Here is a 72,089-nt window from a genome sequence, read left to right on the forward strand (position 1 = left end):
GCTCATTTTATAAGTGAGATTCAAAATCAAGCCCAAGCAAGGTTCATCAATTGAGTGAATCAAGCCCAAGCTTGTTCGTGTTCAACTCCTTTATGATACAAGTATAATTTGTTTGAGCGTAAACTATTTGAGGTAGGAATTTGATATAATATTCCTGTTTATTTATTTGATGTGTAAACTATTCGTAACAATTATGTATTGTATGATAGTGCTCATGGTACTCTCTCTGTTTTGATTTCAACATAGAAAATCCTTTGATTTTTCATTTTTGAAAATATATATGTATTGTTTACTAATCTGAACTTTTTCTCTGTTGTTATTTAATCACAAGAGATGTTTTCAAACCTCAGGAACAAAAATCTGTGCTGCATATCTTTCCTGAGATAGCGAAGACAAGAAACATTAGTTCATGCCCTTACAATGATAAATGTTGTTTCAACAATGACTTAGAAGCCTTTAAAACGCAGGTAGTGAACAGTTGCTTTTCTGAAATTCTCAGTTCTCTTCCAAATCAATTTTCTGAAATAATTGTATCATTCAACTCTTGTAATGGGCATGGCGTTCTTAAATGCATAAACCAGTTGATCCTGAAGGGAAATTGTCCTTTCATGAGTGCCGAAGTGGCTTGCCCATATGGGTTGGCATGTAGATTTTCAGGTACACATAAAGATGATATTTGTAATGGAGCTTTGAATGGTTAGAAGATAAGCTCATAAATGAATGGACTGAGCAAAGATGTTTAGAAGCTATTGTGGAAAAATAAATTGAACTTCCCCAAGGCAAATGCTAAACTCAAACTTCTTGGGCTGATGGTAAGAAGTTGTATAATTTTTTTAATATTGTTTCGTTTTTATTACTTTCTACCTACTTTTACATTTCATTTATTTGTTTATTTACCTATGCACTATGGGCTATCTGGGAGTCATGACAATCCATTTTTTAGTCCCCTAACTATTGATTGAATAAGCATAGCATATTAGTGTTGTATGTGGAAAATGGAAATTATTTTCAAGCCAAATTTATTTAGGAAATTAAGGGTGAATTCATTGATTTTGAAAGGCAGTCGTTTTATTTTACATGCTTTAAAAGCTATTAGAAATGCCATGGACTATTTGAGATGGTTTGGACATGTGCAATGGCTCTTAACTCACTGGTAAAGGAAGTATTTTGATTGAAGTGGAGGGTTGTATTAAGATAATAGGAAGACAGATGGAAGCGGGCTGAGCAGTTTAAAAAGATTTAATAAATTTTAACTTAACAAATAGGATATGCTTAAACAAGTTCAATGGAGGAATGATCCATGTAGCTAAAGCCTAATAGTTGGGATAATGGCTTAGGGCTTGTTTGGTATTATGGTTCCAGCTGGCTGTTTCAGCTGCAGGTGGCAGTTGCTATTGTTGCAATTTGCATACTACTGTGATTGAAGGTTGTGGTTGAAAAAAGGTACACTACAATTCAGAACTTTTGCTAACAATTGATTTTCGGATTTTATTAGCTTTTGACAATTGCCAACAATTAGAGGTTTTTTTTTTTTAAGGGTGTTTGAATTGTTTCCTTCTATTGTTTTTCTCTTGTGTTTTCTTCGACTAGACAAAAATGTGTACAAGTTTGGTTGTGTGTTTTTTGGAAGTTCCAAAAGAAACCGTTTCTCTAGTTTCCTTAAAAATAAAAACCCACTTTTAGTGATTTTCACTTAGTTGGGCAACAAAGGAGAGGTGCTGTTTATAAAATTTATGCCTGGGGTTCTCCACTTCTATTCCCATCCATGCATTTTCATCATACATTTTTGTTGGTTTTTTTCTTCAATTTCACACTCCTAGTCCCCGCCCCTTCACATAGCAGCGGCTGGTATGCTGTCCGTTCATGCAGCTGAGGGTCTCATGTTGTGTCTTTTTGGAAGATGAAGGTAAAATCATCTTGCAATTTAGTTCTCAATGTTGATTTGTGGACAACAGCGAGCGAGCGAAACATTTTTTATGTGAGGGTTTTCTCCCTTTGTTCTTGAAAGGTTGGAGCTTATTTTGGGTTTAGTGCATTTGGGTTGATTTCCTGATAGTTTGAAGTCTTTCATCCAAATCATGGCTGAAATTTCTACTTGTTGTGTTTGAATTGTGTGGGGACCATTGGAGTTACTCCTTTTCCAGAAATTTCGCAAAGTTGCCCCCCCCCACTTGCTCTGTTCTTCCACATATTTCTTTTCTCCCGTGTTTCAACATGATTTTTTTCCTTTTTTTCCTCAATTTTTGGTGATGAACAACATATTTCTTATAATTTCACAAGAGAAAAAACTAAAAACAATTAACCAAACAGGTTTTTAGTTTCAATGTAAGAACCTGAACCGTGATAAATGGGTTTAATTCTAAAGAGAAGGACATTTTGGTAAAAGAGCAAGATTCGTCGACAAAGCTTGTGTTCTCCTCTTCGACGAAATTCAGAGACTCGTCGACGAGGAGAAGCCGAGGAGTCTCGAAAAAACCGCAATCTCAGATTCGTTGACGAGGCCACCGATTCGTCGACGAAGTCAATGAAAGATTCATCGACAGTCGACGAAATTAGGCTGGGTCAAAGGGTTATAAAAGGCAAGTTTCATTTCTTCTTCATTAAGAAAACTCAATCTCATCTCTCTCTCTCTCTCTCTCTCTCTCTCTCTCTCTCTCTCTAAAACTCTCCCTACTCTCTCTCTCTCTAGATTTCTTCGTCGATCGTTGACGGAATTAGAAATCTGAAGTTACCATGAGGATCGTGGAAGGATTCTTTACAACTTCTACGGATCAGAATCTCGTTTGAAAGATTTTCTGGTTTTGGCGAAAAATCAAAGTAAGGCTCGGTTTTCAATTATTATCATGTAGTTTTGTAGGAAACTGTGTCATGAGTATATTCTGTACTGTGATTTGTAGGTTTTGGAACTCGGTTCACTGTTTAGGGACCTTGGAGTTCAGGATTTGTTATCCGGGGAAAAGGTAAGGGGAACTATGTTTATATTGGTTATTTTTGAAATCGAACTCGATGGAACTGTGGTCCACGGTCTTATGTGTGTTTTGGCTACTCATTTGGGGGAATCTAATGGGGAAAACTATGGTTTTTTTATTATTATTGCTTTGGAAAAAAGGGGGCGACGGGCTGCATCCCTAGTTTTGTTGAAAACCGTGGGTATATGTTGATTTATACTGTGATATTGGAATGACCGTGCCTTGACTTGAAACTATATTTGTTTGAAAAACATGATTTAGATTACTAAATGGGTGTGGTTTGTTTGGTTATATGAGCATGCATGTGTGTGTGATATGTTGAAATGCTAGTAGGAACTGGGTTCCGAAATTGTTCCAGGTACTAAGAGTGTCCGGCTCTATATCCAAGGGCGTGTGTTTATCACCTGTCACGTAAGCAAGAGTGTCTGACTCTATATCCGAGGCCATGAGCCTATACCGGCAGATCATGCCAAAGGGTGTGGATCCACCAGTTATGCGCCGGTACGATGCCATGAGAGTCGGGGACTAGCCATGTGCCAGTGGCGCCGTGCTTCGCGGGTTGGTCAGGCCAACATCGAATTGAAGCGGACCGGCTTCGGGTCGAAGGGTGTGACGACACCGAGGATTACTAATCATGTGTATGTGTATGTGTGCGTGTATGCACTGTGAAAATTAGTACTAGAATGCATTTAACTGCGTGTATGTTGTATCATGATAACACTCAAATGCCACACACCGATATAACCTGTGTTCTTCCTTACTGAGAGGCATCTCACCCCTGCTGTACGTACATTTTTACAGGTTCTTTGAGTAACCGAAACTAGCATCCTGGTGTAAGGAGCGTATTGGCCGGTGTACTGCGTTTAGCGCTTGGGTAAGTGCTAGAACTGTATTTTTGGTGGGTTGCCATTTTGAGATGTATTTGGGCACCCAGTTGTATGTTTTGATAGAGTCACGTTCTGCTTTTATCTAGACTCTGGTATGGTACTGTATATGTGTTATGGAATGACCTTTTTTCGCTGCGTATATGATTGTGATTGGATGTGTTTAGGGTGCCTGGGAACCCCACAGGGTCGGACCCTCATCCATTGTACTGTATCTTTGGATGTTTGATCGGATATAGGGATAGGTTAGATTACATTTTCACCCTTGGGTCCCATTTGGGGGTTCGGGGCGTGACAGCTTGGTATCAGAGCTAACCAGGTTACTAGATCTTGTAGACTTGGTTAAGCTTAGTTATGAGTACGTACGAGAGTATAAGATGTGGATATGGGTAAAGTTGGTTGAGGGTTGTTCGGTTACTAGACCGGGATTTGTCAACGGTATTCCGTGTTTTTCCTAGAATGACAATTTCAGTAAAAGCAGGGCAGATCATTGATGACTTTCGTGTCGGTGTGATAGGACAAACCTAGACCTGGTAGGGAGTAGTTAACACAATTAGTGTAGATAATTGTGTTAACTGTATGTGTTGTAGGGATACTGATAGATTCCTATTGTATTGCAGCATGGAGCCCAAAGATAATAACCTAGGAAGTGGCTCCGAGGATACTAAAAGTGATGAGTCTCTTTTTGTGCCTCGAGGTTTGACGAGGCAGTTATTACGGGAGATCGGGCAGAGTGTGAGGATACGCGAGCGCTCTCCAGTTGCTGCGGGGTGCACCATTGAGAGGATCACACGCATGCATCCTCTGACGTTCTCTAGAGGACCTAACCCGATGATAGCAAAGTACTAGGTGGAGAAGACTAAAAGGATTTTGGAGGTCCTACACTGTACGGATATGCAGCGAGTCCTTTATGCCATTTTCCAGCTGTCTAGGGAGGCGGGTCGATGGTGGATTGCGGTGAGTCTGCTGGAGAAGCAGAGAGCCGGTCCTGAGGAGATGACGTGGAGCCGTTTCAAGGAGGTGTTCTTTGATAGATACGTCCTGGCTTCTGTACGTGATGCGAAGGCAGATGAGTTTTCTGCTCTGACGCAAGGGAGTTTGACGGTGCAGGGGTATGCGGCTCGGTATATAGAGCTGTCCCGCTTTGCACCATGTTTGATCTCGAGCGAGTATGAAAAGACTTAGAAGTTCAAGAAGGGCTTGAGGAAGGATATTCGCAGATTAATGGGTATGCTTCAGATCTGTGAGTTCTTAGTGTTGGTGGATAAAGCCACAGTGATTGAGACTGGTATCCGAGAGGATGAAGTGGATTAGGAATCGAGGAAGAGGACAGTACCTTCTGGTTCTCAAACAGGATCTTGTCAAGGATCGTGGAAGAAAAGGATCAAGGGCTCGGGTTATCGTCAGAATACCGAGTGCCAGGTTCTCAGGGGAGCCAGACTAGTGGTCATTATACTAGGTGTTTCAGACGGTATGAGGGTGAGTGTCGGTCTTTTGATGGTAACTGCTATAACTGTGGTCGACCTAGTCACATGGCTCGTGATTGTCGTGCACCGAGGCGAGACGTGCCTACATTCAGTGGGGACCGAGGGAGCAATCAGATACCTCAGGGAACCGCTCAGACGAATATAGCTCCGGCTAGAGTATACTCTCTTACTCTAGCGAATGCTAAGCATGCAGGTAACATGGTGACAAATACCTTATTATTGCTTTCGAATAAAGCTTCCGTTTTGTTTGATTCGGGTCCAACCCATTCCTTTGTGTCTGTGAATTTTGTGGGATGATGTGGAGTTGAGACCCGAGACATGAATGAGGTGTTATCTGTTACTATGCCATCTGGGAGTGTATCTTTTTGTAGGAAGATGTTGGTAGACTGCCCAGTGAAAATTCAGGGAAAGCTGCTACAGGCGAATCTTGTGATATACGACATGTCGTGGGATGGATTGGTTGTTCTCCAGTTATGCTGTGATTGACTGTAATAGGAAGGTGGTAGTTTTTAGACCTCCTGGGGAGCAGGAGTACGAATTTGTGGGATCGTGTGTGCGTCCAGCACCACAGATTCTATCGGCACTACAGGCGAGGAGGCTACTCTTGGATGAATGTCAGGTTTATCTAGCTTGTATAAAGGAACCGCCGCGGGATGAGTAGAGACTCGAGGACATTCGAGTACTAGGTGAGTTCTCGGATGTGTTTCCAGATGATTTACCCGGTTTACCTCCGGATCATGAGGTGGAGTTTGCAATAGAGTTGCTGCCCGGTAAGGCACCGATCTCTAAAGCTCCGTACCGGATGGTTTCAGTAGAACTTCGGGAGTTGAAGGAGCAGTTATAAGAATTACTGGACGGGGGATTCATTCGACCTAGTGTTTTGCCCTGGGGAGCTCTAGTATTGTTTGTGAAGAAGAAGGATAGGTCGATGCGGATGTGCATTGATTACCATGAGATTAACAAGGTAATTGTAAAGAATCACTATCCTTTACCTCGTATTGATGATCTCTTTGACCAGTTGCAGTGGACGCGAGTCTTTTCAAAGATCGACTTGCGGTCAGGATACCATCAGGTGAGGGTTAAAGCGGAGGATGTAGCGAAGATTGCTTTCTGAACTAGATATGGCCACTATGAGTTCTTTTCCATGCCATTTGGGTTGACGAATGCTCTGGCGGTGTTCATGAATTTGATGAACAGGGTTTTCCATGAGTACCCGGATCGGTTCGTGGTGGTGTTCATTGACGACATTTTGGTATACTCGAGGAGTACGAAAGAGCACGTGGAACATTTGAGGTTTGTGTTACAGATTCTGCAGGAGAAGAAGTTGTATGCTAAGCTGGAGAAGTGTGAATTTTGGTTGAGTCAAATTGCATTCTTAGGTCATGTGGTTACTGGGGATCGTATATCAGTTAATCCTAGTAAGATTGAAGCGGTGGTCGACTGGGTAAGGCCAAAGAATATGCAGGAGGTTCGGAGTTTTCTAGGACTGGCGGGTTACTATTGTCAGTTTGTAGAGGGTTTCTCTAAACTGTCTGGACCTATTACACGATTGACTAGGAAGGGAGTTCAGTTTAAGTGGACTAGTGATTGCGAGCAGTGCTTTCAGGAGTTGAAGCACCGACTGGTTACTGCTCCAATGTTGACCATTCCTTTGGGGGATGGTGGGTTTGTGATTTATAGCGACACGTCTCTGAAGGGCTTGGGATGTGTGCTTATGCAGCAAGGTAAGGTTGTAGCGTATGCCTCTCGGCAACTGAAGGAATATGAGAAGAACTACCCTACGCATGATTTGGAATTGGCTGCTATTGCGTATGCATTGAAGATCTGGCGACACTATCTGTACGGGGTGCAATATGAGATTTTCACTGACCATAAGAGCCTTAGATATTTCTTCACACAGAAGGAGTTGAATATGAGGCAGAGGCGGTGGCTAGAGTTGATTAAGGATTACGATTGCACGATCAGTTATCACTCGGAGAAGGCTAATGTGGTAGCTGATGCATTGAGTCGGAAGTCAGGGCCTATAGTTGTATCTGCGGTTGTAACTCAGTGTCACATCAAATGGGATTTGGAGAGCTCAAGTATAGAGTTGGTGTCTGGTGATTATCAGGCTTTCATCGCTAGTTTGGTGATCCAACCGACCTTGTTTGAGCGTATAAAAGCCCCGCAAGCTAGTGATGCAGAGTTGGCAGAGGTTATGGAAAAGGTACAATAGGGACTGGTTACAGAGTTTAACATCTCTGAGGGAGGTGCGTTAAGGTTTGGGACCAGACTATGTGTTCCGAACAATGATGAGATTAGAAGAACGATTCTAGAGGAGGCGCATCGTTCTATGTATACGGTACATCCTGGTAGTACGAAGATGTATCGGGACTTGCACGAGACCTTCTGGTGGTTTGGTATGAAGAGACAGATTGCTCAGTTCATGGAGCAGTGTCTGACATGTCAGCAAGTGAAAGCTGAACATCAGATACCGGTAGGGCCGTTGTAGCCTTTGCCTATTCTGGTGTAGAAATGGGAGCATATTTCCATGGATTTTGTGACCGGTTTGCCACCAGCACTTCACGGGCAGAATGCTATTTGGGTGATCATGGATAGATTAACTAAATCTGCTCATTTCATACTAATGAAAGTTGGCTATCCCTTAAGTAGGCTAGCAGAGTTGTATGTGCATAAGATTGTGAGAATGCACGAAGTACCGGTGTCCATTGTGTCATATCGAGATCCGAGGTTTACTTCTTGATTCTAGACGAGTTTACAGGAGGCACTGGGGACGAAAAAATAAGGTTATTAGTGACGATTTTCAATTAGTCGATATATCTACCGTTACTAATACTTATTAGTGACGAATTTTTCAAACCGTCACTAATAATTGAGTATTAGTGACGGATTAAAACCATCACTAAAAACCTAAGCCCTTTACTATAGATTCTAAACCAGCTCGACCAAAAATCGTCACTAAAGTCATAGTATTAGTGACAGTTTTAAATTCATCACTAATACTCTATTATTAGTAACGGTTTTAAAATCGTCACTAATAATAGAGCATTAGTGACGGTTCTAAAACCGTCACTAATAATAGAGCATTAGTGACGGTTCTAAAACCGTCACTAATAATAGAGAATTAGTGACGGTTTTAAAACCATTACTAATAATAGAGCATTAGTGACGAATTTAAAACCGTCACTAATACTATGGCTTTGGTGATGATTCTTGGTCGTGTCGGTGTAAATTCTATAGTGACGGGCTTAGGTTTTTAGTGACGGTTTTAATCCGTCACTAATACTCAATTATTAGTGACGGTTTGAAAAATTCGTCACTAATAAGTATTAGTAACGGTAGATATAGCGACTAATTGAAAATCGTCACTAATAACCTTATTTTTTGTAGTGATTTTGAGTTTGGCCGACCGCGAACACTTAGTTCATTTCGGTTTGGTCGCTTGAAGTTAGGTCAACTATTTGAATTTCCCTACTTTCAGTCGATCGAGGCATTTGCAACACCAAGCTTCGGTAGCCCAAAGTCAGGTCAAATTAAAACCTACGTCATATTTTTAGACCATAAGATACCCCTGATTGCATATTTGATAGAAGGGATAATCTTAAGTGCTTGTGTAAGGACCTAGGGTCATTCTAAGGTCAGTTTGAGCTTATAGATCCTACATGCATGATATGCACCAATTATTACTTACCTTTGGAGTTAATAATATTACAGGCCCAGAATGAAATATAAATTACAAGAATAAACATGTTGGGTCTTCATTTTCTTTCAAGTTCATGTGCACCATATGATACTGCTAATTGAACCTACACACAAATTCAAGGCAAACATAAATACCAAGGTATTTTTCATAATTAAAATGGGATATGACCTATAAGGTCAATAGACCATGTGCTTAAATGATTATGATTTTGGTGCATACGTGTGTAAACTATATGATTATTGCATAATAATCTGAGTATAGCCTTGTTGGCTATCAAGTGCTAAATAAAATGCAATATACAGTAACTATGTGTCAAATGATCATAATATATTGCATGTTAGAATTTATTTTAAAGGATGACTATGTAGTGAATGGATATCTGATCTTCATCCTTGTTTGATAATGCATGCATAAGGACATATATAAGGGAGCTGAGCTCCATCCTCGGAGAAAGAGTATAAAAGACTCATATGCATTATGTTTAACTTTTAAAATATTGAAACTTTTCTGAAAACCTTGAACATTATATCCAGCCCTTAAAGCTTTATGATTAGATATGGATTGTTCTCGATGATGTGCAATGTATGCATTAATATCTATATTTTTGATGTATTTGTCGCCTATAGGGACAACTATACTAATTAGGTGATAAATATAGCTGATAAATATTTCATATAGTTGGTTTAAGAGATTTAAGATGATAGCTTATACTGACTAGTATTCTAAATGAAATTAATCGTTGGGTAGTATAAGCAGTTCATTACATCTAAGTTAGGATTCAAATTGAAAGGGGGAGCATCTAAAAATTAAATTTTCATCTTGTTATACTCACCAACATTTTTGGCTTAGATCTATTTTGAATTCATTGTGGCATATGCTAAAGTGTGATGATTTTATTGAAAATCTTAATTTGAAATATGTTGTTTAACCACAATCATCTATTTTGCCATATGATCTTGTTTTAATATTTCTATATATCTTTTAGATTTGTATGGTTGATTTTTCTAGCTATATTTTGGAGTGCCCTTTAACGCTAAGCCAAAAAAATATTGCTTGCTTGTTCTTTATTTTAAAGATTCTTTTTCAGCAAGCATCATCCCTAGTTTTTTTTTTTTATATACTTTCAAAAGGGGGAAATTATTTTTAAATGAAATGCTTTTGGGGCAAGAACTATTTTCAAAACCAAAATTCTTTATATCTTGCCTTATTGTTTATATATATATATATATATATATATTTAATTGCATGACTGGTTCATTCATATTTAAAAATGCATGCTAACTAGTTAGACGGGTCATATGATCAAACTTACACTTACTATCATATGACGTATGTTTTAAACTCAAATCTTTTAGGGGTCTTATGTAGTGTTTAAATTGAAATGATTTGAAGATATCTCTGGTCTAACCATGTTTAAAATGTTTTTTTTTAATCTTTTAATGACTAGTTATAATGTTTTTGTGTGCAAAAATTATATGCCCAATATTTGTATTAAATAGGGGGAGATCTCTTTTAAGCTATTTTTTAATACTCAAATTGTTTTTATACTGAGCTAGCCCTTTTGCTGATGCCAAAAGGGAGAGAATTTTATGAGCAAAATGATAAATGACTTTATGCCAAAAGGAGACAATTTTTTATAAGACAAAATTTTTTTTTTTTTTTAAATAGGGTACATATCTAAGCTTCAATGTGCTTTAATGCTAAAACTAAATGCATGGTTATTTGAAATGTCTTTTGTCTTTTGATATGCTTGAGTTACACTGCTTATCTTTTAAGTTATGCATATTGTTAAGGATCCTTTTCAAGTTTAACTCATTTTACTCTTATGTGTTTGTCATCATCAAAAAGGGGAAGATTGTTGACTTTTTGAGTTTGATCCCTATTTTGATATTGACTAAGCACAAGTATCTTATGTGTGTTTTTAAGTGCTTGAGTAGGTTTACATTTCAGCACACACATAAGGGAAATAAATGGAGGCCATAAAGGACTTCAAGCTTATGCACTTGGCGTATTCCATGAAAAATCAGGAGAGCAAAAGAAGAAGAAGAAGAAGAAGAAGAAGAAGAAGAAGAAGAAGACATGTATTTTATTTGTAACTACATTTAGGTTTATCTGTAAAAATGCATGATCTGTATGATACGATGAAGAAGCTCAACGGACCATAAACTGACCTTAGGGGACCAACACTTTCATCAAAAATATTTTTGATGAAAATTAAAATCATATAAAGGTTTCTGGAATAACTTGAAGGTCAAAATTGGGCCAAAATTTTTTTTTTTGAGTGACCCCGGTCGACCAGCCCCTAACTGCTTTATCTGGCTCAATTGATCGACCATGCCTTAGGTCAGAAGTCAAAGTTTTACAAAGCTCAGTTGACCGGCCATTTTTTTAATTAAGTTTCCTCAGTCGACTGAACCTTGTGAAATTTGAATTATGCTTTATGGCCAGTCAACCGGTGCATTCACCAATCGACCGGACTCCATTTCTTGGCCATATTTAAAAGCTCAGTCGACCGGCCATGGAAGAACAAAACATGCTTAGTCGACTGGCCTTCAAGGCCCAACCAATCGAACCTTTAGGCCAGCTGACCGAACTTACGAAGGTTTGGAAAATCACCCAAGGTTAGTTGACCGACACCTTGCTCAGTCGGTCGACCCTCTCGGGTTTTGCTATTTTCAGCTGTTAAATGTAATTAAATTTTTAATTAAATATACCCTCCATGTCCCTAACGGTTAGGTTTTTGGGAAACTCTATATATTCCCCTGTCATAAGATTGATTAGCACAAAAATTTTCTCAATTTTTTAGTGCTTTAATTTCATACTTTCTTTATTTTTCCTTTGAAAAATCATTTCTAAGAGAGGTTTAATATTTTCTTTCACTTCTTTCATTTGCACATTGATTGCATTTGAGGGTTGATTGAAAGAAAGATTCATTTGGCCATTTATTTCTATTATATATATCGCGACGTCCTGGGAGCGAATGGTGCCCCGAGGTGGGTGAATGAAAAATGATTTTAATTTTCGTGGAAAACATGGTGTAATAGAGTCACCACTAACCTTTTTAAGTGTGGTTAGAATACATAATTACCACTCAATTAAGGGTAGAATCAGTCTACATATACCAAAGTAGGATTCAAGAGTTCGGTTATGTGAGGGGAAGGTACTAGTATCCCTTACACATTCGTTCTACAAACGGTACCTAATTAATTAAAAATTATACCTAATTAAATTTAATAGCCTTCTATTTTTCTCCCTTTGAAAAAACTAAATACAAATAAATATACTATACAAATATTCACGTAACATATATAGTATAAGTAATCCCTCATAACTAAGGCACGTAAGGTTTAAAAAGCCCATACCCTTTTTTTGAAATCATAGGGATAAAAATTGAGAAAATATTTTATGAAAACAGCTCCTAGATTTGATTCAAAATTTATAAAATTTTCCTAAATAATTTACAATATTTCTAAAATTTTCTAGGAGATTTTTGGAACTCGTTTCTATTTTTTTTTTTTTAAGTGAAGAATGTTCAAACATTATTTTTTGGCCTCAAAAATATTTTTCTGAAATTTTCCTGATTTTTTCTGATTTTTTATAATTTTCCTATAGTTTTCTCAAAATTTAAATGGATAATATAATATGAAAAATAAATAAAAAATAATAGAATACTAATACCATATTATAATACCACTATAATAATAATAATAACAATATATATATATATATATATATATATATCATAACACATAAATACTAATAATAATACTCCTAGAATAATAATACATATATAACATAATATTAATAACAATATCGTATAATATATCTAAAAAAACACTTTAATAATAAATAATCAAACCCTCAATAATAAAATCCTAATATTAACAATAAAGGAAACAAATAAGACCAAAATCATAAAATTAAAATAAGACAAGCCCTATACAATGCCAATCCGATCATAAACAATAACATACAATAATATGGAAGCAATCAAAGCCTAAAAAAAAAAAAAAAATCAATGTGTAACAATAATGAAACTTGTGATAATATTACAGAGATGCTCAAAACCCTAAAATTACTACACAAGCTATATAAAAGCAATTAGCCCCTAAGATTGACACGTAATAAATATATAAACAAATCAAATAAAACACTACTCAAAACCCTAATAACGTGAAATAATCAAAAGCCTAAAATAAAACAATAATCAAAACCCTAAATAATAATATAATGAAAATAATGTAAATAATCAAAAACCCTGGACCCGCATAAATATTACAATCCTAAATAATAAATAATAATATCAAAATCCCCAAATACCATATAAACAATAAACATGATAAATATCCTAAATAAATAAAAAATTCCAAATAATATTTAAACAATAAACATGATAATATGAACACACTAAATAATATAAGGAATATATAACAACATAAAAAAAAAAACTTCAATAATGTCACAGTCAAAAATCCTAAATATATAAATAATGACAATATCTCCAAAACCAAAAAAAAAATACAATAAAATAATAATACATGACAATAAAAAAAACTTTAACAATAATATTTCACAACCAATCTAAAACATACAACAACCACGAGTTTTTTCCAGTTTTATTATTAAAAATATATAAAATATCAAATAATACTCTGATTGGGAAAAAATTTCCCAAAGTAATGCTCACGTAATCTCGCAACTTGATGCTGCGAGATTTAAACCGATAGTCGCTGCAAAGACGGCACGTGTGAAGGAGGGAACCAAATCTCGTAGCTCCAAGCTGCGAGATTTAAAGAGAGCAGCCAATTAGAAATCGATGCGTGTCGCGTAAAGGGAGAAAATCTCGCAGCTCTAGGCTGCGAGATTTAAAAGGCAAGCCAGCGTCACCTTCCCGAGTTATGCAGGGAAATTACTTGGATGCTACCGGAGGTGGGTAGTCAGATCAGGTTGCTGCGAGGGGGAGAAGGCTGGAATTCGACGGTGACGAAAGAGGATACGAGCAGCGTGGGCAACGGCGCCGGCAAGGATGGTGAGCGACGACGGCGGCAAGGGGTGTTGGCGACGGTGGCTGCGAGGACTGGTTCTGCTTCAAGAGGTGTTGCAGGGTAAGGACAGGGAGGTTGCCTGAGGTGGAGATGCGCGGTGGTTGTGTCGGTTTTCTGGTGCGATCCGGATTTGATAACGACGACAATGACGGTGACGATGGTTGCCGAAGTTGTTTGCCGTCATGGCCGGATCTGTTGGTTCGTTGGGTGAGGTGGTGAAGTTGCCGCAAGGGAGATTGGGCGACTGGAGCAGGGGGTTGTGGAGCAGAGAGCGGCAACGGCGGCTATTGTTTCTGCAAGTTGCCGAGAGGTGTGGGTTGTCGTCGGAGTGGCAGAGGCTTGAACTGACGGCGTTGGTGACAGCAAGGCTCGGCTCCTTTAAATCTCGCAACTTGGAGTTGCGAGATTTGCTCTCCTCAGCCACGTGTCACCTTCTCACTGGCTGTTCAATTTAAATCTCGCAGCACCAAGCTGCGAGATTTTCTTTCCTTCGTGCCACGCGTCACCTTCCTAATGGTTTATCAGTTTAAATCTCGCAGTATCAAGTTGCGAGATTACGTAAGTATTAGTTTGGAAAATTTTTTCCCAATCAGAGTATTATTTAATATTTTATATATTTTTAATAATAAAACGGAAAAAAACTCCAACAACCACCTATGTATATATGGTGATAATTCTTTCTGACTGCATGTATCCTTGCGCCTACCAGAAGCTTAAAAAAAAAAAAAAGAGTCAACAAAAGAACCCCAAAAGGTTCCAAACATTAGTTGAAATAGTTAAGAGCCACCTACACAAAATTCAAGCCAAGAAAAGGAATTTTTTTTAAAAAAAAAAAAAAAAAAAAGAATATAACTCATTACACCAAGAGATATCACACAAGTACTAGGAGATGAATCCTTGGGCAGCCTCTTAATCTGCAGAAGATTTCTGGTGTGTGTGTGGGGGCTGGGCTGGCCATGGCTGGAGCAGGCGGTGATCGGAGCTGTGGTGAGCAGGGAGTGGTCGTGAGAGAGAAGCGGGGAAGAGGTCGGAGTGGCAGTGCGGGTGTGTGTATGACCGTGGGCGTGGAGTATTTTCCCCCAGCGGCAGTTTTTGTAAACCTAAAATAAAACCCTAAAACCCTTTTGAGAGTGCTGCCCCTTTCTTTGCATGGATGGGCCTTCATTTGCAAAAGTCCATTTAATTTAAATACCCAATAACATAAAGGCCCGATAAAAAGTACTTGATTCTCAGAGACAAACGGACCTGAACTCAATTTAATAAAACGACTCAAAAATAAAAGGGACTCGATTTTTAGGGACTCAATAGAATACTTAATTGAAAGAACTCAATTTTGAAATTTAAAAGATTCAAATTTTAAAAATACCTAGACTCAATTTAAAAATATCGGGACCCAACTAAAAATATCTAAATTCAGTTTAAAAATACTGTGACTCATTTTAAGAACTCAATTTTGAAAATAATTCAATTAAAAATAACCAAGACTCAAATAAAAGGATTCAATTAAAATATTCAAAACTCAATAAAACATGACTCAATTTTGAAATAAATTGGAACTCATTTTTTTTAAGACTCGGAACTTGAATAAAAAGACTCAATTTTGAAATAAACTAGGACTCGATCAGATCCTCCCATTCTCGGGATATAAAGTTAGCATTTTATTACACAACGTCTCCTCAGAAAGACCAAGTTAAAATTAGGGTGTCTACAATATCAAAAGCATTTACTCTCACATAAGTTTTTATTTTTTAAATCATCCTTGAGAGTAAGCTTAAAGTTTTTCCCACATATTTTTTTGATAAATATTTTTGGGGAAATCTGTTATAACTTGTGGTTCTTTACACATTCATTGTAAGATTCAAAAGCCCATATTCTTCATTGCAAAAATCCTTTTGAGCAAAAACTCTAACTTTCTTGAACAAATATTTTTGAATATTATTTTTAGAAGAAAGCACTTGGAATTTCAAGATCATTGAAAAAGCATATATTTTCATATTTTATATTTCATCAAAGATTATATACTACCACTTGGGCAAAAACTACTTGAAAGTAAAACCTTAGGTTCTCCTACACTTCATTGAAAAATAATTTCTACAGAAATATTTTTTGGGTTAAATTTTTGAAGTATTTTTTATCATATACATTACATTCAACGATTGGAAAAATCATCTTGAGTAAAATATCCTTACTCTAGTGAGCATAAATCATATCATCTGAGAGTGCAGTTTAGAGCTTCAATTTGTACACATCTGCTTATTTGAGAAACACTTTGTTTGTGCACAAAATTTTATTATCTTTGTATTCCTGGCGTGTGTTATCGTCAGAAGAGGAATACACCGTTTTGTAAGGTGTACTAGTTTGGCTCTAGCCTGGTTAGGTGAACTGGGGAGATTCCGCCCTGTAAGGAGAGGTTTGGTTTCGCCCGATAAGTGAATTGAGGAGACTCTGTCTCGTAAGGAGAGCCAGTCAAGGAGACTCTGCCTCATAAGGATAACTGGTTTGACTTTGCCTGTAAGTGAGCCAAGGAGAATCTACCTCGTAAGGAGTATTGTAAACGGCGTTGCTCCACCTGATTAAGTGAACAAATAGTGAAATCTTTGAGTTGAAGCTTGAGGCGGGGACATAGACAGGATTGGCTAAACCCCGATAACAAATATTGTGTCTACTTTTTTTCTCCTTCATCTATTTAATTTCCGCACTTTAATTTCTGCACATGTATGCTTAATTATTCATTGTATTAATTGTTTTACGTACATGCTTTAAACATTTATGGGATATTGAGATTGTTTAGAAAGACCCTAGATTGTGTGATATTATTTGTGATATGAAATTAGGACATAATTGACCTAAGAATTTTTTAAATATCCAATTCACCCCCCTTTTGGAAATATACCATGCACATCATCTGTATGTGTGTGTGTGCGCGCGCGCGCATTGTAGTGAATAAGGTAGCATAAACTCTCAAGAATTGGAATTTGATTTCAAGTTGAAAGGCGAGAATTCAAAATATAAATTAAAGGAATAGTCTCATTTAATAAAAATAAACTTGAAATGATGAGCTACACAATACATGCACATGCGTATGAACCAATTGAACAATCCCTAAGATTAATGTTCAAATCCAAAAGTCACCACATATTTATATGCAATGAAGGAAGAAATGATGATGTCTTTAATATTCAAATAGATCATAAATATTATTTCTTAGAATTTGAATGCATATTCTTTAGAACATGATTTCAAATTCCAAGTGTTAGTTATAAAATAGAAATATAATGAACTGAATATTTTTCAAGCAGTAGTTTCTATGTCTAAATGAACAATGTAATTAAGAATTTGCACTATGGGCAAATAAATCTACAAAAAAATCTTAAATAGTTATTAGTAAAATAATTTAAATCAAAGAAAAAAAATTTATTTGACTAATATATAAAAAATTGACTCAAAAGCTTCATCTCACCAATTTTAGACCGTTGCATGGATTCATTCTTATGGTTACACTCCTTGTTGACCCTATGGGTCATTCTCAGTTTTGATAATGACAAATACTCTACTATTTAATGGTTACCAAGATTGTGTGCAGGTTCTTATTGGTAAGTTCATATAATGGCATGCGACAACCTAGAAAGAAGTGAAGACTCAACATATTCATTACTTGTTTTAATATATTTTGGGTCTGTAATAATTTCATTTCAAAGGTCTGTAATAATCACTGCATATCATGCATGTAGGATCTGTAAGTTCAAAAATGTCGCAAACAGACCATAAGTTAATCAAATGACTTTAGGGCTGATTTTGGTCGACCAACGCCAAGTTTTAAGGCATATTTAAAAATGCCTTAAAAAAAGACCCTAGGTCCCAGCACTTGCACTTATACCTTGGATAGACCCCAATATCACATAAAATATCAGGAGAATTAACTAAACCAAAATTGGACTTAATTGAAAATTTTGTGAGAGGTCAGGCGACTGAACCTATGATGTTCAATACCCTTAAGCGCCCAAACCGCTAGGAAGTCAGCGGGTTGACTTGGTTTCGGGTGACCGAACCAGAAATAAGTGTATCGTCTCCGGGCGACCGAACTAGTGTCAAAGCACTTTTCACCAACCCGGTGACCGAACCTTCGCGTTCAAAAAGGTCTCGGGCGATTGAACTTGTTAGTTCGGTCAACCGAACTTAACTTCAGGCACTCGAGCTGCGGACAAAATGTTTCTGACTTTTGTTCAACCAACCGAACCTAGACTTGGGCAACCGAACTTTTTAGAATGCTTTTTAAAGCTGAGTCTATTCTGGCGACCGAACTATAGTTTAGCCACTCGAAACCTCTTGGGTTGCTTAGTATTTTACCATGGTTAAAATACTTAAACAGGGTTAAAACTTTAAACTGATTTTTAATCTTTTTTTAATAATACCCTATATGTCCCTAACGGTCATAATTTACCCATTCTCTATATATAGGGGGTCATTTGCAAAAATTAGTGGTGATTAACAAATAGGATTAGCAAAAAACTCTCTCAAATTTCCTAAATCCTATTTGTTTATTCCAACCTCATAATACTCAAATACCTTCATTCCTTTGAAAAATATTGCCTTGTGAGTGTTTATTGTTTGTTATATTGTGCTAGAAAACCTCACTTATATATTACATATTTGATTTTCATATTGTGAGTTGAGCTAGATTTTTTCCCCCGATTTTATTTGATAAATATTTGGTTGAGAAAAATCATATAGTTAAGTGAGTTTGCATTATCATTGCAATATTTATTTGGGCTTATACTTTTGTGTGCAAAAATATTTTACAAAGATAGATTTCCAACAACTCTTATACTAAATACATTTGAGAAAATATTTTTGAGTTTGTTTGTTTGAATATTATTGCTAACATCTTTGAAACACTAATTTGATATTGAGATTTGTTATACTGTTAGCTTTGGTGCAATTCCAAGAGAGGGGTGAATTGGTATTTAAAAAATTTATCCCCTAATTCAATCCACTAATCAATAGTATTACACAAGCCTCAAATCAATCTAGTGCATGTAAAATAAATCAATGCAAATATATAATGAAATTTAAACTGCAATATAAATTTAATCAAACATGCACAATAAAGCAGTAAAGGAGACGACACCCAGAAATATTATCGAGGTTTGGCCAAATTGCCTATGTCCCCGCCTTGGCTAACAAGCACAATGATTACCACTATAGGCTCACTTAACGGGTGGAGCGGCACCTAAACAACCAGGTCAATTAGCACAGAACTGACCTCAACCTTTACAACTAGGTCAGTTAACATAGAGCTGACCTCAACCTACACAATCCTTAACAGACTAGATTACCGTCCCCTCGGACCACGCCTGGAAATACAATAATTTTCTTAATAAAAAAAGTGGTACAATGATTATGCTTTCATGTAAAATAGATATGTATCTAATATGTGCAAATAATAATCAATTCACACCAAACATGTAGGAACTATAAGCTCAGTGGTGTATATGTGCAATCTACACTCAATATAATATAATCAGTATGATGCTCAAGAGTGTTCAATATAAGAAATATCTTGGAATCTAAGCAAAGTACTTCAATAGCAAATCAATATTCCAAAGATACGAATCAGATATCAAATTAGTTCAAAAGGGTTTTCTTCAATGTAATATGCACAATACTAGTTTGAAAATATTTGCTTGTTTGAAAAAATCTTTGCACAACAAAAACCAAGCTATGGGACACTTGCAACAAGATACAAATATCCTAAGCTTACTTAATTTATCCATACACAAGATTTATCAAATTAAATCGGTGGGATAAATTATGCCAAACTCCCCAAAATCAATATCAAATATTACATAATCAATAACACAATATAACACTCTCACAAGGATAGAATGTATCAAAGGAATGAATGTTTGAGAGTATATGGAGTGGAATAGGAAAAAATAGGTTTCTGAGATTGAGAGGATTTTTACTAATTATTTTGGCTAATCTCATACTAATTATTGCAAATGAAGCCCTATATATAGAGATAGGAAAAATTATAGCCGTTAGGACATGTAGGGTATTATTATTATTATTTTAAAATATTTTAACCCCATTAACCCCATTTAAAAAATTAAACCATGGTAAAAAATAAGTCCAACCCGAGAGCACCGATCGACCAAGACAAGTTCGGTCGACCCAACTTTTTGGGGTTCGGTCGACCGTGCCAATAATGAACTTCTCGTTTGGTCGATCAGACATGTATGTCCAAGGGTGCTTTTCCAATTCTTGCGAGGTTCGATTGACCAGGCCGATTTGAACTGGGCCTGTCGGTCGACCAAACCGTTGAGTTCCCACACATGGGAATTCGGTCGACCAGGTTGGTGTAGTACAATTTTCTCTCGGTCGACTAGGAAGTCAAAATGTTGACTTCTAGGGGGTTCGGTCGACATGGGCCAATTGAACTACAGAAGTTCGGTCGACTGGGCCGTGATCAACTAGTTGACCCGGACCAAGTTTAGTCAACTGGGGGCAAAATGAACGTGAGGTTCCGGTCGACCGAAGGTGCACATTTTGTGCATTTCGGTCTTGTTTCATGCAAGAATCACTCTATTCAAAAGTTTAACACATGCAACTGTGTGATTAAGTATCCTAGGGTCATTTCTAGGTCTTTTTGAGTGCACTGAAAAAATCCGGTCTCGGTTGACCGAAAGGTGTTCCCTAAGGTCTATCTATGGTCTTGAGATTTTCAAGAGATGTGTAGGGACCTAGAGTCGTTCTATGGTCTTTGAGTTTTGTAGTTCTTACATGCATGAAATGCATTAAATATTATAGACCATATCCTACTTAAATATTATAGACCTAAAATGATAAATATAAATTACAACACAAAACAGTTTTAGGGTCTTTGTCTTCTTCAAGTCCATGTACGGGCACCATGTGATACCTTCGATTGGTCCTGCACGCAAACTCATTAACCATTAAATATCATAGTATTTGTTATAATCAAAACGAAATATGACCAATAAGGTCAACATATACTTTGCTTTCAAAGAGTAGCATGTTAGAACACTCTGCGCATATTTGAGATTATGCATCTTATTGAGTGTTGATTGCACATGTAGAGCACCGAGCTTATAGTTCATACATATTGATGTGCATTGATTAATTTGTACTGAATTGGTATATATTTGCTTGTGTAAGAAGCATCTGTTTGTACGCAATTTTTATATCTGTTGTATTCCAGGCGTGGGCTTGAAGAGGGAGACTAGCTCTGTTGAATAGTCTCGGATTAGCTTATACCTAGTTAGGAAAGCTAGGTGCACAATCCTTGTAAGGTGTAGGTTGAGGTTAGCCCCGCTAATTGACCTGATTGTAACTGGTGCCGCTCCACCCGTTAAGTGAGGTTTAGTGGAATTTTCGAGCTTGTGAATTAGAGGCGGGGATGTAGGTAGGATTGATCGAACCCCAATATCACATTCGGTGTCACATTTACGTTTCCTACTTTATATTCTACTTTGTGCTTGATTTATTTTCCCTGCTGAATATACTGCGTATTTGATTGACATAATATTGTATCTTGTTGAGAAATACTTAAATTATAGTGCATGTACTTAATTTGGTTAATATATCATCTTTGCAATGTTGCGTAATACTGTTGCTAGATTAGTGGATTGACCTAGGGAACCAATTTTTAAAATACCAATTTAGCCCCCTCTTGGGATTGCACCAAAGCTAACACTCCTTAATTACAAGGTCACAATTTAATGACCTATAAGATATGAAATTTTAGCATACATTGAAAATTTTCAGCATTCAGACTCACACATCTTTCTATAAAAGAAAATGAAGATTTTTTACTACAATGAAAAAAATTGAATAATCATTCATAAAATTTGAAATTGAAATAAGTCCGTTGAAACAAAAATATAGATCCATTATCCAACTATGAAATAAAGCTGAACCAACAAATTCCCCATCATGTGTTTCTTTCCAGGATTTCCCTAATTAGTTCTTTGGGAGCTATAATATAAAAGTGAAACAAACATTATGATGATGCAAAACAAAAGTTCTAATAGTTAAAAATTTTATAAATTTTTATATAAATTTTTTAGTTTCTCCTTAAGGATAGGATGTTTGAGATTTTGAAAGTGAGATTTTTAGATATCCAACTCCATAATTATCAAATTCAGTTGAAAAGGTGTGGGAGTCAGGAGGTCATCAATGGTCGTACGAGGAAGACGAAAGTGTTGTTGCATTCTAAGATGTGGGGCATAAGTGAAATTTTAATTTTTTTATTAATTAAACATAAGGATAAATTTAAGATTTTAATTTTTGTCACCTAGGACTACTAAATTTTAGCTTTTGTACTTTTATAAGTAGTTTAATTAATTATAATGGTATCTAATGTATATGTGAGGCTGGGGAATAAAATATATGATATATGATATTTGAAAATTTTGATTTTGGGGTCGTCACTAGCGTATTTTTCCTTGATGCGGTTAGAATACCTAATTACTGCCCATTTAATTGGTCACTAAACTAAACCTAAGTTAAGGAACCAGTAATCTCAGTCTGCCTATACCAAGATTGGGATCGAGAGTTCGATTATGCAAGTGGAAGGTATTCGCATTCTTTACACAACTATTTTACGAATAGTACCTAATTAATTAAGAATTATCCTCAAATTGAATTTAATAACCTCTCAATTGATTCCTTTTAAAATAAGCAAACAAATAAATGAATAAATATATAAAATTAACCGGAGGTCAGGAAATTTGGGTGTGAGTATTTCATATTTAAAAAATATATAAATTTTTATTAATAAATTTTAAAATATTTATATTTTAGTATTTGTAAATTGAATTATTATAATATATTCTTTGTTCACTATTATTATATTAAAAATTATAAAAAAATTTACATAATATTGTTTTTAATGCAATCATGTGCAGGGCAGTATAAGGACTCAACGTATGAAATTATTTCATTCTTCTCTTTGACTTTTGAAAAAAATTATATAAAATTTTGTAGTGGCCGTCATTCGTGGATGCGGCTTTGCCGATGGCGTCCAGTTTGACAACTCCGCCGCCGCCGGCGAAGCTACGGCTACGGAATTTTCTCTGCTTCCGTCGTCATCCCGCACCTCAATCTTCAAATCTCCCCATTTCTCTCTTATGGAGATTTTGATCCACTGTTAATCTGGACTATGATAAACTCATTTCAAGCGGCAATCCGATGACAAACATAGAATTGATGATGATGATGATGATGATGATGATGCGGTATACGTCTTCCTGGGCTATCCATTTTTGATTTTTTTTCAGGAGCTTGTGAGGGATGGCCCAACAAATGTTGGAAGCCTTTAATTCTAAAGCCCTACGTCAAATATCTTCCCTTCTAGAAGGCTACGTTTGCCTTGCCCCCCCTTCTTAATTAATATTATTTATTACGTATGCGAATTGAGTCGGGTGTCCCTTGATCTTAAACTCTGACGCATTAGCAAGGCTCTTTTCTCCTCAAACACACAACAACGGGATACTTTGAGCCAATGACAAATGTTCTCAAACAAAATTAATGGGGACTGTACAATCCTCTTCCAGTTGCAGATGTGCTTGAGAACCAAGTCTGGACTTCTGGGCCTACTCCTGTTCCCACGGCCCATTTATTTCTTTATTTATTATTCTATTTTATTTTATTTGACGCGGGATATGCCCATCAAATTTTTTTTTTAAAAATTGTTAACGGGTCAACGGAAATAAACTGCGGAGAGGAGAAATGACAAAAAGCAAACAAAGCCTTGTGAGACCAATTCCCATTCTCTCTCTCTCTCTCTCTCTCGGTTGAACTCTCCGCATTTATTTGAAATATTTCCTTTTTGCCCCTTGCGAAGCATTCTTATTGATTTCCTTATTTGATATTTCATTGATTATTGGGTTACGGTTCTTGTTCTCCCTTACTGTCGTCTTCTTGCTGCTCACGTTTCTCTCTCTCTCTCTCTCTCTCTCTCTCTCTCTCTCTCTCTCTCTCTCTCTCTCATGGTATAGAAGAAATCTGCAAATCTAATATTGGGCAGACCTCTTTTATTGTGATTATTCTTGTTTCTATGAAAATTTTCTGAATGGACATACCGGACACTCTCAGAGGTCTCTATGTGGTTTTTGCATTCCTTTCTGCTCTGTTTCTGGGCGCTCTCAAAGGTCTCGTTCTTATTTCTCTTCTGTTTTTTTTTTTTTTTTTCTTTTAGTTTATCGTATTTGATAATGGGTTCTTTTTCTTAAAGCTGCTAGTGCTTTTTTATTTTATTTTTTTTTAAAGCTGATTGTTCATGCTAACATGATGAATTGATGGCGGATTCTTGATATTTATTCTGTTTGATCATTCTCAGGTTTGGTGGTGGGCCCTTTCGCTGCTCTAATACTGATTACGGGGAACATAGGGGTGATTCTGGGGCTCCTTCCGGCGCATGTTGTCTGGACAATCTACACCCTTGTTAAGTAAGTGATTTGGGACGTTGATTTTCATTTGGGTTTCTCCGTTTCTCTGTTTGCATGTTATATATGTTTTTTGCATGTTATATATGTTTTTTAATTGCTGCAGGACTAATAGGTTTGATGCGCCACTTAAAGTTGCTTTGCTATTTGCTTTGCCTGCTTTATTTGGTATTTGGTTGGGTCTGAGCATAGCTGGGAGTGTTCTTGTGGGTGTGGGGTATGGGTTCTTCACTCCCTGGGTTTCAACTTTCGAGGCCTTCAGACAAGAAAATGAATTTAAGAAATTCTTGCATTGCATTGTGGTAAATTTTCAGTTGGATTCTGTTGCCCCCTCTCTAGTTTTTTCCCCAATTGATAATGATAAAAAGTTGGGCATTCGTTTTGCTTGGATGTAAACTCAGGATGGAACACGGGGAACTATTAAAGGAAGTTGCACGGTAGTTCGAGATTTCGCAGATATTTGCTTCCATTCGTACCCAGCCTATTTAAAGGAGTTGCGCCAATCCCCTGCTTCCGATGAGCTTCAAACTCTTAGGTAATGTTGCTTTAAGCGGTGATGTAAAATGTAACCTTCGTGTTTTTCAAATGAGAAAGCATCAATAGAATCATGCATTTTCCTATGATTTAAATTATTCACTTTTTTTTCTTGGGTCAGAGACTTAGACATAGCCCATCTTTCATCTCATATAGCTTCTTCCCACACCCTTTCAACCTTTGAACTGAGACCTCCATGTAAGTCCCAGACTCGTTTTTTCTTTCCTTCTTTTTCGGGTTGATTAGAGATCTGGGCCACAATTCGAACCCCAGACAAGTCCCAAATTTTTCTGAACTTTAACTATTGGGGTGGACGTAGACTCGTGGACTTTTCTTGGTCATAAAATTGACCAGAAATTTTATATACCAAAATATTGGGTTGTTGGGTTGTCCATTCTTGTTTGACAATGAGAGAGCATGCGGAAAAACATGCATTTTTCTCAGTCATAAAATTGACCGGAAACTATATGCCGATAGAGGTACTCGATGCTGGGTTATTGGGTTGCTCATGCCCTGTGAATGCAAGCTTTTCTTTCTCAACTCAATTTTTTTTTTTTTTTTTCCCATCTGAACACAGGTTGATACATGTGCCTGGATGCATTGCTGTGGGGCTTATAGGGCTGATTGTGGAGGTACCTCTCTACACAGCCATTGCCATAGTAAAGAGTCCATTCTTGCTCTTCAAGGGTTGGCAGCGACTGACACATGATCTTATTAGTCGAGAGGGCCCATTTCTTGAAACTGCTTGTATCCCAGTTGCCGGTTTGACAATCCTTTTGTGGCCACTGGTTGTAATAGGGAGCATCTTAATGGCTATTTTCTCAAGCTTCTTTGTAGGATTATATGGATCCATAGTAGTATATCAGGTTTGTTTAGTGTAAATCTTTTATTTTGTTTACTTCGCTGGCATGGAAAATACTGATTGAACTTATGCTTTCAAGGTTAACCTTCATATGGATGCAGGAAAGGTCTTTCCGAAGAGGTATTGCTTATGTGATTGCAATGGTTGCAGAATTTGATGAGTACACAAATGACTGGCTCTATCTTCGCGAGGGGTCTATCCTCCCTAAGTAATCATTTTTTTCTGTCATTTTACCCCTCTTATATTCTCACATAAGTATATTAATTGTTGCTTGGCTGCAACAATATTTAACAGTAGAAATTGTGTTGCCCACAGCCAGGCCCCGATATAGAAAGAGGAAAGTTAAGAACTCATCTGAGATTTCTGTGGGAGGAAATTATGCAGCTGGTGGCAAATTCAGTTCTGTTCCTACTGAAGCACCTTCAATGCTTGTGCCAACATTAGTTCCTTCAAGATCAGTGAGGGAAGCAATACAGGAAGTGAAAGTAGTGCAGGTATGTTATTTCATGTACTGAGACAAATAGAGTCCTCATCATTTTCCTTTGAGGAAAATGTAATTTTTTATTTAACAAGATGATAAAGGAGAGCCCAAAGAATAAAGCAGAACAAAATAGCTAGTAGAAAGCCATGGGAAAAAAACTAAAAGCAGAGAGCACTGCAATCTCACAACCAGAGCATACAGCTATGAAAAGCCAACTAAAAGCCCAAAAAAAAAAAGAAAGTTAAAAACCCTCTAGCCTAATTGTACATTATCCACATACCAAGCAGCGAGAAAGCCAAGGTCTATGCGGATAGCTGCATTTGACAGCCTTGCAGAACATCTTCAATTCTCTCCTCAGATACTGACTTTTAGCTGCCTAGTTTATGAGGCATTTTCGAGATACAAGAATCATCTTTAAGATTTTCATCTAGTGCTTTAACTTGAGCGATATCAACCGCTTCAGGCCATTACATTATCAAACTGGTTGTGAATGATTAAAATAGGTTTTGGAGTCCTTTGTTTTTTTCATTCTTGTCCCTTTATTTAAGCTTAGGAACTCAATTTTAAGTTGGTTTATTTTAGTTAGTAATTTTTTATTTTGGTTTTCTTTTCTTTGGTATTTAGTATGTATTTCTTTAAATAACTAACAATCAAGTTACCTAACTTTTTCTCTCATTAAAATTACACATTTTCATATTGTAAGTTCTTTAATTTTTAATTTTTTGTGTTTTCTTACCCCAATTTGGAGATAAAAATACATTATATTGCTATGCATTTTTTGTTCTTGTTTTATTTGTGAAGATCCTATACTTTATATTTCTTTATAATAGTCATATTTATGATTTATCAGTTTAAACTTCACTTAGAATAAATAAAGTAGTGAAAAGTAGCAAATGCATGCTTCTTCTTGCCAATAGCAACTCAAGCAACCAAGATAACATTCAATACTTGTAGTGTATGTTATATTTAAATTGATTGAAATTAGTAAAAGAACATTTAAAATTTGTGTGTTTTTTATGATTGTAATATCAAAGCATGTGAGTCTATATGTTTTTAATAAGTTTGCTAATGCAAAAGACGAATTCATGGACACACTGTCCTTTTCCCATTATGTAATGTCCAGCAATGGCTATGACTGTTACTCATTTTGGCAATTTTTACCCTTTTGACTTTGTTGTTTCTTAGTAACGCAACATTCTAACCAATGTTGCATGGCTGGTCTTATAGTCTTCCTATAGAACTTTCCTTTTAATTTTAAAGATATTCCACAATCACACAGCACACTTGAAGCACCTTTCCATTTTACCCAACCTACTATAACTTTATGTATACATCTTCAATTTCACCATTGTATAATCTGTAAGCATTTCTCTGCTGTATTATAACCTGTGAGATGGCATTCTCTTCACATATAATATATCCATTGTCTGCTATAAGCTGTTACTGGGGAAATGATCTTGGAGTAATGTTTTTTATCAGCAAAGAAACTGAACGAATAGAAAATAAAAAGAGAAGATGAAGTAGAAAGAAAAAGAATTACACCATGGCTCCAACAGAACTGGGGACTAGGGCAAAGAGAAAAAAGAACCGAAAGCTCCCCAACAGAACCCAACAGCAGTCATAGCCATAGCTAAAAAGAATAAAAAATTAAAAAACTCTCATCAACACTGGAAAAAGAGAAAAAAAAAAACTCACAAAGAAAATAATTCACCAAGCAGATTCACTCAACAACAAAGAGGGCAGAGCAGAACATATATTTTGCCTGGGGATATGGAGTCTTAAGGTTGCGGTCTAAGTGACAAAAGCCATCCTTATTGTGCACACAGAACAGAATGAAGAGATTTGATAATGTGATCAATGAAATAAATCATTTGGATGACCTGTACATAGAAGACTGAAGAGAATAAATTTTCTTTATAATAGTGTAATTCCATCTCTTCTAGAATAAATTATTCAACTACAAAATAGCCTGGTCACAAACAAGGGACTGAAAAACTCACTCTCTCTCTTATGCAGATATGAAAAAACATAAAAATAATTTTTGCCCAAGAGTTCAATATGAACTTATGTAATTCTTTTCTTAGCTGTTATAACCAATTTTTTCTTCTGGTGAGCTACTTATAACAAGATCGGAAATTGAACTCTGTATTGAAGAAACAATAAAATTCTTGAAACCTAATGAATGAGCCTTTTTGAATGTCTCATAATTACCAAGTAATCCCTTGTCATCACTTGTTCTGTTTAGAGGTGAATGAAACAGTTTCTTGCGTTTAACTCAAAATGCCACAGGTATGGGGAAACATGATGAGGTCCTGTGAGATAAGGGCCAAGGAGCTATTGGATGCTAATGTAATAACACCAGCCGACCTCCATGAATGGCTGAAGGCCAAGAATGGCAATGAGGGGGCCATAGTTGGTGTTGGTTTGCCCTGTTATTCATTCCTGCAGAGTCTTCTCCACTCCATTAAAGCTGGATCGGGTGGCATACTGCTGTTCGATGACTTTGAAATTACACATATGAATAGACCCCAGGACAGATTGTTAGATTGGTTCTTCCAACCCATAATGGTGTTGAAGGAACAGATTAAGGTCTTGAAATTGACTGAGGGTGAAGTTAGACACCTGGAAAAACTAGTTCTCCTTGGAAGCAATACGCAGCGCATGGAGGCTTGGGAAAATGGAAGCTTTGCACCTCAAGACGCTGTCCGAGCTGCTCAAATCCAAGGCATCAGCAGAAGGTATGAATGCTATACGTTATTACTCAAATGATCTAAGGTGAAAAAACTTTGTAGTTCTCTTTTCTGTTTCTGAAGTTCTTTTTTGAACCTAGCTTCCCTTCAGGGAGGATCAGGGGAATCCTGTTATAGTTGGGCCATGCAGCATAAAAACCAGAGTTATCATTTATATTGTGTGCTTATATATCCTTTGGAAATAAAACTGTCAAAAAAAAAAAAAAAAATTAAATCCTGTAAATTTTTGCACAAGTAATCAGTCAAGACTCCCATGAATTTCAAGGCTTGACAAAATTGATTCATTTCAAACAATATCTGAAACAAAGTGCAATGCTTTCACTTGCACAGAATGTTCAAGCTGGTTTTAAACTTTCTACTCGACACAAGCATACAACTTTTATTAAATAGCTTTTCTTTTGGATTGGTTTCCTACCACGACTAGGACCCTTTTTTGTTAGATAATCTCATATTCACTAGAAGTTAGCTTTCCCTATACTTTTTCTCATGGCCATATCAACATTTAAAGTTCCCCTAGCAATGTACTAATTAAAGAAAATTGATTGTTACGGCAGGATGATGGGGATGACTCGAAGCATGACGAAATTTCCCACGTACAGAAGGAGATATCGCCAGATTGTGAAGGCTTTAATTTCACATTACACAGAGAAGGAGGTCTCCACCACCAGGTCCAGTTCCATCAGATCAGTTGCCTCCATAGACATTGTTTAGGTAGGAATTTCCCCCAGCCCCTACCCCCACAACGCCACCACCCTGCTGTAAATATATTTTGAGTAGGATAAACTTCAATCTGAGTGTTGTCCGTGTGCTCTTAAATACTGGTAGTTGGCTACGTTGCGAAACCCTTTCTGGTTTTAAGCCCCTAGCCTCGTTTCGAGGCCAGAAGAACTAAATGAAGAACATGTGAGAATAGCAGAAAGTTTTCATTCGATTAAATACATCTGTAGTTGTGTACATCCATCTGCCACGATTTTCTTTCTTTAAATGTTTTGAGCATAACAAATTAATTGTTGAAGTTTCACATTCAGACAAGTGCAAATTCAATTTTGAACTGCTAAATTGTTACAATTAAAACTTCAAGAAATAAGATAGAATTGGATGAAATGTTTGGTAGTTTGGCATAACTTGTTCCTAGTTTAAAGGTGAAATCAAATAGGGAGTGCAGGTGGAATTGGAATGCGGGTGGGCATGTGGGTGAGAAGCCCAAATGAGGATTGCAAAGCAAGTGTTCGGCCTGGCCTGAGAACAGGGCCAGAGAAAGGGAAGTGGGTCCTGGGTGATGGTAGCTTAGGGTATGAATTTAGAGGTATAGGGGGGTGGGGAGTTCCTGTCTGTCCAAGCGTTAAGTACTCTAGTGGGAGCCGACAGGCCCATCGTCACATCACTTCCATCCTCGCGTCGACTCCCATACATTGGGTAAATTTTTAAGTGGTCGTTATTTAGTAATATGTAATATTTTATGTAATTATTCTACATATTGTTTTATTTTTATTTATTTATTTATTTTATGACTGGGAATAGTGGTAGCTACTAGCCAGGTTCCTTTGGTCCCTCTCCTGATCGCCAAAATTTTAAGGTGAACTAACTGTGCGTGTAATAGGCAACGCTAGGCAAGTCAAGGTGATTCGGATGGAAGTCCAACAACGGATCCTTTCAATCCTTCCTCCATCCTAATCACTAAGTCACACCCTAGCGGGGTTTTGTTTTAAAGTTGTTCAACTTGCAACAGTTATCTCTTATGATTGACGCAATACTCTCTTAGCACCTTGACTAGCCATATCAATGCGAAAAACGAATTGCACAGTGGATTATATGTTCATACGAACGCTGCACTCAATGCTAAACTATACAGAAATCATTCCCAGCAATTTTATGAAAGTAACAACAACAAATACACAAATAATTACGTGATTCGACAATGCCTACATTGACGTGAGCAAATGACGACAATTTCATTATCTTCTTGTCCAAATGACATGAACAATATGTCAACCATTACAAATACATCACAATCAACGTATATATAAAGTTCTTGGAGGGTTTTCCTCCAAATCCCAACCAACTTAACGTCCCTTTATTCAAAATTTGAAATCTACCTTGGATTTCCCAAGTCAAACCGTTGACGGTTTCAGGCAGAGAGTAAAATCTCTTAGACATTGCTCCAAACTATCGATGGTTAGAGAACTATCATCGACGGTTTCCCCTGCTGCTACTTAATTTTTCTTCATGTTTTCCCTTTGTGCATGTTGTCCACTGAGTATGCGAGCCACATATCACAACAATCTCCACCTTGGTGAACATATGCCCCTTAGGAGAAACCTGAAAACATAAACCCGTTACTCCACCTTGACCTTGGGACATTAGGTTGGGACCGCCTCCTGTCTCGCAACTGGAGACAAAAACCAAGTCCAAGCAATGCTTGAACTTGCCTGTAGCAGCTTTGATTTCTGCCAACAACCCCGACTTAGTTGTAGATATAACGACCTGAGACTGCGCTCTGAACTTCCAACAAGTTCTTCCCACAACAGTAAACATAAACAACAGAAACATCACCCCTTGCATCCTATCACCCGCTTCCCTACTGGAAGCTCCACCAACTCCCACATCTGATTATTATGCAGTAACTTCATCTCCTCCACCATAACACTCATCCATTTATTTTTCCCTTTGTTGTGCATTGCAACTTGAAAAATAGTAGGAACCTTACTACTAGTAGTAATGAATGCATAAAACACCAAAACATCAAATTTATGCTTGAGTGATGACCTGATAGTGCATTCGGACCTGTTGTTTTCTTACTGGTCTCCCGAGTTAAAACTCCCTATAATATGAACCATGTCATCTATGCCCTGATTCTATAACTTTACCTGCATCATATGTTCATTGTTGCTGTAGTTTTCTGGCATCTCTTTCTTTTTCTTTACTTGGATAAGCTGCACCATGACTTTTACACTAAAAACCATGTCTCCACTGATCACCACCTTGTTTGTCTAGATCACCCAGCTTGAACCCACATTTTCTATACCCCAGAAAGATGTACTATTCAGACATTACACCAAGCCTAGATCTCATCTCACTAGAAACGTGCGCCTGTGGACATCCATTCAAACCATAGTAGTCTACCACAAAACCTGCCCACAATTATCCTCCAAATCTCCCATCTAGTGATACTTTTGGCGATCGGTTAAATGAGAAACACGTCATACTCACTGACTTCACCAAGAAGTTCCCTGCAAGTTTTGCATACAACCTACCCTGCTTACAAAACTCTTTGAACTGAACTAGTGTATTCAATACCAATGTCTGACTTGAGGATTTCTCTGCCAGTTTGATTTTCCATCTCAGCCACAAGTTAAACCTGGGAAACACCTCTGATTTGTGCCGCATGAGATACACCAAGACCCTTCGTGATAAACCAATGAAAACATATGTCCACCCCGTGATGCTATCCTCACCGGTCCCCAAACATCTGAATACATGTAGTTACTTATATGCCTTAACCGCATATGCCACTGAACATCTGATTCATATTTTACTATTGTAGCTCCATCTACAATTGTTGTACCCTATAGTGCATAAATATTACCCGCTGATTTATGCCCCTTCATCACCATCAAGTCGCCTTCACACACTTTCATTATCTCACTTTCAAACTTGTAACTATATTCATTACAATCTAAAGTGCCCAATGAAATCACATTCTTCCTTAGATCCAGTACATGCCTTACATCACATAAATTTCTCACAACACCATCATGCATATTAATTATGATATTTACTATTCTAATTACTTTGCATGCAACATCATTTCCCATTAGAATAGAACCAAAATTTACTAACTTGTAGGTGCTTAACCAATTTCTATTTAGTGTCATCTAATAAAAACATCCAGAATTTAAGATCCAAGAATCCGTGATGCATTCTAAACCTGATGAAATAAATAGCATATTGCCATCATTGCTTTCAGATACTCCTTGCACTACATTGTAGATTGTGATGAACCCTCTTAATTTTTCAGCATTCCCTTTCTTCTACTCTGAACATTCCGATTTTATGTGCCTAATTTTTTCCCACTTAAAACACTTTGTCTTTTTTCTTCCCAGACTGCAAACGAGACTTATTATCACTCGACCCATTCGTGAATTTTCCTCTCCTACGTTCATGGTTACTCTTTACCACAAGCCATTCACCGTGTGAAATTTCATCGCTGGTCATTTTCCTTTGATGAAAACCGAGCAATGTGCCTATTACCTCTTCCAAATTTAGGCTTTCTTTGCCCCATGTTAGAGTAGTAACCAAATTCTCATACGTGTGAGACCCATGTAGGGGATTCAATAGCATCAACGCCTTGTCTTCCTCCTCGAACTTCACATCAACACGTATCAAATCACTTACAATCTAATTGATTGCGTTGATGTGTTAGTCCAAATTCAAACCCGCCACCATCTTAAGTCAATACAATCTTTGCTTAAGAAACAATTTGTTTGATAAAGACTTAGACATATACTGGCTTTTTAGTTTTCGTCAAACTACTACCAGAGAATCCTTATCCATAACGTGATATAACACATCATCAGCCAAACAAAGTCGGATGATTGACACTGCCTTTGCCCCCAATTCACTCCAACTTGCTTCCTCCATGCCTTCCGGTTGAACTTCGTATAAGGCCTTCACCATTTCTTACTGCACTAACATATCCTTCACTCTTTTCTACCACAAACTGAAATTTTTGGTTCCATCAAACTTGACAACGTCAAATTTTGCAGATGAAACTTCAGAGGCTATTACAATAATGTTCTGATACCAATTTGTTGTGAAAAACAATTTGCACGACGGAATATATGATCATACAAATGAAACACTCAATGGTAAACTATATAGAAACCATCCACAACAATTATATGAAAGCAATAACAACAAATATATGAGGAATTACATGGTTCGGTAATGCCTACATCCACGGGAGCAAATGACAATAATTTCACTATCTTCTTATCCAAAGGACATGAACAATACATCAATAATTACAAATACATCACAATCAACATATACATAAAGTTCCTGGAGGTTTCCCTCAAAACCCCAACCAACTTAATGTCCCTTTATTCAAAATTTGAAATCTGCGCTACGTTTTTCGAGCCAAACTGTTGACGGTTCCATCGACGATTTTAAGTAGAGAGTAAAATCTCTCAGACACTGCTCCAAACTGACGACGGTTAGAGAGCTACTTTGATGCCCCAATTTTTCATACCATTTTTTTTCATCTACAATAAATAATAAATATTAATCAAACATCTGTCACATCTTAAATTCTGATACCATATCAATATAAGTCGACCCGAAATGGGGTACCAGGCAATCAGTCTATCTTATACAAACATACTTAATAGAATACAAATAACCAAAGTTCTATACATCCATACACATCCCAAAAATCCATAATATAGCCTAGGGGATTTCACAAACATATCCCCAACACAAAACACTTACCTTGTCTACCGAAGTACCAACTCTCCTCTATCTCAGAGCTCTATCTACTGATCTGTCATTGTTTCCTGAAATATTTAAATATTTGGGTGAGATACCTCTTAATGAGACAAAATAAATTATTTACAGTGTGTGGCACATGAGTTTAGCTATATCGTAATATACTTATTTTAATGATTATATCTTTTGAGAAAATATACAGATATGTACTTATAATCATATAGTTATAAAACATAATTTCATAAGCTTTGATATCATTTCTCATACTCACACAATTGTAACCAATATTTATTAGCGAGAGGGAGAGTTTACACACCCATATATGTAATGCCTCTCTGCTTTGATTTCATTTGTAACCTTACCCGATTAACTCGGGTGCGGCTACAACGTATACTTATCAGGGCACTCACCTTACTCAGTAAACCCTCAAGCGGAGAGTTTTACTTCGCCTTAATTATTTATACCATTAAATACACTTTCATTTTACAATCAAACTCAAGAGTGTCCATGGTAACTCATACATATTCTATCTAAAACTCATGGTTACCCTGAGGATAATCAGATCATCATGCTTCCCCCGATGACCAGGTTGTGTGGCCTGAAGATTGAACCTAAACGCGGTTGACCTACATGGTTAGATAAAAACAATGAAACTGCCTGTTGGTAGTACGACTGGCCTGCCCACTCCCGGTTCGGATGCTAGGTGGCAAAACTACCGTTCTCACTGGGTCAATTTATTGCCACGCCACACTCTCCATGAGACCATGTGGTTGCACTAACACCTCGCTAGCAATAGTACCGTGCTCTTTATTCAACTCCAATCCATTAGGGTTCTCATTTCTACATTCCAGTATTCGCATTTTAGTATTTACATTCCAGTATTCACAATTCAATATCCACATTTCAATATTCACATTTCAATATGTTGGTACATTTCATCACATTAGAAATATTCTCATAATTTTCTATTTTATTTTCATCATTTCAATACACATTTCATCTCATATCAGTACAAAACTCAATTCAATACTCCTGTATAAAACATTTATATACCAACATATCTTTCTATCACATATATCATTCTTTCAATGAAAACACATTTGTATTGCATATTTTATCATATCACTGTAAAAATACATCTGTATAACATATTCCATCATTTCCTGCTAAAAATATATCTATGTTTCACATTTCATCGATTTAGTAAATAAACCTCGTATAATCATACTTATATATAAATGCAAATATTACTAGGTTTCCATTTCTTCATATCTGTACAAAATATTTCGATATAATCATATCATAATCTCATTTCTCAGTACAATTCGCATATTTCAATTTTAATCACATTCCTAGTATTATACAATCATTTCATATTTCCTCATGCCACAAAATTTTTGACCTGATATTCATAATATAGTAACCACCGTGAACATATCATATTTTCATTTTCACATATTTACTCAACCAATAATTTTCAAAAATAACTATTATAATTTATTCCCCTCACCTGACTTACTTAGAGACCTGCTAAATCCCAAATCCTACGCCCGCGGCCTTCGAAATTCAAAACCTTGAAATTCACATTTTCCTAAAATTAATCAACTCAACCCCTAGAATATTTCTCATTTAGCATTTCCTAGGCCTCATATACTCAAAATTAACAATTAAACCCTAAAATACCTTACTTACCCTGGTTTTGGAGTGGTGCCTCGGAACCCCAACTCAATGATCTGCTTAGATTAATTTGCAGAGAATCACCCCACGAACTTTGTGGTAGCTTCTGATCGTAAAAACGAGCTTAAATGGAGCGAGAATTGAAGAGAGAAGGAAGAGAGCTTCGTAGGGTTGAGAGAGAGAGAGAGAGAGAGAGAGAGAGAGAGAGAGAGAGAGAGGGAATTTGATTTTTGTTCAACAAATGAAGCTCGTGGATGCCCTTTAAAATCAGCATTGCAAACAAAACCGTCGACGATTTTCTGCACCCCTCACGAAACTGTCAACAATTTGGGTCTTTAACCGCCCTTTTTACCGTTTTACCTGTAACCGACTCGTAGTAAATACAAAATCTTTGACCGTTTTCTATGCCCCTCACCAAACCGTCGATGGTTTGGTCTTCACCAAACCGAATTTCCTCCTTTTCCTTATTTTTTTATTATTTAAATTTTTCAAGACATTACATTCTCCTTTCCTTATATAAATTTCGTTCTCAAAATTTGTTATTCATCACTTTTTTCTTCTTAAAAAAAACATTCTAATTTTATTAATTACCCTCACTTATGGCAGAGGAATATCGTGGTTACAAGGGAGGGTTCTAGGAGATTACAATCATACATAGAAAATTCTCCCAAAACTATTCATATCTTAGAACCAAAACACTATATATCCTACCCTACACTGTACAAATCAAAATGCATACCTTGTTATTTACTTTTACTTACTAGCTTAGCTCTGAGCTCCACTGAATAGATGTGGATATCTCTGGCGCATCCGTTCCTTTAATTCCCATGAAACTTCTTCAACTGCATGATTGCGCCATAGAACTTTTACCAATAGAATCTTCTTTGTGCGTAGTTCTTGTTCTTTCTGATCCAAAATTTGAGCTAGCACTTCTTCCTAAGACAAGCCATTACCAAGCTCCAGTGCCTCATAACTGATCACATGGGAGGGATTTGAGACGTATTTCCTTAACATGGAAACGTGAAATACGTCATGGATTTTGGACTTGACCAGTGGTAATGCCAACCTGTAGGCAACTGGACCCACTCTTTTAAGAATCTCGAATGGTTTAATAAACCTAGGATTCAGCTTACTCTTCCTCCCAAATCTCATAACCCCTTTCATTGGTGCCATTTTCAAGAATACATGATCTCTTACATCAAACTCCAATCTCTCGCCGGCGAGTATTTGCATAGTTCTTCTTGTAATAACCCCACAAACGGTTATACAAGATTAGTGGGGTGATTTCAAAAAGAAAAAAAAGAGAGTAATTAATTATTTAATTTAATTTAATTTAAAAAAAAAAAGAAAGAAAAAATAATAATTAAAATTTTATTTTATTTTTTTATTAATTAAATTTATTATTATTATTATTATTATTATTATTATTATTATTATTATTATTATTATTATTATTATTATATGAATATATATCACCTCCTGAAGCAGAAGCTTCAGGAGGAAATCAAAATTCACGCAGAAGTTATGCCCCCCCCCCCCCCACTCTAAGTCTCTCTCATATCCCCTCCGTCTCTCTCTCCCACTATCTTCAATTTTTTGGCTAATATTCGCTTGATCGAAATAAAAAAATACTATTGGACTCCATTCTCCGCCACCGACATTTCTACCAGTACGAATTTCTTGTGGGAGAAACGTAGGCATATCCCCTGGGGTAAGGTAAATTTACACTCTTACCTCAATTTTCCTTAAATCCTAAGCCTAATTAACGATCGAACACCACCACGAGAATCTAGGGATGATTCATTACAAGTCTAGTAGAGCGAATTTCTTATGGGGTCGTCGTAGACATAACCCCAAAATTAGGATAAGGGGGTCATTAAGGGATTAATTATTTTTTAATTATCGTAGATTTGAAATGTTAGAATATTGGGCATTCTGAGGTTGAACTTGGGTTATTGAATTCAAGATTCGTGAGTGTCGTGGGTATAATTTTGGGATCCCTACAGGCGTAATTAAGTAAAATCAGGGTAAGTGGAGTATTTTAGAATTTTAATGTTAATTTGGAGTATACGAAATTTAGAAAGTGATAAACGAAAGTTATTCTCGGAGTTGAGTTGAATAATTTGGGATAAATGTGAATTTCAACTTTTTGGGTTGTGAACACAGAGGGGCGTAGGAATTGTGTATTTTTGGCATAGGAATTGTGTATTTTTAGCGAGATCTCAGTAAGTTAGGTAATGGGAATAAATTATTACAGTAATTTTTTAGAATTACTGATTTAATAAATACGTGAAAATGAGAATATATTATTTTTCCTGAAATTATTATGATATGATTGTGTGGCATATAACTTATATTGAATTGTGGTGTTTTGGTATTTGAAATATAAGAGGTGATGAAAAGTGATAAATACTAATGAGTATTTTCTGAGAAATGTTGAAATATGTGAAACATGATATATACTATTATGAAATGATGGAATGTGCACAGAAAATGATGAGAATATTTTTATTGAGATGAATTTAAATATACTGATATAAGAATTGTTTTATTGAGAAATGTTGAAATGAGGATATATAAATATATCCTTGACATCCATCTTAGAGTAGTTTCCTCGCTTGAATGACTGACACTAATTGTGGTGAGGAGCGCATGCGTGACCCCACAAATTTAAACTCCTACTCCTTAGGAGGTATAAATATCACCTCTCTCTGTTGACAGTCGATGCTGGCATAATTAGATGCTAACCAGTCCATTCTCAAAATTATATCAAATCCATGTATGTTTAACACTACTTAGTCAGCTGATAATATTCTTCCCTAAATATCAACTAGATAGCCTCTAAGTACCCTTTGACATCCCACTACTGATCCTATCGGTGTAGTTACTAATAACTCGGTGTTCAATAGATGAGTTTCTATCCCCACATAATTTAACGTACCCTATAGACACGAACGAGTGTATGGCTCCTAAATCAAATAGAACAATAGATTTAATTGAAAGCATATTAAATGTACCTGTCACCACATTGCCATCTACCTCAGCATCTCCTAGTGTCAGCACATAAACCTTTGTCGGGGCTGTGTTCCTCTGCTGGCCTCCTCGGGGCACCTAGATATTTCCTCAGAATAATCTGAGAGTGGGAGCATTATTCTATGGTGCACAACAGTCTCGTGCCAGGTGACCCGGTCCCCCACACTGATAGTAGACATTTCTCCCCACTCAACACTCTCCCATGTGTCTTTTACTGCAACTAAGACAAACGGGATAAGTCTGCTCGCCTTGCATCTCACGGATCTCTGTCTCCTGCCTCTGTACTCCACTGTATCCACCTCTCCTCCATGGGCCTCGAATAGAACCCTCCTGAGATCTAGGAGGTGTGGATCCATTCCTATGGCCCTGCACCTCAGCACCCCTCTGTTTGCTCGCTTCCACCACGGCAACCCTATCTACCAGCTCTGCGAATTCATATACTTTCAACACCACCACTGTTCATAAATTTCTTGCCTAAAGCCTCTCTCAAATTTTCTTGCCTTCTTTGCCTCATCAAGAACGATGTACAAGGTAAAGCAGGACAGTTCAATAAATTTTACTGTGTACTGTTGGACCGTTCGATGGCCTCGATTTAGGTTCAAGAGTTCCTCCAATTTTGCTTCACTAGTGGTGGGAAGAAATTATCGGTTGTAAAATATCTCTTTAAATCGGCTTCAAGTCAGAGCTACAGGTACCAGCCTCTGCTCCTCCAGAATTCTCACAGCAGACCACCAACGTTCAACCTCCTCGGTTAGTCTGTAGGTAGCATATAATACTCTCTACTCAATAATATATATGATAATGATATCTCTGATACCATAATACATAATCTGAGTCAGCTCGGACCCAAAGGGGTACCGGGGATAAACTTGCCCATACATACATACCAACTATGCAGCGGAAACCATGATGTACTTAACCTTCTATACAATACTAGAGTTTTACTGCATCCATAAATACATATATACATCCCAAATGAACCATAAATACCGTAGGGTCATACCCAAAAATCCATCCTAATCTCAACCCAACTACTTACCCTTCAACCAAGGTAGCACTAATAGCCTTCTCTATCTCGGAGCTCGCTTCACTCATCTGTCTAGGTTTCCTGAAATGTTTGTATTGCTAGGGTGAGACACTTCTCAGTAAGGGAGATAGACTAATATCAGTGTGTGCCAATATAAGTATTATTATGTTATAAACATATACTATACATAATAAACTGTATTTGATAAGTAAGGAAAATCTGTACATACTTTAACTGCATTTAACAATCAGGTAAAACTGTTATACATAAATCATATTTCAATATAACATACTGTGTCATACTATAACTTTATATTCATATAAATCATACGCTACATCTGTATATTAATGAAATCATACCCTGGATGGATAGTTAGCTGATGTCATGTATTACCCCACATGACTGGGTTGTGCGGCCTGTAGGCCAGGGGGGCACACTACTCTTCTCTACGCTCAATCGACTATCTATCTCCCACACTATATCTGAGACGTGTGGTAGCACTACTTGATCTGAATAGCTATGGTACCGTGCTCTGAAACTTAACTAAGCCATCAGGGTTCTGCTATCATATAGTAAATTTCATAAATAACTACATTTTAACTATTTCATGATTCTGTGTATAATCTGATATGATAATATTTCTGAATAAACTGTTATATATATATATATATATATATATATATATATATATGTTCATGACATCTGGGCCGGCTGAAATATCATGGCATCTGGACCGGCTGAAATATCACGTCATCTAGGCCAATTGAAATATCATGGCATCTGGGCCGACTAAATAATCACGGCATCTGCGCTTGTTGAATAATCATAATATACTGAAAATATAATTTCTATATTATTACAGTTTCTCTAAAAATAAACTATTGTCAAATCATGCTTGTTCTGTGGAATCATAAAATATTCCGACATGCTATTATTGCTGTAAAATATATACTTATGCCACACGAGTGAGTGCTACTATATAACATACAATTTGTCTGGGAAAAGCGTATTTTACTAAAAAATATTATTAGATCTGTTTCTAGGGTTTTTCTCAATTCAACATCAGTATCCCCAAAAACTAAACTAAATCATATATAAATTTCTGAATCAAATACTTTATATTCAATAATAAATTTTCTAAAAATACATGACTTAATTCATTCCCTTACCTGGCTTACTAAGAAGCCTGTTGGAAACCCAATTCCACACCCCATGGCGTTCGAAGTGCAAAATCCTAAAATTACATTTTCCCCAAATTAATCAACTTAACCCCCAAAATATTTCTCATTTAGCATTTCTTAGGCCTCATATACTCCAAATTAACAATTAAATCCTAAAATATCATACTTACCCTTGTTTTGGAGTGGTGCCCCGGAACTCCAATTCAACGATATGCTCTGGTTAATTTGTAGAGAATCATCCAACGAACCTCGTGGTAGCTTCAGATCGTCAAAACAAGCTATAACTAAGCTGAAATCGAAGAGAGAATGAGTTGGGGCCGTAGGGTTTTATAGAGAGAGAGAGAGAGTTTTGGCTTGATTAAATAAAATGGCCCGCGGTTCTTCTTTAAAATCAGCTCTGCCTAGAAAACTATCAACGATTTTCTGCACTCCTCAAAAAATCGTCGATGGTTTGGGTTTTAACCCGTCCCTTTTTACCGTTTCACTTGTAACCGGCCCACGGTAAATAAAAAACCATCAATGGTTTTATTAGAATTCCAGAAAACCGTCGCCGATTTTCTTCTCACCAAACCATTTTCCTCTTTTCTTCTATTTTTCTATCATTTCTATTTTTAGTCTCTACACCCTTGCCTACGTCCACGCCTTGATTCACACCCAAGGTTTCCATAATCCACTAACAGACCTCCTTCACCGGCATAGAAGCCTTTACACAACGGGAACAAATCCTTTTCGCTCACCAAGGGCCTATCAGCAAGGTTCACCAAGAACCTTTGCAATTTTGGTTTACCAAGAACCCTATGTTCACCAAGAACCCTTTTACACCAAATGAAATAAAATGATTACAAATACAAATGCTCCTTGAATGAACTGATATTTGATGCAATAAAATCCTCACACAACTCTCTCAAAGTAGTGTATCTATTGATTTTTTCAGTTTGATCCCTGTTTTGATGCTAACAAAGCACATGTATCTTATGTGTGTACTTAGTGTTTTGAGCAGGTTTACAATTACAAATGCACACACACACAAAAGAGGAAGATGGAAGCCAGAAAGCTCACATCAACTGGCGGTTTTCATGAAAGACAGAAGAGCATAGAAGAAGACATTTGTTTTGTAATTGTATTGCATTTTTTTTTTATTATTTGGTCTGTAATAATGCATGCATCTGCATGATATGGCTTGAATGCTCAGATAATCATAGACTGACCTTAGGGCACCTAGATTTTAACCAAAAACCCTTTTAAAAAAAACTAAATTCAAACAAAAGGTTCTAGAACAAATTTATGTAACTTCAGTCAACTGACGTCGAGTTTTTAGGCTTAATTCAAAAGTCTCGATCGACCGAACCCTTTAGTACAAATCAGCTTGGTCAACCAAACTGGCCCTGAGTCAAAGTTTGACTGTCTTGGTCGACTAAACCCTTGGCAATGTAAATGCCACGGTCGATCGAACCGTTTGGAAGTCAACATTTTGACTTTGCTCGGTCGACCATTCTGTTTTGAACTTATCTTCCTCGATTGATTGAACCAATACATGTTTGACACCCAACTACTTGGTTGACCGAACCTTGTAGTTCATTTTTGCCACAGTCGATTGAAACCAGAGGAATGGTCAATCGAACCTTGCCTTGGTCGACTAAACCTAAAAGGGGGTTCAAAATCGCCTTGATATGGTCGACCAAACTTGTAGTTCAAATTATCCACGGTCGACCAAACTCAGTGATATGGTCGTCCAAACCTTTAATACGGTTAACCGAAACTCTCGGGCTGGAACTTTTTAAAAGCGCTAAAATGTTATTATCTTTTAATTAAAATTTTTCAAAATTCTGAGCGTGTCCCTAATGGTCATAATTTTCGTAAAATCTATAAATACCCCCTCATAACTCCAAATTGGTAATTTTGATTAATTCTAAATTTCTCTCTAATCCTTTGTTAATCAAAGTTCCCCCAAATCATTTTTATTGAAAAAATCATTCCTTTGGGGCAAATGTTTTTAAACAAAAACTCTTCAACTCTCTTTCCATTCACTTATTTCAAAATCACTTTGGAAGAGAGTGTATTTATTTTGGGCATTTCATTTGTATTCACATGCACATACTCTCACTTGTTATTTATTTTCTGAAAAAAATCATTTTGAGGGTATTGGTTGGGTTTCTCGCGGTTATTTCTTTGATAAATATTTTTTAGGAGAAAAATTATTTACAGCACAAATATTTTCTTGAGCCTAAATTCTTAGATTTTTAAAATATTTTTTATTTACAAAAATATTTATAGGAGAACAATAATACTCATTTTTCATATATTTTATTTGTGCAAAATAAACTCTACTGAGCATATTTTATATCATATTAGAGTGCATGTATTTAGAGCTTAAACGTTGTACATATCTGTTTGTATTTAGAAGTATTTTATCATGTATAAAAATGGTATTTAATGTATCGGTTGGGTTCATCGCATTAATTGAACTGGGGAGTCTCAGTTCCGTAAGTGAGACCGGTTGGGTTCAGTCCAAAATTTGAACTAGGGAGTCTCAGCCCCATAAGTGAGACAAGTTGGGCTCAACCTTGTAATTGAGCTGGGGTTTACCTTACCTTATAAGAAAAGATTGTAGCGGCTTTTGCTCCGCCTGTTTAAGTAAGCAGTGATAGTGGAATCCTTGGGGGGTATGCCCAAGGCGGGGACATAGACTGGTTTCGTTGGCCCTTGATAACAAATATCATGTGTCGCTCTCTCCTTATCTCATTTAATTTATGCACTTTAAATTCAACATGTGTATGCTTGTTTATTTATGGTTATAACAAATTGCATGCACACATTATTTTAAATGAGATACACGTGTATGTCTGCACATATTGCTTCTTCAGTTTTTACATACAAGACCATAATTAAAATGGGATATAAGATGTGGTGAATCGATGTAATTGTTTAAATTAGCGAAAAAGTTTTTAAATATCTAATTCACCCCCTGCCTCTCTTGGGACCACACCAATTCCAACAGTATCACCAAGATTAAGGAGCAAGAGAAAAATTGAGCACAAATATGATTAACTAATTGAAGTGTGCTTACCAATGATATATGACCATGTTGATTAATTCTTAAACAAGCTTTTGGACTTGTATTTATAGGCAAAACGAGCAACTAGCCTTTTTATGGCTATTGGGTGTAGAACCTCGATGCAAATCATCAATGGTTTACCCCAAACCGTCGACTGTTTCCTCATGCATAAATTCAATTTAGCTTATTGCTTGAAACCGTCGATGCACCCGGGCCAAACCATCGATGGTTTGCCCTGTTTCTTTACAAACTTGATATTCTTGTTTACTTAGGTGCATGGTTTTGGTTTTAGCCCAACCACGACCAAGTATATAAAAGATTTACAATATTAGGATGATTTAAAACTTGTCCCTTACGAAAACGTAGTAAGTATAGGATATTTATGTAAAACTCTTTGTTTTATTCTTTGAAAACTCATTAAGTTTTGTTCTAAAAATTTGGTGATATCCTATATACTTATATCCTGTGTTAATTTACGTGTAATCCCAAGAGGGGGGGGGGGGTGAATTGGGTATTTTTAAAATTCTAGGCCTTTAAGCCCTAATTTTAAAATTGCAACTACAAATGCTAGCCTGGAGAAATTTAAATTTCAGTATTGATCAATTTACTAAATTCAAGTTAATATTATCTTAAGTAATTCAGTATTACCCAATCAATTTTAAGTGTAGCAATTATATAAAGTATACATAATAAACAATTAATTAAAAGCAAGCGGAAATAAAAAGAGTTAAGGGAAAGAGAGATGCAAACACATATTTTTATGAGGTTCGGCCTAACCCGGCCTACGTCCTCCCCTTGAACAACCAACTTAAGGATTCCACTAATACACTCCTTTAACTGGGACGAATCTTCCCTTTACAGTCCGCTACTTACAAGAGGCGTAGCTTCTTCCTCAGCCCAGTTCACAACTCGAACGGCCAATACAATAATATGATTACAATTTTCTACAAACTCGAATGCTCCTCAACAAGCTAATGAGTGCAATCAAATCCTAGTACATACTCAAATGATATAACTTGAAGCTTAATGGAGTGAATGTAATATGATCAATAAAGTCTTTTTCTATAACAACTATATGATCTTTGTATAAAGAGTATGTATGATAAATATGCTTCAAAGATCCAAGTCAAATTTATGATCTTTATAAAAATATTTTGACAATAAGTTTTCTCCGAAGATCTAAATCAAATATATGACCTTTATAAAAATATTTAAACAATTAGTTTTCTCTAAAGATCAAATATATTTAACGATTAACAAAGCTGAGATGAAATCTTTGAATAAAGAATAAATGTGATAGTTTTCAAAGATTCAAAACTTTAGCAAATCCTTTTCTCAATATATATATATAAGAACTCAAGATCTGACTCTCAAATAATATTTCAAAATCAGTTTGTGAGAGAATAAAACTTTGAGAATAAGATTGAATATCAAAACACAATACTTTATTTACCAAACCTCCAAGAACATGATCTTGATTGTAACAATATGAATGAATGCCCTTTGGTCTTTAAAATCAACGTAAAAAATGCCCCAAAGAAGTTTTATTCTGATAGAGTGTAGGGAAAAGTGTTCATGAGTTGTGCTAAAACTCATTTTAGGGTTTTTAGGTTTAATATTTATAAGCATGGTCGGCAGATGGGTGCATCTTGACCCTTGGATATATCAAGATATATTTTAGTTAAGAAAATTTTGCTCGTTGAGCACTGAAGTGTCACTCTGCCCGATAGACTCATTGACGAGTGCACACTTTCGTCAAAGAGTGCTCAACACTTGTTCGTTAACGAGAACATTGGTTCGTCGACGGATGGAATTTCTGAGATTTTTGAGCTGTCGGTATTTTCTCGTTGACAAGAGCAAAGCATTCGTTACCAAGTGGCCTTTATGAATTCGTCGATGAGGCTAGGAGGTTTGTCAACGAGGCCTCTATTTTTCAGAATTATTTGCCTCTAAAATGTTCATCCAACTTAGAACTAATGTAAATTGATTTTTCATGAAATGCAAGAGTCCTAAGGTTAGTCTAGGGTCTTTTTGAGCTTCCAACTACATCATATGAGATATGTAAATACAAGTAATACTAAATACCCATTACAATTGAAAACTTTGAGCTTCTTCATTCTTTTGCTCTTCTAATTTCATGGATTGTGCCAGGTTGTATACGCTTTAAGTTCCTCACGAATTTCATGACATCCTTACCTTCTGTGCATGCTAAGTAATGATCATGTTCACGATCTCAATATACAGGTAAGATACTATGTGATTTGTCATTATCAAAATGGGATTATACTTATAGAGTCAACAATCTCCCCCTTTTTTGATGTTGACAAATACACGAGCAAAAATAGGTTAAGTCTTATAATATGGCAATGTAATCCAGAAAATATTACAATTGTTTTTTTTACTCTAATAAATATCCTCTCCCCTTTTTGACATCAATCAAAAAGGTATACAAAAATATACAAAGTTAAATATTTCTCCCCTTTGTTAAAAGAAAATTTATCTCTCCCCTTTTCTAAAGATATAATTGTTTTTTGAAGTCAAATTTCATGTTTAACATACGACATCATTTCAATCGATATTGATATAGGTAAGCAATTCAGTTCATTTAAGTTCAAAGATCATGTGCGTATCAACATGTATCATATATCCATAAAATATTTAACATGCAGTAGTCTTTACCAAATTTTTATTTAAGTTGCTCCCCCTCAGTTATGTATTCTAATATATCTCTAGGCAACTTCTCTATTGTGCATGAGGCTTAATTCACGTCTAATTTGGATAAACCTATCCTTCGAAAGTGGTTTCATGAATATACCTGCCCATTGTTCATTCGTGCACAAAAACTCAAGTGCAACATCCCCCTTTTGCACATGGTCATGTTGAAAGTGATGTCTAATTTGTATGTGCTTAGTTCAAGAATGTGATATGGGGTTCTTTGAGATGTTTATTACACTCGTATTGTCACACTTTATAGGAACAAATTTATAGTGCAATCCATAGTCCATTAGTTGTTGCTTCATGTATAGCGTTTGAGCACAACAACTTCCAACCACTATGTATTTAGCTTCGATTGTGGATAATGCAACTGAATTCTTTTTCTTGGAAAACCAAGAAACTAAGGATTGTCCTAAAAAGTGACAAGTGCCGCTTTTGCTTTTTCTATCCACTTTGCTACCAATAAAGCCAGCATCAAAATAACTAACAATCTCAAAAGAAGTGTACTTAGGATACCATAATCCAAGTTCAATAGTTCCAATAAGGTATCTAAGTGATCTTTTAACTGCTCATAGATGTGACTCTTTAGGTGCAGTCTAAAATCTTGTGCATAAGCATACGCTAAACATCCACCAGTATACCTTGCTCATCTTTATCTAATTTTATGGAAGAGCTCACAGGTGTTCCTAAAATTTTACCATCTTCCATGTTAAACCTTTTGAGCAAGTCTCTAATATATTTTGATTGGTTATAAAAATCTCATGTTTTTCCTGTTTGATCTGAAGTCCTAGAAAGAAGTTAAGTTCATCCATTATGCTTATTTCAAATTCAATTTACATATAGATGGCAAACTCATTACACAACTCTTCGTTTGTTACTCCAAAAACGATATCATCTACGTATATTTGTACTAGGAGCAAATTACCATTTTTAGTCTTTATGAAGAGTGTTGTGTCAATCTTCCCTCTAGTAAATCTATTATCTAGGAGAAAACCACTAAGTCATTCATACCAAGCTCTAGGATCTTGTTTCAACCCATACAAAGCTTTATTCAATTTATAGACGTGATTTGGAAATTTGTGATTTTCAAATCCTGGGGGTTGTTCTACATAGACTTCCTTATTAATATAACCATTTAGAAATGCGCTTTTCACGTCCATTTGATATAATTTGAAGTTTGATGAGTGACATAAATTAGAATAATTTATCACTTCTTAAATTTAAATTTTGACATAATTTTATTTATTTTTTTTACTGATTTTAGGTCTCACTGCGGTCATTTATTTTTATTATAGATTTGAAGAATGTTAAAGATGAATTTGGTCATTCAAGTGAGTCGGGCTCCATGCAAGAATGAGGCATGCTGGGCTTTTAAATTAAAATGGGGAGCTGGACTCACCTTGGAGCAGGCCTATGCGTGAGATGGGCTTGGTATTGGAGGCATCCGAACATATCCATGCAAGAAGAGATTCACGTGAGCTGGGCTTAGGTGCTGGCTTTGAAAGAGAAATAAGAAGGGGTTGTGGGTGCACGTGAAGAGACCCATGTGTGTGGGCATTGAAACAAAATTTTGAATAGTCAACAATTGTAGGTGCTGGAGGAAAAACTAAAAAAATAAAAAAGGAGGCCGAGCCTTGATGTGACCCGGCCATGCAAAGGAAGAAGAGGTGCTGGGTAAAGGAGGCGGCCAGGGTTCAATTAAAATGGTTGGAGACATTTTTGGGGAAAAGGGTTTTGTTTTTGTTTCTTTTGAAAAAGGGTCTAGTAGGGTTTTCTTTGAAAAAAAAAAAAGTGGAGGCCGCATAGGGAGCCTTTTGCCGGCCAGCGCTAAAGAGGGACACACACAGCAGTTCTTGGTGGGTTTTTTGCAGCAAGGCGCAGCAGGCTTCGACTAGGAGAAACCAGTACGGCAGTAACTGTGGTCATCTTCTCCAGCGAACTTCGAGGGTCCAAGGAGGGTCTTTTTTTCTAGAGACAAGTGCCGCAGGGAGGAAGGCGCTGCATACGACAGCTGGGTTGTGTGTGATTTTTCTTCTATTCTTTGGAGAAAAGAAAAGATGGTGAATTCGTTTATGTGGAATTTAATTTTTATTTTGAACTAATTATCTTTATTTAAGGAAAATGATGTAATCTAGTTTTAAACTATGTTTGCTTTTTTATGCTAATCTGAAGTAATTTTTTTCTATGTTTGTTTGATTTATTTTAGGCTTATTGCTTTTAATTAACGGTCCATTAATTAGATGATTTTGATCTTATGATTTGCTACCGAAATAGAAAATTATAGGATAGATATTGGATATTTCAGCATAGGTAAATATAGATATCGAAAGACTTATATGGACCTATGTAGTATTAAAATCGTGGGTCTTATGACATTCTTGTTTTATTAATTTGCATACTCTTATGTTAAATAATGAATAAGAATAGTTTCCAATTGACTATCGAAATAGGCTTTTGGGAAGAATTGAAGATTTTCTAGTAAACAGAGAAAATGAAATCTTATTAGTTAGGTTAGTAACACATAGTGAGAAATTAGGTGAAATCGATTTTCTAGAAGTTTTCTTTCTCATTAATTTGATACTTGGCAAACAATTTTATTTTCCTTTGAATAGTTTCTTTAAAGTGATTTTATTTCAATTTGCACTTACAAAAATCTTAATTTCTTTTCTAAAAAAAGTCAAGATTAGTATAATTTTGGTACTTAGCAAAAGTAAGTCACAATTCCCTGAGGATGATGCTCGTCTCATCACTAAACTATAAAACTACGATATTGTACACTTGCAGTTTTGCATTGATCACGTTTTTGGTGCCGTTGTCAGGGATTCATTTCTTCTTATTTTTTCCAATATCAACACAAAGTAATCTTGGTTTTAATTTAGAATTTTATTTTTTTATTTTAATTTATTTAATTTTAATTTTAATTTTAATTTTAATTTTATTTTTATTCCAGGTGTGCTTTTGAGGTTGGATGCGCCGTGCTAGAACCCTTGACATTACTCCTTTTGATCCGGAGATTGAAAGAACTCTCAGAGCACTAAGAAAGAAGAAGGTACTAGCCATGTAGAATAGACAACAAAATGCGCAGCGCAGCCACACACCTTGAAGGATTATGTATGACCGGTTGTGAATGACAACTACTCGGGTATTAGACACCAGACCATTAACGCGAACAACTTTGAGCTCAAACCCGCCTTGTTCAGCATAGTGCAACAAACCCAATTTAGCGGATCGCCACTTGATGATCCTAATATTCATTTGGCGATATTTGTGGAGATTTGCGACACTATAAAGATCAATGGGGTTGCTGAAGACACCATTAGACTGAAATTGTTTCCTTTTTCTTTCAAGGACAATGTAAGAGGTTGGCTACAATCTCTACAATCGGGAAGTATCACTAGTTGTAGGACATGACAGAAAAGTTTCTGGCTAAGTTCTTTCCACCTACAAAAATAGCCCAACTCAGGAGTGAGATTGGTCAATTCAAGCAAAATGATTTTGAATCACTCTATGAAGCTTAGGAAAGGTATAAAGATTTGATCTGATGCTGCCCACAACATGGATTTTCGGATTGGTTGCAAATTCAGATGTTCTATAATGGGTTAAATAGGCAAACTTCGGCTTTAGTTGATGTTGCGTCTGGGGGAACTTTGATTGTGAATTCAGGCATAATCCCAAGAAGGGGGGGGGGGGGGTGAATTGGGTATTTTGAAAATATTTAATTTTACTTCATTAATCAGTCCATATTTTAAGATTTAACAAAGACAATCACCAGAGCTTGAAATTGATTCAATCCAATAATTTTATATTCAAATATACCTAATTACTTACCAAGTTCTTGTAAGGTTATTCAACATACACACATGCAAGATAGGTAATGAAATGCGTTGTGAAAATTAAAAGGAGTAAGGGAAGAGAGAAAACAAACACAGTTTTTACGCGGTTCAGCCAACCCGCCCTACGTCCTCGCCTTGAGCAACCCACTCAAGGATTCCATTAAAAACCCTGTTCCTTTAACTGGGACGGAGCTTCCTTTACAATCTGCTGCTTACAAGAGGTACAACTTCCTCATAATATGCTGCTTACAAAAGATACAACTTTCTACTCAAACCCGGTTCACAGCCCAAACCATGATTACAATATAACAACTCTACAAAAACTCAATAACACTTCTACACAAACTGATGAATACAATAGAAATCCCTAACATATATTCATATGATAAAACTTAAAACTCAGTATGTATATAACGATAAAATCATTATATGTATGATATACTCCACAAAATTACCTTCAAGATAATATCTTTGAAAAATTAATTTCTTATAAATAAACACTTTCGAGATTTTAGGATTTCAAACCAATCCACTTGATGCGGAAAAGCCAAGATATGATCCTTGTAAAAATAATCTTTAGTAACACTCAGATCTAGGTTATAGCTATCAAGTAATTTGCAAGATTAACTCGTTGAATAAAAATATGACTTGAAATATTGTAAAAATTTCTCACTAGCACGTATTTAAACACTCTCAAATTTTGCAATCAAATAGTTTTTGTAGTAGTCAATCTTAGAACAAAAAATATATTCAAGAATATCTCAAAGAGTTTAGTTCAAACAAATTTTTCTCAAGTATGTTATTCAATCAGTGAATATACTATTCAGATTGTTATTTTTATTCCCAAGTAATATATATATATATATATATATATAAATTTAATGAACAATGGGAATAACAAAAATAAGATTTAAATGTGTAAAATACTTTTACCAAACCTCAAACCTCAAGATGTATGAAACGTTGTAGTAAAATATGAGTGAAAGCTCTTGACTTTTGAATGAGAATGCCCAAAACTTTATGTATAGAAGTTGGAATGCAGGCCTGTAGAGAATTTTCATTTAACGCTCTAAAGATATGTTCAGAAAGTGAGGCACTAGGGTTCTTAGGTTAATTTTATATGATTTCTTGACCCTAGGTTTAATTTCAGCCATTGGATCAATTTAAATGGACGAAATTCCACGCGTATCCCCACTGAATAGCAGTTCTACACCCGACATTTGTCGACGAGAAGACACCTTCGTCGACGATTGTTCTACACTTGTTTGTTGACATGAACATGAGTTTGTTGACAAGAGACCTATCTGAAATTTTTGTGTTCTCGGTATTTTCTCATTGACAAGAATAAAGTGTTCGTCGTCGAGTGGCCTTCATGAGCTTGTAGATGAGGCCATAGGGTTCGTCAACAAGGCCTCTAAAAATTTGCTTCTAAAATTATTTTTAACTTAGGATATTGTAAATAAATATTTCATGATATGCATGTGTCCTAAAGTTAGTCTAGGGTATGATTTTGAGCTTTTAGTTATATCATACAAATTATATAAATACAATAAAATCTAAATACCCATTCCCATGACTATCTTGAACTTGACGCTTACATCTCCATTCTTATACTCTTTTAGTTCCATGGATTGTGCCTGGTTGTATATTCTTTAATCCTCATGGCTTCCATAACTTCCTAAACTTTCGTGCATGCTAAATAATGTTCATGTTCACACTTTTAATGCACATATCAAATACTAAGTGATTTGTCATTTTTAAAATAAGATTGGACTCATAGAGTCAACTATCTCCTCCTTTTTTATGATGACAAATGCATGAGGAATAATAGAAAATGGGTTATGCCTAACATGGCTCCCCCTTAAATAATGCACAATATAAAATTCAAAAATATGAAATATGCTCATATACAATGTAAAAGCAGACAACAATTTTGCACGTATAACTCATGTACTCATGTGCTCTTCTCTCCTTGCTAAAAAAACTTATATGTTTCTCCCCCTTTTTGCAAACTTACACTTACTATAAACTATTTTTGCACAAAAACTTCTCCCCCTTTTGACATCAACAAAAAAGTATGTATCCAAATGTTCTTACTTAAAAATCTCATTTCTGCAAAACAAATCTCAACTTCTCCCCCTATGTTGTTCAACTTACTTCTCTACCTTTCTAATGTATATCTATGTTTTAAAATCAAATTTCAATGTGTACATACACAATATTTCAATTTACATAGGCCTGTATAAGAAAATCATACATCAAAATCGAAAAATTTAACCAAGCGATAACCATGTCTTGAGTTCAATACCAGATATCAGAAGATTTTGAAAAAAAAAATTGTGATACCAAATATGATAAATTTAACCAATTATTAATTTTGTTCCCCCTTAATTATGTAGTCTAATATAATTTTAGACAACTTCTCGACTATGCATAAGACCTAACTCACGTTTAATCTGGATAAACCTATCCTTCGGAAGTGGTTTCATGAATATGTCTGCCTATTGTTCATCTGTGCATATAAACTCGAGTGTCACATCTCCTTTTCGCACATGATCACGAAGAAAATGATGTCTAATTTTTATGTGTTTAGTTTGCGAATGTAATATAGGATTCTTTGAGATGTTGATTGCACTCGTATTGTTGCATCTTATTGAAACCATTTCATAGTCTAATCCAAAATCCATAAGTCGTTGTTTCATGTACAGCGTTTGAGCACAACAACTTCCTACTGCTATATATTCTGCCTCGGCTATGGAAAGAGCAACTGAATTTTGCTTCTTTGAAAACCAAAATACTAAGGAATGTTCTAGGAAATGACATGTGCCACTCGTGCTCTTTCTATCCACTTTACTATCAGCAAAATCAGCATCTAAATAGCTAATAATCTCAAAGGATGTATACTTAGGATACCATAATCCTAGTTCAATGGTTCCTATCAGATATCTAAGTATTCGTTTGACAGCTAATAAATGTGACTCTTTAGGTATAGCTTGAAATCTTGCGCACAAACATACACTGAACATTATGTCAGGTCTGCTGGCAGTCAAATATAGTAAACTACCAATCATCCCGCAGTAGAGCTTTACATCTACTGGTATTCCTTGTTCGTCTTTGTCTAATTTCAAAGAAGAGTTCGTAGGTATCCCTAGTAGTTTTCCATTTTCCATATTAAACCTTTTGAGCAGATCTCTAATGTACTTCGATTGATTTATGAAAATTCCATGTTTTACTTGTTTGATCTGAAGTCCTAAGAAGAAATTTAGTTCACCCATCATGCTCATCTCAAATTCATTTTGCATAATACTTGCAAATTTATTGCACAACTCTTCTTTTGTTGCTCCAAATATGATATCATCTAGGTATACTTGAACTAGGAGCATGTTATCATTCTTAGACTTTATTAATAGTGTTGTGTCTATCTTTCCCCTGATAAATCCATTATCTAGTAGAAAATCGCTTAGCCTTTCATACCAAGCTCTAGGAGCTTCCTTTAAACCATACAAGACATTAGTTAGTCTGTAAACATGTTTTAGATATTTATGGTTTTCAAAACCTAAGGGTTGTTCTACATATACCCTTCACTTACGTAGCCATTTAAAAATGTTCTTTTTACATCCATTCGATATAGTTTGAAATCCTTAAAAGTAACATAAGCTAACAATATTCGAATGACTTCTATTCTAGCTACAGGTGCAAAGGTTTCCTCAAAGTCTATTCCTTCTTCCTAGTTATATTCCTGAGCTACTAGTATTGCCTTATTTCTAACAACTATCCCATGTTTATCTTTCTTGTTCTTATGTATCCATTTTGTTCTAATAACTGTCTTATCTTTAGGTCTAGGAACTAATGTCCATACTTTATTTCTCTCAAACTAGTTTAACTCTTCTTGCATGGACACCACCCAAGATTCATCCTTGATTGCTTCACTCACGTTCTTAGGTTCTTCTTGAGATAGGAATGCACATTGACTAACCATATTTCTAAGTGAGGATCGTGTAGCTACTCCACATGATGGTTCACCTATTACTTGATCAATGGGATGATTCTTTATGTACTTCCATTCCCTAGGTAGTTCATTTACCTCATTTTTAATTTGATTATTTTTAGCAGATGGTTTCTTAATTTCACTTCTCTTATCTAACTCATTTTCAATAGATAGTTTTTCAAATTCCTTATTTATTTCAATTTCATCCTCATTAGTCTTTTTGGAGAAGGGATTTGACTCATCACATACTACATGGATAGATTCTACAACAGCTAATGTTCATTTATTATATACCATGTAGGCTTTACTATCTAAGGCATACCCTAGAAAGATAGCTTCATCTGATTTCACATCAAACTTTCCTAAGTGTTCATTGTCTCTAAGTACAAAACATTTACAGCCAAAGACTTGAAAATGCGATATGTTTGGTGTATGGTCATTCCACAATTTGTAAGGAGTCTTATTTAGAGATGGTCTAATCAAAACTCTATTTAGAACATAGCAGACAGTATTTACTGCCTCAGCCCATAAGTACTTGGGTAGTTTATATTCGTTAAGCATAGTTCTGGCAATTTCTTGTATAGACCTATTCTTTCTTTCAACTACACCATTCTATTGTGGTGTTCTATGAGCAGAAAGGTTATGAGCTATTCCTAATGAATTGCAGTAGTCTTCTATGCCTTGATTTTTAAATTCTCTACCCCTATCACTTCGTATTTTCCTGATAGTATATCCATTTTCATTTTGAATTTTTTTGCAAAGATTTATGAATTGTTCGCATGCTTTATCTTTGTGACCTTAAAATAGTACCCATGTATATCTTGAATAATCATCAACTATGATGAATGCGTATGATTTTCCTCCTAAACTCTGATTTGGGTTAGAACCAAATAAGTCTAAGTGTAGCATTTGAAGTGACCTAGTAGTAGAGATAACTTTCTTCTTCTTAAAGCTAGATCTTGATTGTTTTCCTAGTTGACATGCATCACAGATTTTATCTTTTACGAATTTTTCCTTAGGCAATCCCTTAACTAAATCTCCCTTAACCAGTTTAGATATTAAGTCCATGTTTGCGTGTCCTAGTCTCTTATGTCACATCCAACTAATATCATTCATAGCAGAAAAACAAGTAACATGTTGAGAAGCAAGATTGTCAAGGCTAGTGGTGTAGACATTTTCATGGCGATCAGAAGTAAATAATATTTTGTTTTCAGATTTGTTTTCTACAGTGCATTTGTTATGTTCAAATGATACTTTATAACCTTTATCACACAGTTGACTTATACTCAATAGATTATGCTTTAATCCGTTAACTAATAACATGTTATCAATGATAAGGGAGGGTTCCTTACCAACCTTACCAACTCCAATGATTTTACCTTTTGAGTTATCACCAAATGTAACGAATCCTTCATCTTTGGATATGATAGATGCATATTTAACTTTATCTCCTGTCATATATCGCGAGAATCCGCTATCCATATACCACTTCTCCTTCGAGGAGGACAATCTTAAGTACATCTGCAAGACATAATCAGATAACTACTTTTGGTACCCAGATTTTCTTGGGTCCATTGGGGTTAGTACTAGATTCTCCTTTGACTTTCAAGACTTTTCTATTTTTGACATCTTTATTTTTAAAAGGACAGTCAAATTTTATGTGACTCAACTTCTTACATTTAAAACATGTAATATTTTTATAATAGTCTTTAGTTAGAACATAAGATTTTGACTCTTTTAGAAAATATCCTATGTAAAGATGTCTCTATTTTAAGTTGTCATTTCCATTATAACCAAGACCTTCCTTTTCTAGGGAGTTTCTCTGAATTCTAAGGAGTTTTTCAAAATTAGTTTGTCCTTCTGTAAATTTACAGATAATCTTAGATTTATCTTTTGAATCCCTTTCTAACTCTTCAATTTTCAAATCCTCGTCTTTCATGAGGGATACATGAGATTCATTTTGACTTTCTACTAACTTCGAGAATTCTTTCAATTTTAATTTCAACCCAGAATTTTTCTTATTTGTTTTCTCAAGCATTTTAAGGGTATAAAGATATTCCTAACGCAATTCATCATAAGAAAGCATGCTATTTTCATTTTCTGAATCACTGGAATAATAAGAAAAAGAAGAACAAAAAGATTATACCTTGTGGTCTTCGTGAGCCAGCAGACATAGATTTGTAATCTCGTTGTCACTGGATTCAGATTTTGAACTACTAGTATTGTAAGTATCCCAGCCAACCTTTAGTGCCTTCCTTTTCTTTTTCTTAGACACTTTCTTGAACTGTGGACAATCTGACTTGATATGTCCAACTTCTTTACAGTTATAGCATATGGTAAGATCATCCTTTTGCTTCCTTCTGCTTGACTCTCCCTTTTCTATTTTTGAGCCCTTGAATTTCCTGATATATTTTTTGTTCGTTCTCATGAACTCTCCGAATTTCTTAGTGATAAGCATAATGTTATCATCCGGATCTAAATCACTTCCCTCACTGGAGCTGTTGGATGATGCCTTAAGCGCTATAGCTTTCTTAGTTTTGTTTTTCTCATTCTTCCTTTCATTTATTGCTAGTTCATAAGTAATAAGTGAACCGATCAATTCATCAATTGATATCTCCTTCAGATTCCTTCCTTATGCTATTGCAGTGGCCTTGGTTCCCAAACTGGTGGTAGTCCCTTAAGTATCTTCCTAATCAACTCATAAATAGGGTAAGATTTACCCAGAGCATTTAAAGAATTCGTGATGTGTGTGAATCTAGTGTACATGGATTGAATAGATTCATCAGTAGTCATTTTAAATGCCTCATATTCACTAGTAAGCATGTCTATCCTACTATCTTTCACTTCCTTAGTACTTTCATATGTGACTTCTAACTTTTCCCTGATCTCTTTAGTAGTGTTACATGCCATCAGCCTGTTAAACTCATCTACATCTAGTGCACAGAATAGTAAGTTCATTGTAGTAGCATTTATTTGCATAGATTTCCAGTCTTCCTCTTTATATTCATCTTTAGTCTTAGGAACATTTACCTTATCAACTACTTTCATGGGAACATAGTTTCCCTTTGAAACTATTTTCCATACTTTCCAATCTACATTTAATAGGTATATACTCATCTTATGTTTCTAGTAAGTGTAATTCACACCACAGAAAATTGATAGTCTAGTGGAGGAGTGTCCCTCACCAAATGGAGTTACACCGATGTGTGCCATGCAATCGTTTTACAAAAATAATGATTAAGTCTATGTAGACCTCAGTTTGATACCAAATGTGAATTTGAGTGTAATCTCAAGATGGGGGGTGAATTGGGTATTTTGAAAATATTTAATTTTACTTTATTAATCAGTCCTTATTTTAAGATATAACATGGACAATCACCAGGGCTTGAAATTGATTAAATCCAATAATTTTTTATTCAAATATACCCAATTATTTACCAAGTGCTTGTAAGGGTATTCAACATACACACATGTAAGATAGGTAATGAAATGCATCGCAGAAATTAAAAGGAGTAAGGGAAGAGAGAAAGCAAATACAGTTTTTACGAGGTTCAGCCAAACCAACCTACGTCCTCGCCTTGAGCAACCTACTCAAGGATTCCACTGAAAACCCTGCTCCTTTAATTGGGACGGATCTTCCCTTACAATCTGCTGCATACAAGAGGTACAACTTCCTCCTAATCCGCTGCTTACAAGAGATACAACTTTCTCCTCAAACCCGGTTCATAGCCCAAACTGTGATTACAATATAACAACTCTGCAAAAACTCAATAACACTTCTACACAAGCTGATGAGTACAATAGAAATCCTTAACACATACTCATATGATACAACTTGAAGCTCAGTATGTATGTAACGATAAAATCGTTATATGTATGATATGATCCGAAAAATTACCTTCAAGATAATATATCCAAAAAATTAATTTCTTATAAATAAACGCTTTGGAGATTTTAGGGTTTCAAGCCAATCCACTTGATGCAGGAAAATCAAGATATGATCCTTGTAAAAATAATCTTTAGTAACACTCAGATCTAGGTTCTAGCTATCAAGTAATTTGCAAGATTAACTCGTTGAATAAAAATATGACTTGAAATATTGTAAATATTTCTCACAAGCATGTATTTAACACTCTCAAATTTTGCAATCAAATAGTTTTTGTAGTAGTCAATCTTAGAACAAAAAATATATTCAAGAATATCTCAAATAGTTTAGTTCAAACAAAATTTTCTCAAGTATGTATATTCAATCAATGAATAAACTATCCAAATTGTTATTTTTGTTCCCAAGTAATATATATATATATATATATATATATATAAATATATAAATTTAATGAGCAATGGGAATAGCAAAAATAAGATTAAATGTGTAAAATACTTTTACCAAACCTCAAACCTCAAGATGTATGAAACGTCGTAGTAAGGTATGAGTGAAAGCTCTTGACTTTTGAATGAGAATGCCCAAAACTTGATCTATAGAAGTTGGAATGCAGGCCCGTAGAGAATTTTCGTTTAACGCTCTCAAGATATGTTCAAAAAGTGAGGCACTAGGATTCTTAGGTTAATTTTATATGAGTTTTCGACCCTAGGTTTAATCTCAACCATTGGATCAATTTAATTGGACGAAATTCCACGCGTATTGTTGTGACGTCCCGGAGCGTGGGTAGCCTGGGGTGGCAAAATAAAAATTATTTTATATTTTTAGGAACAAATATGAATGGAGTCACCACTAACCTTTTAGTATGGTTAAAACACTTGATTATTACTCAATTAAGGGTAGAATCGGTTTGCGTTACTAAAACTGAGATCGAGAGTTTAGTTATGCAAGGGGAAGGTACGAGCATCCCCTACGCGCCCGTTCTTACGAACGATACCTAATTAATTATGAAATTATCCCACAGTAAATTTAAATATATGATACTAAGAATGACACAACATAAGATATAAACCAAAATAATAATAATGATAATACTAATAATAAGTATTTATACCGTAATAAGTAATATCATATATGCTAAAATATCAATAATAATAAAATCCTATAATATCATATATAAAAAAATACCCTAATAAAAACTACCATATTAACATACCACATATATAATATAATATATCTAAGAATTTCATAATAAGTAATATCATATATACTAAAATACTAAAAAGAAAACCATGATAAGTAATATAATACCGTAATACTATAATTATATATTAAAATACTAAAAATACTATAATAAGAAACACCACAAACTTAAGTGCGTGTAAATGAGTGTTTTAGTGTGTGTTAGAGTATGTGCATCAGTGTGGGTGTGTGTGTGTGTGTTAGTGTGTGCGGTGTGCATGAGTTAGTGTGTGTAACAGGTGTGTGAGGGGGTGGGGGTGTGCTGGTGTGTGTTTCAGTGTGTGTAAAGGTGTGTGTTTTAGTGTGTGCTGTGTGCATGAATTAGTGTGTGTAAAGGTGTGTGTTTTTCTGTGTGTGCAGTGTGTGCTGTGTGCGTGAGTTAGTGTGTGTAAAGGTGTGTGTTTTTCTTTGTGTGCAGTGTGTATTTATTTGTGTGTCTGGTGTGTGTTTATGTGTTAGTTAGTGTGTGTAAAAGTGTGTGTACAGTGAGGGGCTGAAGGTGGCCGTGAGCTTGCTGGGTTGCAGGCAGCCCTGAGGCTCCCTTCCATCCTTTCTTTTCTTCTCACCCTGCGGCCCTTTCCTTGGCTATTCACGGTTGTGCCTTGGCTGCTACTCACAGCCGTGTGGTTGCTGTGGTGCCTCCTTCCTCTGCGTGTGACTACCTCCTTTGTGTGTGCATGTGGCTTTAGGCTAGCCGTGGCTAGAGCAGGCGGTGAAGAGGGTGTTGCCGTGAGATGCTAGCTGGAGCAGAGGCGGCTACCTGCTGCGTGGCGTGAGGATGTTGGAGATGAGTTGCTGCAGGGGAACGGTGTCGTGAAGACCTTATGGCCGCGGTGAGGGGTTGCTTCAAGGAGGGACGGTTTGGCCGTGAAGGGCTGTGGCTGGAGAGTGGTGTCGTGGGGATGAGGGTAGAGCAGATGTGAGAGAGAGAGGGTGTTGGAGAGGGATGGCTGTTAGTTGGGTTGAAGGGCAGTGGTGGCTGTGGCAGGTGATAGTGGTGCTCGGTTGGTGGCTTGGCCGTGGGGCTGCAGAGGCGCGCACAAATGAGTCGTGAGGGGAGAGGGAAGAAGATGACAGTTTCAGGGCCAGCAAGAGATGACAGCTGGGAGAGCAAGAAAACGAGAGGGAGAGAATGAGAGAGAGAGCCATGTGCGTGGAGGGCTGTGTACTACGGGTGGGAGAGTTGTGTTTTTTATAGAGGAAGGAGAAGGAGCAGAGGAACCCTAGGTTTTCCGGCCCCTTGCTTCTTATCTTTTTTTATTTTTATTTTTATTTTTATTGTTCTTGTTGTAATAATAATAATAATAATAATAATAATAATAATAATAATAATATTTAAAAATAATGATAACGATAATAACAATAATAGTAGTAGTAATAATAATAATAATAATAATAATAATAATAATAGTAAATGTAATAATAATAATAATAATAATAATAATAATATTTAAAAATAATGATAATGATAATAACAATAATAGTAGTAGTAATAATAATAATAATAATAATAATAATAATAATAATAGTAAATGTAATAATAATAATAATAATAATAATAATAATATTTAAATAATCATAATAATAATAATAATAATAATAATAATAATAATAATAATAATAATAATAATAATAATAATAATAATAATAATAATTGTGTTGTATTTGGCTTGCGTAAAAATAAGGTGTCTATAGCTGCCCCTTTTTATAGGCTATGTTGCTTCAATGTAACGGTAAGAATTCTCCTATGTTTTAGTAACAATAAGTCTGCAAAGATAAAAGACGCGAATTTTAGACTAGACCAAATGTTTAAAAAAAAGACAAAAATGATCCGTTAAAATGACTTGCACCGGATGTACGAACTTGAGCTATAGTTTACAGAGGGTGACTTGCACCGAGTATAGGAACCCGAGCTATAGTTCACGGAAGGTGACTTGCACCGGGTGTAGGAACCCAAATTATAGTTCACGAAGGGTGACTTGCATCGAGGAACCCAAGCTATAGTTCAAGGAGGGTGACTTGTACCGGGGGTAGAAACTCAAGTTATAGTTCACAGAGGGTGACTTGCACTTGGTTAGGAACCCGAGCCATAGTTCACGGAGGGTGACTTGCACTGGGTGTAGGAAGCAAAGCTATAGTTCACAGAGGGTGACTTGCACTGCATATAAGAACCTGAGCGTTCACATAAGGTAATTTGCACTGGGTGTAGGAACCCGAGCTATAGTTCATGGAGGGTGACTTACACCGTGTGTAGGAACCCGAGCTATAGTTCACGGAGGGTGACTTAAATTGGGTGTAATACCCCAAGCTATAGTTCATGGAGGGTGACTTGCACGGGGTGTAGGAACCTGAGCTATAGTTCACTCAGGGTGACTTGCTCCGAGTGTATGAACCCAAGCTATAGTTCATGGAGGGTGACTTGCACCAAGTGTGGGAACCCGAGCTATAGTTCATGAAGGGTGACTTGCACCGAGTGTAGGAACCCTAGCTATAGTTCACGGAGGGTGACTTACACTGGGTGTAGGAACCCAACTTATAGTTAACGAAGGGTGACTTGCACTGGGTGTAGGAACCCAAGCTATAGTTCACAAAGGGTGACTTGCACGAGGTGTAGGAACCCGAGCTATGGTTTAAGGAAGGTGACTTCCACCGAGTGTAGGAACCCGAGCTATAGTTCACGGAAGGTGACTTGTACAGTGTGTAGGAACCCGAGCTATAGTTGGCGGAGGGTGATATGCACTGGGTGTAGGAATCTAATCTATAGTTTATCGAGGAAGATTTGCATCGGGTGTAGGAACCCTAGCTATTGTTCATAAAGGGTGACTTGCATCGGGTGTAGAAACCTGAGCTATACTTCATGGAGGGTGACTTGCACCGGGTGAAGGAACCCAAACTATAGTTCACGAAGGGTGACTTGCACTGGGTGTAGGAACCCGAGCTATAGTTCACGGAGGGTAACTTGCACCGGGTGTAGGAACCTGAGCTATAGTTATCAGAGGGTGACTTGCTCCGGGTGTCGGACCCCGAGCTATAGTTCACGGAAGGTGACTTGAACTGGGTATAAAAACTCGAGCTATAGTTCACGGAGGGTGATTTGCACTGGGTGTAGGAGCCCGAGCTACAGTTCATGGAGGGTGACTTGAGCAGGGTGTAGGAACCCGAGTTATAGTTCATTGAGGGTGACTTGCACTGGGTGCAGGAACCCGAGCTATAGTTCATGGAGGGTGACCTGCTACGGATGTAGGAACCCGAGCTATAGTTCATTGAGGGAGACTTGCACTGGGTGTAGGAACCCGGGCTATAGTTCACAGAGGGTGACTTGCACTGGGTGTAGGAACCCGACCTATAGTTCACAGAGGGTGACTTGCACCTGGTGTAGGAACCTAAACTATAGTTCAGGGAGGGTGACTTGCACCGGGTGTAGGAACCTAAGCTATAGTTCACGGAGGGTGACTTGCACTGGGTGTAGGAACCCGAGCTATAGTTTACAGAATGTGACTTGCACAGGGTATAGGAACCCGAGTTATAGTTCATAGTGGGTGATTTGCACTGGGTGTAGGAACCCGAGCCATAGTTCATCTAGGGTGAATTGCACTGGGTATAGGAACCCGAGCTATAGTTTATAGAAGGTGACTTGCACTGGGTATAGGAACTAGAGCTATAGTTCACAGCGGGGTGACCTGCACCGTGTGTAGGAACCCGAGGTATAGGTCACAGAGGGTGACTTGCAACGGGTGTAGGAACCCGAGCCATTTTTCAAGGAGGGTGAAAGGACAGGGTGTAGGAACTCGAGCTATAGTTCACAGAGGGTGACTTGCACCGAGCGTAGGAACTCGAGCTATAGTTTGTGAAGGGTGACTTACACTGGGTGTAGGAACCCGAGCTGTAGTTTACGATGGGTGACTTGCACCCGGTGTAGGAACCCGAGCTATAGTTCACGGAGGGTGACTTGTACCGAGTGTAGGAACTCGAGCTATAGTTCATGGAGGCTTACTTGCACCATGTGTAGGAACCCGAGCTATAGTTCACGAAGAGTGACTTGCACCAGGTGTAGGAACCCGAGCAGCAGTTCACGAAGGGTGACTTGCCCCGGGTTTAAGAACTCGAGCTATAGCTCATGGAGGGTGACTTGCACGGGTTGTAGGAACTCGAGCTACAGTTCACGGAGAGTAACTTGCACCGAGTGTGGGAACCAAAGCTCTAGTTCATCGAGGGTAACTTAAACCTTGTGTAGGAACCCGAGCTATAGTTCATAGAGGGTGACTAGCACCAGGTGTGGTAACCCGAGCTATAGTTCACGGAGAGTGACTTGCACCAGGTGTAGGAACCCAAGCTATGGTTCACGGAGAGTGACTTGCACTGTGTGTAGGAACCCTAGCTATAGTTCACAGAGGGTGACTTGCATCAGGTGTAGGAACCTGAGCTGTAGTTCATGGAGGGTAACTAGCACCGAGTGTAGGAACTTGATCTATAGTTCATCGAGGGTGACTCGCATTGGGTATAGGAACCCGAGCTATAGTTCACAGAAGGTGACTTGTACTGGGTGTAGGAACTCGAGCTATAGTTCACAGAGGGTGACTTGCACTGGGTGTAGGAACCCGAGCTATAGTTCACAAAGAGTGACTTGCAGCAGGTGTAAGAACTCGAGCTATAGTTCTCGGAGGGTGACTTGCACCGGGTGTAGGAACGCGAGCTATAGTTCCCGGAGAGTGACTTGCATCAGGTGTAGGAACTCGAGCTATAGTTCATGGAGGGTAACTTGCACCCAATGTAGGAACCCGAGCCATATAGTTCCCGGATGGTGACTTGCACTAGGTGTAAGAGCCCCAGTGTCGAAGCACACAATAATGACTCAAGCATTTGTTAGACAAAGGTTGCTTGGACAATGATGAAATGAGATGTACGACAAGACCAGTATGACTGAATTATGGTATATGATGCATGAATGTTGCTATCAGTGATGCTAGAATGCAAGGGTGCATGCATGTTGTTTGATGTGATGCCGGAACATGGGGATATGTACGCATGTTGCATGATATGACAAGTATGCATTTTTTTTTCAATGCATGAAATGTATGATGATGCGTGAACTTTCTTTATCCAACGTGTCTACAATCAATAACCCAATCTCTGACCTTGACCAAATTTTCGAATTCCAAATCCAATATTAATGCCCCTGACTTGGCTCTCTTGAAACTCAGTCTGCCCCAATCACTTTTATTTGTCATGTTTTCAATTTTTACTTCTGATAGGAAAGCCTCTAAATTGGCCCCACTGGAACTTGACATGGGATTTGCCCTTGTTGCATTTATTTAACGCTGATCTTGGGCATGTTTTCAACCTTCACTCTGATATGAGGGTACCTGAACATGGAATTGGCCCAAGTTAAATACATCTATAACTACCATGTTGTTAAATTCCTCTTGAATAAGCAAATCTCTGAATTAGCTTGCGTGAAACTTATGATGACATTTGCCCTAGTTAGATTGACTGATTCTACCCGTATCGTATATTCCCAATGGGGACCTTCTCTACAAGAAGCATACTCATGATTCTGAAACTCTTCAACTATCTGTCCTCTTTTCAAGCTTGGAAGAGTAAGAAGGTTTTTCTTTTTTTGGTTTTTTAGAAATGAGGAGTGATTATGCAATTATGACATCAACTTGTTAAATCAAAAGGTCACCCACACAAAATAAATGATTTACCATGTTCCAATGCTATTACAAGGAAAATTCATACTAGTATTCAAAAACCATATGACATTGATGTTAATTTACTAGACTGAATGGTTGATCGTCTCTTCGACTGCCTCAGCTTTATCGACGGCCACTTCTCCCCGTTTTGTCTCATTCTGCTGTGAAACCACTAGAAATTTCTCATTTAATTGTTACCTTTAGTTTAGTCAGGTTCAGTCCATGTTTTGATCTCAAGATGGTCTTTAAGACTTGGGACGAAACATAGGCTTAAGGATATAGGTTTTCAGAAGAAAAGCGAAACTAAGGCTCAAAAATCTCCTCACATAATAACATTTTCTGCCCCAGTTTGAGTTGAGGCTCTTTGCAAGATATCGACCGAACTTGTTATTTGAACAAGCTACCTACGTGCCTTTTCAAGATCAGGTCATTACGTAGTTCAGACTCAAGATTGAGTCTGAAAAATCATTAGAGACAACAATATATACCAACCTGGTCAAGACTTTCATTTGGACCGTAATATAGGCTGGGGTATAAGTTAAAGAAGAAAAGGGTTAAATAAGACTCAAAATTATTGATTTTATCAAGGGTAATTTGGCCAAAGATCATGTATGGAGTATGTCCCTTATTTCTTTCTAACTTTTTTTTCTTTTTTTTTTTCCTGCACCTTCTACTTTTACTACACTTTTTGCTTTTCCTTTCATGAAATACTTTTAGCATTTTATTTGGACCTCATTTGGGACTGATCCTTTTAAAACTGCCCCAGTGTGGGGTGTGATCCTTTGACGGGTTAATTAAGAACTGAATTTTCTAGGCTAAAAAAGGCTTACAAGGGATTTCTTTTTTTTACTTTATTTTGGGTAGTATAAAAATGGTCTGCCATCATTTCGATAGCCTATTGTGGTCTTATATAACTTGCCAAATGCTAGGAGACCCAACCCAGGTTAAATTTTTTATGAACTGACTTTTAAGAAAAATGAGTTTAACAATCAGGCTCAAATGGGTTAACAAATGGCAAATCAATATTTGGTTCTTTTTAGGGATATTGGTCGGCCAAGGATGACCATCTATCATTTGATCAAAACATGAGTAATGAATTGATGTGAAATTCTTAGCACACCATAAATATTTTACTGAATTCCTTCAAGATTCTTTACTTCTTCGCAACATCTGAATTCATAGGGTGAGGGAATTTGTTTCATCTTCCTCTCCTTCCGCCTCCTATGTTTGGTTTTCAAAATTAACATCACCTTTTGGCTTATGAATATTGGTATTATCATTTTCCTTATCTTTGCACGAAACATCAGCAAACAAATTTTTGGCAACTGAACTCATGACTCAAGTGATGTGAGGAAATGCATAATTCATTTTATTGTTGAAAGGGAAATTGTCCGAGACAACACCATCGACAGACTATAAAAAGAAAGGAAATTAAAATGACATTATTACATGAAATAAACTAGATAATCAAAAGCTTGCCCCTTGTGTACTTTCGCTCCTGCGGTCAAAGAGTAAATCCATCCATTCAAGCTTCTTACGAGAACTCCAAGATCCGTAACTGATATATTCTTTTGCTTGTCCTTGGTTTCCAAATCCTTTTACAACATACTAACCATTTCCTTCCCCATGATTGGGTAGAAGATACCCCTGGACTCCTGATTGCTTATCCTCGAAGGCTAACCATCCAGCATCTCTTAATGATTGCACTTTATGTTTAAAGGTTCAACATTTTCAATTAAATGGTCTGTTGTCCCAGTGTGATATTCACATCGAGCATTTGGGTTATACCACCTTGGGTAAGGAGGTTGTATCAACACTCTCAGTGTAGGCGCAACTAAATGCTTTTCAACCAACTGTGGAAATAATTCTACATAGGTCATGAGGATAGGCTGAATTTCCTTTCTTTTATTTTCCACTAAAGGTATTCTCATCATCTGTAAATTACGTTGCTCTATTGTTCGTAAAGGACTAGAGGAATCCACATTTGGTCGTGCGCGCCCTTGTGTTACCTTATTTGTCCACTTTTCTTTCTTTTTTTCAACCCATTTCGAAGAACTTTGTTCTGGCCTTGTATATTGCACGTCTCTTGTTTTGACTGCTTTCTTAACCTACTTTTTGGCGATTCCCAAATCAACTAACTTCTGAGAAGTACCTCTAATATGGTGGTCAACACATAGATCTTTGAAAAAGTTATTGGATGAATAAATTGCTTTTCCTTTTTCCTCCCGATAATATCTCTGTGCTGTCATATTGTCTTCTTGATCATAAGAGTAATTGCTCACATTCTTCTCCATATTTCTTAAAGTCTACTTGTTTGAAGCTATATCATTGTTTTCATTGAGTGAAAAAAGCGCGAGTTAAGTCCTCCCATGTGCAAACCTTTAATCGATTATACCACCTTAGGGCTTCCCCAGTCAAGCTATCTTGGAAATACTGGATAAGAAGATTATCATCACCACAATGTGCAACCATCTTCTGTAAATACACCCCCAAGTGAGCTAGCGGACATTTGGACCCACTAAATTTCTCAAAATTTGGGACTTTAAGCTTTGGAAGTAAGATCAAATTCGGCATCAAACAAGGATTAAAAGCATCCGACGAGCCAAACATGTTTGCTTTCTGCATAGCTTGCAACTGTTCCTTCCATACTTCATTTTCCTGATACATTTCTACACAAGGTATTTGTTATTTTCTCATTTCTTTAGCTATTCTGTAACGACCCGAAGAATAATGGTATTTAAATAATAAAAAGAAAATGAAATGGAAACCGAAAATAGAAGGTGGCGTTCGACTTCGTCGATGAACGCTTCGACGACGTTGCATTTTGGAAAGGATAATCCCGATGAATTTTTCAGCCCCTCATCGACGAACACAGGGGACTCGTCTACAAGGGTATAGGAGAAGCTCGTCGACGAGGACAGTATTCGTCAACGAGAAGATACTAAGAAAGAATTTTTGGAAACCTGAAGTTCGTCGATGAGGGTTGAAGTTTGTCGACGAACTTTCTATAAGATCGTCGACGAATCCCGCAGTATAAATAGGGTTAAACGAGAATTTTCAGTCATTTTCTTGTGCCGAATCTTTCTCTCTCTCCTCATACGGTTTCTCCTCCTTCTCACTAAGATTTTGGGCCGAATTTTCGCCGGTTCGACAACGTGAAGCCACCACGACGCTCTTGGGAAAGTTCTCTGCAAGTCTGCTGGAACAGATCGTCGTTGGGGTTGAGTTGGAAACCATCCCAAATCCAGGATAAGGCTTTCTACTCAGTATTTGACAGTTGTAGGAATTGTTATACACATAGAAATACTGAACTTTGGTTCTAGGGAATGCTGTTTCCTGGGTGTTGAGTTGGGAACCCTGCGGGTGCAGGACAAATTTTCTTAGGGGCTTTTCAAGAATCAGCTAAGGGGATAAACTAAACTAGTATTTTATAAAAATATGTATATTGTTATAGCATTTGATTTCAAGAAATAAATATATTTATATATGATTTATATTTGGGAAAATACTGTTGAAAATGATAGTATGTTGAATATGCAAAAAACCTACTAGTGTGGCATGAGTAGAAATTGTAATAAAATACTGTTTTCTGGGAATGTGTTAATGACATGGGTTTTTATAATGGAAAACCGGCTTATGAGCTGAGATTTTGATATATTTTCTGGCGTACGGGCCTAGCTATGTGTATGATTTGCCGGCGTACGGGCCGAGCTATGTGTATGATTTGCCAGCGTACGAGCTGAGCTATGTGTATGATTTGCCAGCGTACGGGCTAAGCTATGGATATGTTTGCCGACATATAGACCGAGCTATGGAAATGATTTGCCAGCGTATATGCTGTGCTATGATTTGTCGACGTACGGGCCAAACTATGGTAAAATGTGAAATACCGACGTACGGGCCGATGATTTTCTATGATATACGTATATATGCAAAATGATATGATTGATTTGAAAATTAATGATATGAAATATCCATGTATCACAGTTTCAGTATATGTTATATGGTATCAGAACCTGGTTGGCTTGGTCTAGGCTAGCACTTGCATGGTACCGTTGCTATGTGTCCATGGTCATCATGATCATGATATCTGTGTTAACGCCGCTATACAGAGTGGTGCGAGATTGGATGGTCGATGTGGTTTTAAGAAGTGAGTGAGCGCCCCTGGTGTATGGACCAGGTCTAGCAGACCCATCAGACTTACAGACTGTACTTTTGACTTGGAAGTAGTTGGCCAACCATTGTCAGGTTTCGCCTTCGGGCCACACAACCCAGTCATGTGGGAGTGATACATGAAAACAATCATCTAACCTATCAGGAATGTTTTTATTATTATTATTATTATTATTATTATTATTATTATTATTATTATTATTATTATTATTATTATTATTATTATTATTATATGAGATAAATATGTTTTTGAAAATGCAGTATGTTCTTCCATGTTTTGATGATATATATGTTTTCCCAGATTTGACAAAACAGTTACTGAATATGTTCTGTTCTGTATGGTATACGTATAACTCAGAATACTCATGTTGCCACACATTAGTATTAGTTTGTTTCCCTTACTGAGAGGTGTCTCACTCCAAAATTTTATAAACTTTTTAGGAGCCTTAGATAGGAGAGCGGGAAAAGCCCCGCTGATCTAATGTTGTTTGTCTGTCCTTTTTGAAGGGTAAGTTTTAGTAGGGATAGTTGGATTTTGTAGGAAATGTCCCTAGATCTTGTTTTTTAGATGTATATACTGAAATACAGTGGATATAGTGACTCTGGTATTTATAGTATAGTGATGGATGTTTTCATATTTATAATATTGTGATTGTATGTTTTCTGCTGCTTAGGCTTCCGTTATGTGTTCTGATGTATCCGTGGTACCATGGGTCCAAGTGGATTATGATCTGCTGAGTTGAGGGTTGTGATTTTGTAATATAAATATATATATATATATATATGTGGAAATTAAGCAGGTCGTCACATATTCTCTCTCTTTGAATATCACGATTGATAAAGGTTTGTGCTTGGACATTTCTTTCTAGTTGGGATCTTAGGTCCTAAGTTGATAGGATAAATGCGTGTAGTCTTAGGCCTAGGTCAGCTAACGACTCCATCAGTCGTGGTGGGAATAAAGGCTTGTTTTCAACTGCTTGCTCTGGATGTTGTGTAGTTTTGCTCCACGAGGGGGCTATCTCCTCCATTTGATCCTTAATCTTTTGAACATCTTGATGGACATTTTCATGATTTTTTTCAAAAGATCTCTTATGACCTTCTAGATGCTCCCACATGACTCTAACCCTTCGTCGGGAATTTAAAAGGATGTACAGAGACTGTTCTGCTCCGCCTACTTTTGGAATACCGGATCTTGATCTCACCACCTTGGCACACTGGTTTTATGAAAAATTGGGATGTGATTACCGACTTATTGAAGATGACTATGCATGCATGGTTATGGAATTGAGCATGGAAAGCATGATTATGTTATGCAATGGGTTTTTATGCATTAGTGCAAAAATACATACAAATAGGGATATGAACATGTATGCAGCCTATCGTGCATGACTATGCGTGAAATTATGCGTGAAGTGTATGAATGCAATAACCACATTGCCAAAATTCTGAAGAAAAACTTTTTCAACTAATAGAAGACTTCAAGACTAAGCCGACCATTGATGGACAACCATTTCAATTCAATTTCTCTCTCAACCATTCCTTTCCCTATGGTCCATGTACCCTAGATCCTACGAAGGATTAGGTTATGATTTGGGTTTGAGGTAAACTCGGGTAAGTCAACCCATTGGATTTGTTCAACGCAGGCTTGTGGACTTTGATGTGCACTTGGACCTCAGGTGTTTCAAAATATGGGCTTCAAACTATTTTATAATGGGTCGAGACCCGAGTTTAAAGAGATTTGGGGTAAGATTGCTTTAAAAATATTGGCCTGGATTTTTAAGCAATAGGGTCAAAGCCCCTTTTTGAAATATGGGTTTGAAGGTCGAGTTTAGAAAACCCTTTTTGGCTGAAGCCTATATTTTTTTTAAAAAGTTGGGTCCGAGTTATTTGAAAAGGATTGGACCGACCCATCTTTTAAAAT

The 72,089-nt window shown here is 36.6% G+C and overlaps 1 protein-coding gene and 1 non-coding gene across 2 annotated transcripts; one reads left to right on the plus strand and one right to left on the minus strand.

The window, feature by feature from the left end:
* Window positions 1-23,877: 23,877 nt before the first annotated feature.
* Window positions 23,878-30,138, plus strand: LOC131158014 (uncharacterized membrane protein At3g27390). Its single transcript, XM_058112562.1, has 9 exons — window positions 23,878-24,263; window positions 24,452-24,560; window positions 24,664-24,859; window positions 24,959-25,092; window positions 25,669-25,957; window positions 26,055-26,161; window positions 26,273-26,447; window positions 28,724-29,172; window positions 29,739-30,138. Exons 1-9 carry the CDS (start codon window positions 24,185-24,187, stop codon window positions 29,893-29,895), a joined length of 1,695 nt encoding a protein of 564 aa, XP_057968545.1. The 5' UTR covers window positions 23,878-24,184; the 3' UTR covers window positions 29,896-30,138.
* Window positions 30,139-50,814: 20,676 nt separating this feature from the next.
* On the minus strand, window positions 50,815-50,921 carry LOC131147301 (small nucleolar RNA R71). Its single transcript, XR_009134691.1, has one exon. It is a non-coding gene; the product is annotated as a small nucleolar RNA R71 (small nucleolar RNA).
* Between the last annotated feature and the right edge of the window lie 21,168 nt (window positions 50,922-72,089).

This window comes from Malania oleifera, chromosome 1 (genome assembly GCF_029873635.1).
Source record: "Malania oleifera isolate guangnan ecotype guangnan chromosome 1, ASM2987363v1, whole genome shotgun sequence".
NCBI lineage: Eukaryota > Viridiplantae > Streptophyta > Magnoliopsida > Santalales > Ximeniaceae > Malania > Malania oleifera.

Coding starts and splice junctions, on each gene's coding strand:
- LOC131158014 (XM_058112562.1), top strand. CDS start 24,185: ATGGACATACCGGACACTCTCAGAGGTCTCTATGTGGTTTTTGCATTC. Junction 24,860..24,958: donor AATTCTTGCATTGCATTGTG/GTAAATTTTCAG, acceptor ATGTAAACTCAG/GATGGAACACGGGGAACTAT. Junction 26,448..28,723: donor AGGAAGTGAAAGTAGTGCAG/GTATGTTATTTC, acceptor AAAATGCCACAG/GTATGGGGAAACATGATGAG.